This window comes from Zea mays, chromosome 1 (genome assembly GCF_902167145.1).
Source record: "Zea mays cultivar B73 chromosome 1, Zm-B73-REFERENCE-NAM-5.0, whole genome shotgun sequence".
In the NCBI taxonomy this organism is placed as follows: Eukaryota; Viridiplantae; Streptophyta; class Magnoliopsida; order Poales; family Poaceae; genus Zea; species Zea mays.
In genome coordinates this window covers 242,300,950-242,373,038 of record NC_050096.1, presented here as the reverse complement: position 1 = coordinate 242,373,038, position 72,089 = coordinate 242,300,950, and the positions used below count along the sequence as shown (strand labels likewise).

The 72,089-nt window shown below is 44.1% G+C and overlaps 1 protein-coding gene across 2 annotated transcripts; it reads left to right on the top strand.

Moving 5' to 3' along the window:
• The first annotated feature begins 45,433 nt into the window (after positions 1–45,433).
• On the top strand, positions 45,434–61,897 carry LOC100191476 (uncharacterized). 2 transcript variants are annotated; one of them, XM_008668676.3, is made up of 15 exons: positions 45,434–46,056; positions 46,152–46,229; positions 46,334–46,389; positions 46,958–47,077; positions 47,205–47,275; positions 51,151–51,244; positions 51,322–51,531; positions 58,452–58,703; positions 59,097–59,205; positions 60,274–60,341; positions 60,589–60,658; positions 60,754–60,828; positions 60,897–60,988; positions 61,077–61,186; positions 61,524–61,897. In XM_008668676.3, the coding sequence occupies exons 1-14, from the start codon at positions 45,682–45,684 to the stop codon at positions 61,156–61,158; spliced, it is 1,752 nt and encodes a 583-aa protein (XP_008666898.1). In that variant the 5' UTR covers positions 45,434–45,681; the 3' UTR covers positions 61,159–61,186; positions 61,524–61,897. The 2 variants fall into 2 exon arrangements, with proteins under 2 accessions (XP_008666898.1, NP_001130380.2); NM_001136908.2 differs by lacking the exon at positions 61,524–61,897 and having other exon boundaries at positions 45,600–46,056; positions 61,077–61,433.
• Positions 61,898–72,089: the final 10,192 nt, after the last annotated feature.

Below are 72,089 nucleotides of genomic sequence, written 5' to 3'. Positions count from 1 at the left end.
CAACGTCGGTGAAAGGGAAATAGCCTCAACATTTCCTATAATCGATTTTGGTGTTTGACGTCCATCACAAACCATATGGACTAACTAGTTTGCCTAGTGGATGTTTTTCTCAGGTGCATAAAGTTTACATAAACATACAAAGAAAATGACGTGGAGCAACTCGTCTGCAGCGCCTACTTGACATTTTGAGCCACATTCAAAATGTTGTGGACCTCGACATCCATCGTGGGGCTGTCGTCGCCCTGGCTGTTGCCTAGCTTCACACTGGGGTTGACCTCCTGCTTTAACAATGGTCCCTCAAGGGTTTACCCTCATAATATCATGGGAAGGGTTACTTTACTCAGTGTGTTAATATTTATGCTATGGATAACTAGATAATAGCTTATTTCAAAACCTATCTCTTATGCTAAATGTTGGATTTGGTTATTTACTTCGTATATATTTAGGTATATGTAGTTGTAGTCGATGATGCTATCTATTTGATTTGGGCTAAGCAGTTTGAAAAACTATATGCTTTGTTTATCATTGAGTTCAACCCTAATCAAGAAACATCTATCGAATAAAGGAAAATTTTATTTTCTAAAATTTCAAATCAAAATCAAATAAAGTTCAAATTCCAATTTAAATGCAACAATCAAAATATTCAACATGCAATTCAAGATTCATTTTTTTATTTTATTCATTTAGATATATATATAGTATAATAGGGATAATTATTTCATCATATATTTATTTAAGAAAGTAGTTTAAATACATAGCCAAAATTTAATATTTACCATTTATTTATCTTAAGGAAAATAGTTCTAAATATATAACCTTCATTAAAACACATCTTTTTTTAATATTTAGAGAATTTTCCTAAATCCCAAAATTAGTATTTTGAGGTGTTACAAACAGGGCAGTTCATTCAACAACTAAATATTATCCATTTGAAATTGTATATGGTTACAAACCCACTACTCAAGTCAATCTTTTGACATTGCCTATGCAGGAACAAGTGAACTTTAATGCAAGGAAGCATGCCAAATATGTCAAGAAAATTTATGAACAAGCTAGCGCCAACATAAACAAGATGATCAAGATGTATGAGAAGCATGCAGATAAAGGTCGCAAGAAGGTGTTGTTTGAACCTGGAGATTTGGTTTGGGTCCATCTCCGAAAAGATCGTTTTCCTGAAAACGCAAATGCAAGATTCAACCATGAGCTGATGGTCCATTCCAAATACTTTAAAAAGATCAATGACAATGCCTACGAGATTGATCTACCAAGTGCTTATGATGTTACTAAGAGTTTCAATGTCTCCGATCTATCTCCATTCATGGATCCTATAGAGTCGAGGACGACTCCGTTTCAATAGGGGGATGATGAGGACATCCCAAGTAACACCACCGACCACTCAAGTGACCAACTAAACAACACCTTACAAGGACCAATCACAAGGAATCGAGCTAACAAAATACATGATCAGGTGAATGCTAACCTAAGATTTTGGTCATATTATGATTTGGATGTACTTCCCACTTCCTTTGCTCTAATTGAACTTAGGTGTGTTGGAGTTGAAGGAGAAGAAGGAACACGTGCTACTAGAATAACATGTATCGCTGCAGCGCATGACAGATTGGGGCACCTTAAAGATGACATCATAATTTTTTATTCCTGAAGTCTATGAGGGTCCGCGAGTACTTGTTGGAAAGGTATTTAAGTCCTCTTTCCAATGCAACAAACAACACACCTTTTAGACTTCGCAATCAAGTTTATGACCGTTTTAGTGGAGACTGCATAGGAGGTGAAAAGTATGCACGAGTTTCCAATGAATCATTATTATCCTAGAGTTTCTTAAGCTAATAACTTCAGCAATTTGAAGGAGTTTGTTCACACCTTCAAGGGGTTCGTCCACACCCAGCTAGGAGGGCTGTTCCTAGTATAAATACCTATTGTATCTCTACGTTAAGGGACCTTTTGATGATTTTAAAAAACCAATACACTGTATTGCAGCCGAGAGGCTTGAGAGTCTTACACCTTTGTTCTTGCCAGTTCTTTGGGCTCGTGAGAAATCTCTCCGAGATCCCCTAGTTTGTGCTCTAGGCTTTCAGGCCTTTTGTGTGGATTAGTTCAGGATTATGGCTCTACGATCGTTTGGAGGTCGAGTTGAAGTTCAAAAGGTTTAGGCTTTTCCTTTCCCCATCGCTTGGTCGTCTCCAACCTTTGCAAGTTAATGCTAATTATCCTTGTTGTTCGTATCTAGTTATCCTTGTAATTGTTGCTAGTTACATTGGTGAAGATCCTACTATCGTGAAGATTGGGCATCCCACAAGTTATTTTCTATCATCATCTCAAAATTGTGGTGTGTTATCCTTGAGTTTAAAGGAATTTTGTAACAACCAAAAGAAGGGTACGAGGAGATTTCTTCCCTACACATACGTGAAGAAACGTCTCCTTAGATGCAGTGATCGTATATGGGGAAACGTTGGAGCCATTTGGGGCACCGTAAATGTAGTTAGGGGTGGTATACGGTGAACCATTAGAGAGAGGGACTTAGCTAGGCTTTCTTCAACCATTCTTCCTGTACATTTCTTCTTATATGTACTTTTTAATATATTTTAATATGTCCTCTTAATAGAATCTCCCTACATAAAATATGTCTCCAACTATTTCCCCTAAATAGCTCCTCATATATACTATAACTCAGTTAATTATTATTTTTATAATTTTAAAATATACAGTATTTGCACTACCCTAATACACATTATTATCAAGATACAAGGCTTAAATGAGATTAATATTAGTGTGATTAAAAATAAGGGAAGTATATTACTCTCTTATATATAGGGGAGATTTTCTAAACCCTTACAGGGTATTGATATGGTGCCGTTGAGGGCATTCTGTGTCCCTATGTTCGATCTAAGCGCGGTGTCGAGTCGACTTTATGCTATTTCCAGCAGCTCTTTTATCTCACCTTTTTTATTTAAAACTCTACTTTGTAAACATTGCTATCTACAATATAAAACAATATTTTGTATGGTCTCAAAGCCTTAGACCAATTCACGTGTCTGGCACGAAGCGTCTGCCGGACCATTAGAGCATCTCCAAGAGACCAAAAAATAAATCTTCCAATACATGAAAATTAGGATCTTCTTAAATCTCTTAATTCCAAATAAAAGTGTTAGTACTCCAATAACTCCCAATATATTATCAAAAACATAATTAATAGGTCCCACAATACCGTATCGTCAGGACTTCTTGCACGTGAAAACTGTTAAGTAACCCTAGTTAGGGTTATATGGGCAAATATCTGCTTTGCCCCTGATGGGTCTCACATTTCTATATAAGGAACCTGTACACCCACTCATAATACAGAGAAGAGATCAGAAAGAGGGCAGAGTCCCAACCCTATATCATGTGTCTCGTGTGTTTCTTCTGTCGTGTTTTTGGCAAGGGAGACGGGTTCTATACAGCTTCTCGCACCTCTACTGTTGACGGGAGGGAAGGGAGCGGATCTGGTGATCCGTGGTGACGTAATTCTCAACACGTTATCAGCATGCTCTACCTCAATGTTTCTATGGATTCGATCTGCACCGAATCTCCATCAAGCCGGCAGGTCTCCCGACCTTGCCGAACTATCCTACGTGATAGCCTTCGATTTCCTTTCTAAGCGGTCACACGGTATGTCTTTCTACACCTGGTCCCAGATGGATATTGGTCTTTTTTTGCTCTTGCCAAGCCGTTATCACCATTTGCTTAGTCTTAGCAATCAGGTGGGTTTTCCCAGATAAAACAAATTCTTGGCCTTTGTATGTTCTATTCCAAAGCATATCTTTTTGGTGAACAATGAAGAGATCGAAATAATGCTAGATAGAATAAATTGGTATATAATATGAGGAGAAAAGTTTGCCTCGTTGGTAGCTTAGATCACAAATATTTGACTATTGTTATAAGTTCTCTCTCAAAATTATAATACAAAAAATGTTGCATAAATTGATACCCAATTTTAGATTGGTATGAGTAATTGGGTAAACCATGGGCAATAATAAAACGAGTTGGACTATACATCTCTGCATATAAAAGTCTCTACTTGGTAGCATTGGCCTGATGTCGTGCACTTTACACCATTATCTATGCACATATTCTCCTATGTGCTTAAAAGCAAAATGCAACCAGTGAATGTTCTTGTGAGCGCTAGACCCTGATGGTCATTTTACTTGTTGATCGGAAGTCAACTACAGGTTCCAAATGACGAATGGTATGCATGAGCCCCTGAAGGACCCTTATGGATAGCATAGTGTTGTGCATATTAGTCTAAATCTTAATGATTGACTATGTGTTTTGTAATAATAACAATAAGTTTGTAGAATTGTAACCACGAAGAAACTTGTTGTTGCGTGTCTTGCTGAAAGTTGAGACTAATCCTTCACGTTGAAGGACAAATATGTAGTATTCATGCCACTACATCAATCTAAGTCCAAAGCTCACTGCATAAAACCCCTATTTGTAATGTGCGTAAGATTTCCCAAATAAATCACCACAATAGCATACATTGGGCACAATTGGATGATTGTGGTTGGGGATTTTTTTCTGTATGCTTTTAGAACATCTCGGCATTAGGGGAGGAATGCCCATATAGTGTAATGCCTCAATATTCTATTAAACGCACAAAAGCCAAACTAAACCTGTCGTTCGGTGTGTACTCCTGTGTATATGGAGTTTGCCAGAAATCGTTGAGGAGTAACCATATTGGTCTAAATGCTTTTACCTGATGTAGATGTGGATATACCCGGGATTAATATCATATCCACATTTGACTTATTGGCATTTGATCTATTCTCGGGGACGCTTGCGAATATGATCCATCGGCCTTAGTCAAATCATATATTCTGATTACAGATTCACGTGATCTGTAATAACTCTCCTCCGATGAACTCGCCCTGCTGGTGATTTGCCTCACGAAGAGGTTCATCTTGATGATGAAGTTCCTAGCAATGCGCGCAATATCATTGTGTTGGGAATACGGAACAATGAATCTTTCGTTTTGGGAAATGACGGAGATCATTATTAAATGTGGGAGACAAACGTGTCGACACCTATCGTGCCTCTATATATTGCAAAGGGATCCAAAACAAAGTCCTAGGCATGAGTGCTTTAAGCTCTCTTATCGGGTCATTGATAAATGCAATCAAGGCTGAACCAATAATCGCAAAATAAAAGTCACGAGGTTGAAGTTTGGACATTTATGGACACTATTGAAATAATGTGTGGTGAATGCGATGGTTCAAGTGGTCTTGTGAGAGATCCATCCCACATATATGTTGAATAAACACTGTTCCGCTATGTAATATATCTGGCAAATGGCATGAATTAAAATATGCAGTTAATAGGATTATGAAGATCCATCATGAGATCCTATGAGGATTCATATCTTTGATTTATAAATATGCAACATATAAATCTCGTACCGAATAATACATTCCTGACGAATGAACACTCTCCTATGTATAGAGAATATCTCCTAGATGAGATTATAGTTCCTTAATGGAACCTTTCCAGAAGAAATAAAGTCTGTGTTAAACACCAAAGTTTGCTAATCCATATAAAGGGATAAAGACCCATACAGACCCGAAAAGGAATAAGATGAGGTACCAAAGGACTTGAAGTTCATCGAATAAGCACATGTGCATTCCACGATCTTTACTCATGGTATTTTCCACTAGATGTGGAATTACGGTATCCTCTAAAGCCACGATGGCAGAAACCTATAAGGTTTAGGTGTTACTGGCAAAATATCCCCATTGTGCTAGAATGACAGACTATAACGATATATTTGATCGATGAAAAATCCCTGATGGATTATGATCTTTGATGTACTTTTGTTACACCATCATAGATGTTGCAAAGGATGAACGCCTGTAGCGATGTATCATATTTAGAATATGTACTATTGCAAGTATATTATCCCCTAAGTCCTATTTAAGGACATGTTATTTGTTTTGCACAACTATGTATAAATTGTTGTGTAAGATAGAAAATGATAGCACCCCAACCACATCCATTCTCGTTGTTCCAAATGAACAATGAGACATATATCTTGAAGAATATGCTTGAGTTATGAGGGATAATGATTTTGACAGATGTCATCGTCAGGGGGAGCGAATGCTTATATTGATCACAATCGTGAGACAATAAATGTCATATTCTATGCCCTGAAGGCGTGAGCTTGATGATCAATATGTGAACCTTTATGGAATTTTCTATCAAATATATAGATCCAGTCGATCGAACACCATCAGTCAAAGTGGCTTATTTATATTGATACGTGCACTTACCTCGTATATTCTAGAAGTGAGTAGAGGTAAAGTTCCTGAAATAGTCCTTGCAAGAATGTTTTGCCTTATTGATACGGTTTTGCAAGGATCAAGGGGGAGCACATTTCTAAAGTTAGCCCTCGTAGAAGATTCGATAGAATCTAGATCCCAGAGGATTGAAATCTGTCCCGATGACAGCTGTTGTACTCTTTTTCCCTTGGTGAGTTTTCTTGAAGTTTCTTACATGAGGTTTTTAACGAGGCAACAAAGTGCAAATGCAATTTGTATCACCATGCACTCTTTCTCCACATTTTCCCACTGGGTTTTTCGAAGTTTTAACGATGCATGTGTTGGTCGCGGTATTCGCCCAAGGGGAGTGTTAAGTAACCCTAGTTAGGGTTATATGAGCAAATACCTGCTTTGTCCCTGATGAGTCTCACATCTCTATATAAGTAACCTGTACACCCACTCATAATGCAGAGAGAAGACCAGAAAGAGGCTAGGGGCTCAACCATATATCATGTGTCTCGTGTGTTTCTTCTGTCGTGCTTTTGGCAATGGAGACGGGTTCTATGCAGATTCTCGCGCCTCTACTGCTGACGGGAGGGAAGGAAGCGAATCTGGTGATCCATGGTGACGTAATTCTCAATAAAAACCTGGTCTATTATTGAAAAGAGCTATTCAGTATATATATTTAATTTCAATCCTATCCTAGAGCACAGTTTGGCGGAGGGTGCGGCCAGAGCAACAGTACGTCGACGAGCACAGTTTCACGGGCGAAATCCATTGAATGCTGGTGAGCGCGAATGTGATTGGGAGCTCGGGCCAGCGGCGGATGTTTGCGCCGTGGACACGATGGGCTTTCGCAAGCAGCAGTTTAGCGGTGCTATACGTTACTGTTGGAAGCATTTTTCCCCCTCTAAAATAAGGATTAGAGTCATGGTTTTAAAGATCTCTTGGAGATGCTCTTATTGTTTTTTTCCTTCCGTCGTGTCTTTTACCTTAAAAAAATACTAATGAAATAATATCCATGCGAAATCGTTGAGAATGACGGGTTGGGTTCTTGGAGACGGTTGTGCGACCATGCGAAATCGTTGAGTTGTTGAGCCATCTCCCTCAAACTGCATGCGCACAGGACTGCCGACGCATGATCCAGATCGCACATGCCCTGCTCTTGCCTCTGCTTTCTTCAACATCTCGCCCAGCTCATCAGATCGGACACGAGATGATCCCATCACAACCTATTGCCGAGATTCGATCCAAAGAATCACGGACACGGATTCCGCGCGCGTCTAGGCCCATCTTTTCTCGGACTCGACTTGCTTGTCGTCACCGCTCACGCGTGACTCCGTGGGCTCGGCCCAGCGCAAACCGAAACCTTCTTCCCCCCGGGTCGTTCCCCTTGCCTTTGGGTCCCACGCGTCATGGCCCTTATTCCGTATCCAGAAACGAGGGGCCACGTCTATTTTGAGTACTCTAATAATAAGAGAGATTAAAGTGGATTGGGATGTATTATACGAATTTTTGATCTATTAGAGATTTATACACTCTCTAAGGGTTAGTTTGGGAACAACATTTTCCAAAGAATTCCTATTTTACCAAGAGAAACTGAACTAATTTCTCTTGTGAAAATGAAAATCCCGTAGAAAATCAGGGTTCCCAAACTAGCCCTAAATCTTTTAAACCACTTCAATACTAAAGTACTCAAACTAGGCGGGCAGGCAGGGATTTAAATAGCCGGCTATAGACTTCGCTATAACCCGCTATATCTGTTTTAGCAATGAAAAGATATGCGCTATACCTCATTTAGCCCGTTATTTACACTTTTGAGAAGCACGCCACTAAACCCCTTAACCCGCTATTTAAAACCATGGGGTAGGAATAACAATAGGTATATACCTATCGGTAGCACCGTAGCATTATTCTATACTTGTACCTATAAAAAAATTATACACATCAAATTACACATATCCGTTCGAGAGTATTGAACCTTACCTGTACACGTATTCACACAAGTAATTTTACCTGTCAGGTAACTCGTACACGCTAGAAAATTCTCAGAGTTTTAATATTTAAATCACTCAAAATGTCAAACAAACCCAAAACATAAGCTTAGTTTAAAATATATAAAATGTATGTTTACATAACCTGATAGTTAAAACAAACAATAGTTAAAGAATGATTTTATTTTACCTAAGATTGACTATTATATGGTAAGAGTGGTATGGTGTGGTTATATTTTACCCGAGTGAATACGGGTATGGGTAATACCTGCCTATACTCGTACCTAACCTTATATCCACCTAAGATTGATATTTCACGCAAGGAGTCCGACGGATAGAGGTTCTTGCCCATTATTATATCCACCTTCATATTGAATAAAACACGTCGAATATTAGGGTTTTAGATACCCATTAGCATCTCTAGTTAGAAGCACCACCGATAAAAACCATGCAAATGTACAGATCTCAGGTGCTCATAGCGGACTCCTTGCGTGAACTATACCAACAACGTCTAAAGTTTTTATCGTGGCACATAGTTACCTAAACGTCATTTCAACTTTTATTTATAGACTCTTATCTAAAATAAAATACAAATATTTATTAAAAATAATTCATTTAGTACTTAATTAAGCAAATAATAATTGTATAATCCATGTAAAAAGATTACATCACTTGAAACAAATAAAGATTACATAATTCATAAAAAATAACTAAAAATTACATTACTTAAGAAAATAAAATTATATAATTAATAAAAATAAAATCTAAATTTTATGGTGCATATCCCATATATGTTTTTGTCCAAGGGGCTAAATTTTAGTCCCATTGCATCGGATGTTTTAGTACTAGTTAGAAGTATTAAATATTATCTAACTATAAAACTAATTACACAGATGAGAACTAAACAGTAAGACGTGTCTATTAAGTATAATTAGTCAATGATTCGCTCATGTGATGCTATAGTAACTATTTTCTAATCATGAATTAATTAGACTTAATAAATTCATCCTATTGTTTAGTATTCATCCATGTAATTAACTTTTTTAATTAGACTATATTTAATACTAATAATTGATATTCAAACATTCGATATGACATATACTAAACTTTAGTTAGAGGAACCAAACACCTCATAATAATTTTGGAGTTGATCATATATCGGACTAGTATGAATTGTGGCCTTACATTGAAGGATGGTTGCAAAGCCTATTGGTGCTTCGAGGGTGATGGTTGATGGTATAATGAATGACTTAACTATCTCATTGTTGTCCATGTCGTATTATCCTCCATACTCATCCTCAATGGTCATGTTGTCCAGAAAGATTGCTACACACATGATCATACTCAGTAATTAATGAGAAAAGAATGACCTAGGCTAGTGAGAATAAGTAAGCAAGCCTTGAAGATACCAAATGCTCTCTCTATGTCCTTCTATGCATCCTCTTGCCATGCAACAAACATCCGCTGCTTTGGAATCCGTAGGAGGGGAATTATCTTCACAAAAACTAGACACCAAGGGTAGATGTCATCAGCGAGGTAGTGTCCTTGGTTGTACTCATATCCATTCATCGTAAAGTTTACATTTGGTGCTTCTCTCCTAAGCATGTTAGTGAACAACAACGATTGATTTAGCACATCGACATCATTATTCTACCCTGCAATCCTAAAAACATGCTAATTGTACAAACCGTACGAGGCAATTGTCTCGAGCATGATGGTCGAGAATCCGATGTCCCCTTATAAATTATCCTCTACATCCAATGTGATAATTCATTCACTTCTATCATACTAGAAAATTTCATCTTCCCCTCTTAGCTAAAAGTTGCCTAAGATTGTCAACAAAAGGAAATCATTTGTGGCATACTACCAAAGAGTGGGTTTAGCTCTTGGACACTAGAAATGGTACTATTTATCAAGAACACACTGAGAAACGTTGTTCATTGTCTAGAGCACACTATAACAATTAAAATCGTCGTTGGCGACATATCGTATTCGAGCAAAAGTCGCCTAAGGGTGCAGCCGAATAAGCACGACAAAAGTGCGAAGGTAGACCATATCCGAGCGAAAGTCGCCTAAGGGTGCAGTCGGATAAGCAGACAAAAGTACGAAGGCGCACCGTATCCGAGCAAAAGTCATCTAAGGGTGCAGCTGGATAAGCACGACAAAAGTGCGAAGGCAAATGGTGTCGGAGCAAAGTCGGACGGACATGATAAATGCACAAAGGCAAGTTGTATTTGAGCAAAAGTCGCCAATGGTGCAATCGGATTAGCAACACAAAAATGCGAAGACAGTATCCTGAACCATACCTTCGCATTCTTCGCTGGTCACTAAATGGGGCGTAGGCAGCATTTCACGTACTATATTGTCAATCGGCAACATGCGAAGAAAGCAAGCAAAACCAACACAACCACCCACAAGCGGCACAACACATATAAGAAACACGAGTTTATCCCTCAGCTGTCTCGGCGCTCCCTTTTCGAAAGCAGACCAAGCTCCCTATAATCGAACAAGAGCAGTTCAAGCTCTTCACCAAAGAAACAAAAGCCTAATCTCGTCTTCCCAAAGACACGCCTCATCGGTCTCGATCCCACTAATGCATCGCTCTTTGACGGACTGCTTGTCGTCATTAATGATAAGGTTGCCCTCGAACCAGGCCTCAAACGCTTTCGAGGAGTTTTTTTATTTCCTTTTCCCACGCCTGAGCGGCACTACGTCTTCATCACCTCGGCCAGCTAGCGAGCTCCCCCTCATCTAAAATAAGGGGAGCTGATGACTCTTCGTCTAAAAGCGCAAAAAATTCCAAATCGTCTTCGATATTCGAAGACTCCTCGGAGCTAAAAACCTTGCATAGATCCTTGGAGTTCACCGAAGGACTACAACAACCAAGACGAGAAACAAAGACAACATCTTCACTTTTCAAAGTGTTAGAAATAACAATAACCTCCCGCTCATGCCCAGACTTCGAAACCTGTAGGCATCCAGGAAGTTTGTCAGTATCATTTCCCTGAACCTCACAACAAATGTCCTCAAAAGAAACCCCTAGCCCCAAGTTGCCTAAACCCGCTCCATATCTTTTGATACATCATCATCATGACGCGAAGGTGCCTTCAATCTTGACGCCTTCGCACCAGCCCCGCACCTAATATCGACAGTAGCAGGTCAACCTCCATGTCCGAGTCATCAGACCCACCAGCCTCCGCCTCATAAATGTGCCTGTCAAACAAACACAACTTTAGCCTACACAAGTGTGTCCCTAAAAGTAAATCAATGAAAAGCGAAAATCGATATTAATCACTTGTTCGATGCCTCGACCGGACCTCTGCTTCACCATGGATACACCATGCGGTCCCCACATGCAGTCAAACAACACATCAGCAGTCAACTCCACCGTGCGATTACCCCAACATTATACACACTGTGATCGAAATCCTTATCGATATATCCAAGCGGCTCAAAGTGTCAGCAACCCCTACGCGCAAGAACGTTTGAGGTGCCTTCGTAGGTAACCAACACAAAATACCCCATCAGGCCCCTAAACACCATGGTAAGACTGCCTTCTCCTTACCAAACAGAGCTACCTCACCATCAAATGAAGCTATAGTTGATCCAAATTCATGATAGACATCGCATAGGAGTGTGTGTGCTCTGCTCATTTTATCGCGCACTTCAGCCTCACCCTCTATCGACTTCGTCTTCAGTTCGTCTAGTTCAGAAGATAGCCTAACCAACACCTCATGAGCAGCATAAACATCTGCTCGTCTATCCAACGTAGTTGCCTTCGTCTTGTCAACTTCACCCTCAAGTTGCACCACCTTTTTAGCGAGTTTACGACTCTTGGCTTTAGCCTTACATTTCTCTCATTCCCACTTAGGGCTTGTTCGGTTCTACCCCAATCAATATGGATTGAGGGGGATTGAGGGGGTTTCAATCCCTAATAAGTCAAAATCCCTCTCAATCTATATCAATCCCCTACAATCCATATGGATTGAAAATAACCGAACAAGCCCTTAGTGTTTTCGGTTCAAAGCCTTTCCACCTTCTGTTGCAACCCCTTCATCTCATTTTTCAGTTGTGACGTCCCGAAGGCCACGTATGCCCCCGCCGCAACATAGTTAGCAAAAAAGCTAGGGCTTGTGTGCAATAAAAAAACATCAGTGGCGGCCTATGCAAGCCAATGGCGCAAAAGATTAAAACTCACATAGCGTAGCTGCTCCCCTGTAGCCTTCGCTACCTCAGCAACTGCTAGCATGTCTTCCATAGCCATTCGCAATGTCGCGGCGGCCGTGCCAGCGACTACACTCAATGCAACACCCCTCGGGTCCCCTCCAATCTCAACAACCGAGCAAACTTCGCCCATGGATCCTTCGCTGCCCCAACAAACGCTTTTGGGGCCTTGCCACGTGGTTTTGCCCCAAGCTCATCCCTCCATCTCCACACAAAAAATGAGAGGAGCGCAACCAAACACAATAATAATGTACACGCAAACGAAGCATAAAATTACCAGCGCCAACTAGCCTAAGAGATGGAGGCTCATTGCTAACCAAACCCTCAGCCAAATAGTCATAAACTGACACGTCTTTTGCCCCTACGGTAGACACTGCCCTGGTTTCGGTCTCCTGTAGCGCCTGCTCAGTCACCAGCCCTTCAGTAGGCGGCGTCTAGGGTGGAGGTTGATGCACCTCAACCCTAGCTGCTTCCGCTTTAGCGGTCTCCACCGCGCCACCCTTCGCCCCTATCGCCTTCACGGTCTGGGTCTTCGCAGATCCTTTTGGGTCCACAATGCGGATGACTCCTTTTCGTTTCTTGGACTTCGACCTTCGATCTTTATCCATGAGCGCTGACAAAACGCCCCCAATGTTATAACCATAGGGAAAAATATCAAGAGATCTAGCTAGTCTATTCAGTTCATAATCCTCACCAACAGCATTAGGAATATATTTACCCCAAGTGACTGTGGCCGCCCTCGCGTGCGCTGCCACAAGAGACATGGGTGACATGGCTTCACCCATAGTCTCCGCTAGATCCTCGGCAAACTCAGTCATTTCAACATTCAAACCCACAAAATCTTCAGGCACGGTCTCCATCTTGTTCGGAGACCTCGACCCCTTCACGCTTTTTCTCATTTTACCTTCAGTAGGCAAAGCCCTCCGCTTCAAACCAACCATGTCTTCGCTGCCTTCGATAACCTCCTTCACCTTTGCAATAGTACTCGAATCTTCCTCCTCCCCTTCTTCTACGTCTTCGGGATATGGCCCATACTCTAGCTCCCTCATTTCGAAAACCCTATTGAGACAAATATTACCATCTTGGATTTCTATGCTTCTTGTAAATTCAGTCTTCGCAGAATACTTCCCAACAATTTTAACAGCCTCCGCTTCAACATCACTAACGAAGGCCACCCCGTCTCACCTACCAAGCTAAACAGCAATGGCGGGACTCACAACAATGTCATCCTTCTCAAAAAAGGCACTCTTTAGCGGCATCCTTCGTCACACGATTTTACCAACTGTCCAGCCTCCACTCAGTGGCCATACTTAATATGCAATATACTTTTCGACCAAGTCTCTATCGCTGCTGATCACCCTCACACGATGCAACACCCATTCATCATAATCATTCTCCCTGACTTCGAAGTCAGGGCAAGCAACAAAGTCACGGGCCACCATAGAGCTGGCCGCCGATCGAGCCACACCTAGTACATTTTCTCCAAATCAATATAAAACCAAGACTTGAACCAACTGCCCCACATGTCCTTTGCACACGACATGGGTTCATACACTTCTCCACCCATCTTGCCGGTCTTCGGTGTGAAAGTGCAGCTCTCGAACTACATCACCCTACCATCCACAGTCTTCTTCTGCCTATGGAGGCAGTAATGCTTCGCAAAGACTTTGATTGAAGGCTCTCCACCATATGTCATCGCCACACATATTTAGACAATGCAACAATGGCATTCGACGTCAGTTGATGCAGTTGAACGTTGAAATGCTCTAGCACTTTGACCACAAACACGTGGCATGGAAAGCAAAGACCAGCCTCAAAGAATGACTCGAACACTATGATTTCCCCTCGCGGGTTTGGAGTCTTCTTAGTACCAAGCACATGCCTGATCCCCGCTCCAAAATAACCTAACCGCTTGAATTCATGCACGTGGTTCGTGGAAACTGCTGACCGACCAAATTCCAATGTTTCTAGGCCAGCAACGCTGAGCGCCGAAACCACCCGCCGGCGGCGACATCCTAGCGGGGGATCAACACTTGATGATAAGGAAGATGAGGGCGGCGACACGTACCGGTGTCGATGGCGAGCAGTTTGTTTAATCCGTGCTAGAGCAATCGCCGTCGGCAAGCAGTCACCGGCAAGGCAAAGAGAAATGTGAGGCGAGAGCAAAAAACTAAAGAGGATGAGTGTGGCAGTGTGCAAAAAAAGGAAAAACCTTGTTCTGCTTCGTCCTTATATATAGAATTTCATCAAAATATGTGCCACCCTACGTCGCCGAACACGTCAGCAACCAAGGGTCACATACAAAAAGCAACCGGTTCAACTTGTGATCGAGGGTACCGTTCGTCAATCGCCTTCACATGACTTCAGAATTGACTCAACAAGTTGAACCAACCCCTCAGGGGCTCGTGTTGGAGCGAAGACAGAACACCCCCTCAACCACAAGAACACATGGTCGAAGCTGCAGAAGGCGAAGGCCGTGGATAATACCGAAGGCATGAAATCACGACCCTCCTATTGATGGCGAAGTCAGTCATGCGAACTGGCATGCGGAGGGGGCTGACAGCCGGCGAAAGCGCGAAGATTTAACAAGGTTGGAAGCTTGCTTACAACAATGATGGTAGACGAACTTAGCAACAAGTAATCTCCGTGGAAACAACGCCTGCCTTCTGTGGGCACACTTGTAAACGATTCAGGATGGTATTAAGTCTGGTGTAATTGGGAGACCTATAATCGACTATGTAGTTACCCTGTTGTACAGTGCATGGCGAGAATATAGTTGGTAGTCGGGTGCATTACAATACTTAAGTTACCAACCCCTGGCTACCCCTATAAATACCCTAGTCCTGTAGCACCCAGGATACACTTGGCAACACAATTGAGCTCACATCCTGTTGTTTTGCTATGCAACTTGCTTCATCGCTTCCTAGTGTTTGGTTTACGGGTTTTTGTACCAACAATTGATTATTTATGTCTCTTGAATAAGGTTTATCTCACTAAAGCCAAAACTAACCCCCCTATAAACCGCTCGTGTTCCTATCTCCTCACATGCAGGTAGGGGTGGGCATTTTTTACCGTAAACAGAAAACCGAACCGAAATTTCAGTTTTTTTGGTAATTCGTTTTGGTTTTTAGATCTGAGAATTTCGGTATTCGGTATCGTAATCGGTTTTCACCGTATACCGAACCGAAATACCAAAAAACCGAATACCAAACTTTATGAATTCAAAATTTTGACTATTTGATTATGTAAACTAAATGTGTAATGCAATCAAACTGTTATTCACTTATTTGTATGTGATGTATGATATATCTTGAAATGTTTATACCTATATAATTTTTACTTTTTAAAATTATGTGTAATATGTTGTCTTGTAGCCTTCTTAAGTATAAGTTTGGTATTCGGTTTTTACCAAAAAACCGAAGTAAAAAACCGAAACCGAACTTATCGGTTTTCATTTTCTAGAAAACCGATCGGTTTCTAATATTTGGAAAACCGACGTTTTTTAAACTCGAAAAACCGAACCGAAATTCCAAACAAAACTGAATGCCCAGCCCTACATGCAGGTTATTCCCCTCTCCCTAGATATGTCTATCTCACCAGTGGCAAAACTAATCCCGCTATAAATCGCTCGCGTTCTGTTCATCTCTTCCCCGTGATCTCACCCGTCGTCCTCATCAACATGCGCATTTGCAACCTCAACAAGAAGATTGTGATGCCGCTCAAGGCATAGGTCGTTGAGAAGATCATTGAGGTCGCTAATGTTCATCGCAAGAAGTCCTCCACCAAGGGAGGAGGTAACAAGGGCGTCAAGCACAAGCGATCGCCCACTGCCTTCTTCCTCTTCATGTATACAGATGCAGTGTGTTGCACGTCTTTCTTCCTCCCTCTATTGCTAGGCAATCCCATGTACGTATTTCATTACATTATCGATTTATTTTAGGAACGAATTCAGGAAAGAGTTCAAGGTCATCCATCCCGATAATAAGTGACGCCATCGTATGGGTGAAAGTCGCCTAGAGGGGGGGTGAATAGGGCGAATCTGAAATTTATGAACTTAAGCACAACTACAAGCGGGGTTAGCGATAGAAATAAGAACGAGTCCGAGAGAGAGGGTGAAAAACAAATCGTGAGCAAATAAAGAGTGAGACACGATGATTTGTTTTACCGATGTTTGGTTCTTGCAAACCTACTCCCCGTTGAGGTGGTCACAAAGACCGGGTCTCTTTCAACCCTTTCCCTCTCTCAAACGGTCACTTAGACCGAGTGAGCTTCTCTTCTCAATCAAATGGAACACAAAGTTTCCGCAAGGACCACCACACAATTGGTGTCTCTTGCCTTGGTTATGAAAGTCGCCTAGAGGGGGGGGGTGAATAGGGCGAAACTGAAAATCTCAAAAATAAACACAACTACAAGCCGGGTTAGCGTTAGAAATATAATCGAGTCCGCGAGAGAGAGGGTGCAAAACAAATCGCAAGCGAATAATGAAGTGAGACACGTGGATTTGTTTTACCGAGGTTCGGTTCTCTCAAACCTACTCCCCGTTGAGGAGGCCACAAAGGCCGGGTCTCTTTCAACCCTTCCCTCTCTCAAACGGTCCCTTGGACCGAGTGAGCTTCTCTTTCTCAAATCACTTGGGAATCAAACTTCCCGCAAGGACCACCACACGATTGGTGTCTCTTGCCTCAATTACAAGTGAGTGTTTGATCACAAGAAAGAATGCCAAAGAAAAAGAAGCGATCCAAGCGCAAGAGCTCAAATGAACACAACAAATCACTCTCTCTAGTCACTAGGGCTTTGTGTGGAGTTAGGAGAGGATTTGATCTCTTTTGGCGTGCTTTGCAATGAATGCTAGCTCTTGTATAGTGGTTGGAAGTTGGAAGACTTGGATGCTATGAATGGTGGGGTGGTTGGGGTATTTATAGCCCCAACCACCAAACTTGACCGTTGGCTGGGCTGTCTGTTCGATGGCGCACCGGACAGTCCGGTGCACACCGGACAGTCCGGTGCCCCCTGCCACATCATCACTGCCGTTGGATTCTGACCGTTGGAGCTTCTGACTCGTGGGCCCGCCTGGGTGTCCGGTGCACACCGGACAGGTACTGTTTGCTGTCCGGTGTGCCAGTATGGGCGCGCCTGACTTCTGCGCGCGCAGAGCGCGCATTAAATGCGCGGCAGAGAGCCGTTGGCGCGGAGATAGTCGTTGCTCCGGAGTCGCACCGGACAGTCCGGTGTACACCGGACAGTCCGGTGAATTTTAGCGGACTAACCGTTGGAGTTTCCCGAAGCTGGCGAGTTCCTGAGGCTGACCTCCCTTGGTGCACCAGACACTGTCCGGTGTACACCGGACAGTCCGGTGAATTATAGCCGAGTCGCCTATGGAAATTCCCGAAGGTGGCGAGTTTGAGTCTGAGTCCCCCTGGTGCACCGGACATGTCCGGTGGCACACCGGACAGTCCGGTGCGCCAGACCAGGGATGCCTTCGGTTGCCCCTTTGCTCTTTTGTTGAATCAAAACTTGGTCTTTTTATTGGCTGAGTGTGAACCTTTTACACCTGTATAATCTATACACTTGGGCAAACTAGTTAGTCCAAAGATTTGTGTTGGGCAATTCAACCACCAAAATTATATAGGAACTAGGTGTAAGCCTAATTCCCTTTCAGGTTACAATTGAGTTTGATCACAAGAAGAATGAGAAAGAAAAGAAGCAATCCAAGCGCAAGAGCTCAAATGAACACAAATATCACTCTCTCACTAGTCACTATTGATTGGAGTTGTCTTTGGACTTGGGAGAGGATTTGATCTCTTTGGAGTGTCTAGAATTGAATGTTATAGCTCTTGTAATGTGTTGAAGGTGGAAAACTTGGATGCAATTGAATGTGGGGTGGTTGGGGTATTTATAGCCCCAACCACCAAAATGTGGCCGTTGGAAGGCTGCTGTCGCATGGCGCACCGGACAGTCCGGTGCGCCACCGGACACTGTCCGGTGCGCCAGCCACGTCAGCCGGCCGTTGGGTTCTGACCGTTGGAGCTCTGACTTGTGGGGCCTCTAGGCTGTCCGGTGGTGCACCGGACAGGTCCTGTAGTCTGTCCGGTGCGCCAATTGCGCGTGCTCTGTCCTCTGCGCGCGCAGGCGCGCATTAAATGCGTTGCAGTCGACCGTTGCGCGTGAAGTAGCCGTTGCTCCGCTGGCACACCGGACAGTCCGGTGTGACACCGGACACTGTCTGGTGCTTCACCGGACAGTCCGGTGAATTATAGCGGAGCGGCCTCCCATTTTCCCGAAGGTGGCAAGTTCAGCGTCGAGTTCCCTGTTGCACCGGACACTATCCGGTGGCACACCGGACAGTCTGGTGCGCCAGACCAGGGTGCCTTTGGGTTGTCTTTTGCTCTCTTTGTTTGAACCCTTTCTTGGTCTTTTTATTGGCTTATTGTGAACCTTTGGCACTTGTAAAACTTATAAACTAGAGCAAACTAGTTAGTCCAATTATTTGTGTTGGGCAATTCAACCACCAAAATCAATTAGGAAAAAGGTGTAAGCCTAATTCCCTTTCAATCTCCCCCTTTTTGGTGATTGATGCCAACACAAACCAAAGCAAGTATAGAAGTGCATAATTAAACTAGTTTGCATAATGTAAGTCCAAAGGTTACTTAGAATTGAACCAATAACTATTTTCATAAGATATGCATGGATTGTTTCTTTATTTTTAACATTTTGGACCACGCTTGCACCACATGTTTTGTTTTTGCAAATTCTTTTGTACATTCTTTTCAAAGTCCTTTTGCAAATAGTCAAAGGTAAATGAATAAGATTTTGAGAAGCATTTTCAAGATTTGAATTTTTCTCCCCCTGTTTCAAATGCTTTCCCTTTGACATAAACAAAAATCCCCCTCAATAAAATCCTCCTCTTAGTGTTCAAGAGGGTTTTAGATATTAGTTTTTTTGAAGATGGTGATCCAATTTGAAATTCTATCAAAAATAAGATACCAATTGAAAAATTCATCATTTCAAGACCTTTTAAATTTTGAAAATTGGTGGTGGTGCGGTCCTTTTGCTTTGGGCTAATACCTTCTCCCCCTTTGGCATGAATAGCCAAAAACGGATACTTGAGTGAAATATAAGCCCTTTTAACTACTTTCTCCCCCTTTGGTGAACACAATATGAGTGAAGATTATACCAAAGTTGGAGAGAGGCTCGGAGCGACGGTGAAGGATGAGTAATTTGATGGAGTGGAGTGGAAGCCTTTGTCATCGCCGAAGACTTCAATTCCATTTCAATCTATGACTTGGTTTGAAATACACTTGAAAACACATTAGTCATAGCATATAAAAGAGACATGATCAAAGGTATACTAATGAGCTATGTGTGCAAAACTTCAAAAGAAATTCCTAGAATCAAGAATATTTAGCTCATGCCTAAGTTTGTTAAAGGTTTGTTCATCTAGTGGCTTGGTAAAGATATCGGCTAATTGTTCTTTATGCTCAACGGGATTACCCACCATGCGGATTGCACTCTCATTATCACATAGAAGAGGAACTTTGGTTAATTTGTAACCATAGTCCCTAAGGGTTTGCCTCATCCAAAGTAGTTGCGCGCAACAATGGCCTGCGACAATATATTCGACTTCGGCGGTAGAAAGAGCGATGGAATTTTGCTTCTTTGAAGCCCAAGACACCAGAGACCTTCCCAAGAACTGGCAAGTCCCCGATGTGCTCTTTCTATTAATTTTACACCCCACCCAATCGGCATCCGAATAACCAATTAAATCAAATGTGGATCCCCGAGGGTACCAAAGTCCAAACTTAGGAGTATAAACTAAATATCTCAAGATTCGTTTTACAGCCGTAAGGTGAGCTTCCTTAGGATCAGCTTGGAATCTTGCACACATGCATACGGAAAGCATAATATCCGGTCGAGACGCACATAAATAGAGTAGAGAACCTATCATCGACCGGTATACCTTTTGATCTACGGATTTACCTCCCGTGTCGAGGTCAAGATGCCCATTGGTTCCCATGGGTGTCTTGATGGGCTTGGCATCCTTCATCCCAAACTTGTTGAGAATGTCTTGAATATACTTCGTTTGGCTAATGAAGGTGCCCTCTTGGAGTTGCTTCACTTGAAATACCAAGAAGTACTTCAACTCCCCCATCATCGACATCTCGAATTTCTGTGTCATGATCCTACTAAATTCCTCACAAGTAGATTCGTTAGTAGACCCAAATATAATATCATCAACATAAATTTGGCATACAAACAAATCATTGTCAATAGTTTTAGTAAATAAAGTAGGATCGGCCTTTCCGACTTTGAAGCCATTAGTGATAAGGAAATCTCTTAGGCATTCATACCATGCTCTTGGGGCTTGCTTGAGCCCATAAAGCGCCTTAGAGAGTTTATACACATGGTTAGGATACTCACTATCTTTAAAGCCGGGAGGTTGCTCAACATAGACCTCCTCCTTGATTGGTCCATTGAGGAAGGCACTTTTCACGTCCATTTGGTAAAGCTTAAAGCCATGGTAAGTAGCATAGGCAAGTAATATGCAAATTGATTCTAGCCTTGCTACGGGTGCATAGGTTTCACCGAAATCCAAACCTTCGACTTGTGAGTATCCCTTGGCCACAAGTCGGGCTTTGTTCCTTGTCACCACACCATGCTCATCTTGCTTGTTGGGGAAGACCCACTTGGTTCCTACAACATTTTGATTAGGACGTGGAACCAAATGCCATACCTCATTCCTAGTGAAGTTGTTGAGCTCCTCTTGCATCGCCACCACCCAATCTGAATCTTGAAGTGCTTCCTCTACCCTGTGTGGCTCAATAGAGGAAACAAAGGAGTAATGTTCACAAAAATGAGCAACACGAGATCGAGTAATTACCCCCTTTTGAATATCACCGAGGATGGTGTTCACGGGGTGATCTCGTTGGATTGCTTGGTGGACTCTTGGGTGTGGCGGTCTTGGAACTTGTTCATCTTCCTCATCTTGATCATGGGTATCTCCCCCTTGATCATTGCTCTCCTCTTTAGGTGGTTCAACATCTTGATCTTCTCCTTCATCATTTTGAGCCCCGTTCTCATCTTGAGTTGGTGGAGATGCTTGTGTGGAGGAAGTGAAGGATTACGGGGATGCTACGCTAGCGCAAAACAAAATTTTCAACCCCATAAAACCAAGAACTACTGTGGTTATAGGTCATGGAATTACCACTAGACGCGCAGAGCAGCGGGAGACGTCTCGATGTAGACGAACGCGTCGAGCAGTGCCGTGCAGTCGTCGACGTCCTTCACGTCCTCGCACGGTTCGTCCTAGTGCTCCAGATGCAGCACCTCCGAGGTATCCACACGTACAGGGAGGAAGCGCCGCGTACCGAACTGCTAGGTTCGCGACGGCGGCTTGGCGAGGGCGAGAGGCGAGCGGCTACTCGTTTGCTGGTGGCGAATTAGGTTAAGCCTAACCGCGCCCCCGCCCCTCATTATATAGGCGTTATGGTGGGCTTCTGACACCGAGGCCCATCAGTAACCCTAAAGCCCAGTCTAATTTCGGATCTAATCCGAGTTAGGCTTCCTTCCCCTTAAGTGTGTGACCCTATAGGTTCACGTACAAATAGACATAGCCCGAGTACTCTTACTTGGCCCAATAATTGACAGCGGCCTCTAGCAAGACATGTCAACTCCTATGCGCATGTAAAGATCATATCAGACGAACCATTGCAACATTACGTACATGTTGTTCCCTTTGTCTCACGATATTTGGTCTGGCTCTAAGCTGACCTCTCTTTCTCGATACTGTGAATTGGAATCCTTTCAATGGTTAACTCTTAACCCTAGCACAGCCATGCATTTCTTGATCCAATCACTCGAGGGGCCCAGAGATATCTCTCTCACAAAGAGAGGGACAAATTCCATCTTGACTGACCATGCCTCACAACATGCTTCCTGACAAACCCAAAACTACCTTTATAACTACCCAGTTACGGAATAGCGTTTGATAGTCCCTAAGTAAGTCAATTCACATCTTGAGAACATGCAACAATCTTAGGTCTAAGGATACAGTATTCATGTTGCAAAAAGAGAACTATATTACAATATCTCACGTTGGGTCGGTCCAGCCTCATGTCATACATGCGCCCACATTATTAGTTTAACATCTCCATGTTCGTGACTTGTGAAATGTAGTCATCAACTAATACATGTGCTAGTCATCGACTCTGACTAGGGACATCATTTAGAATAACCATATAAGTAAAGAATCTCACAAACAATTCACATAATTGCTAATCAATACAAGGTGCCTTCCATGGATATTCAATTAAGCAATATATATATCATGGATACAAAGAAATATGCTCATCTCTATGATTATCTCTAGGGCATATTTCTAACAGTCTCCCACTTGCACTAGAGTTAATCTAGAAGATATCTAATACACATAGATCTCATGTGTGCCTCATGCTTATGTTGTGGAAGAGGTTTTGTCAAAGGATCAGCAACATTCAAATCCGTATGTATTTTGCATATCTTTATCTCACCCCGCCTAACAAATTCCCGTATGAGGTGAAACTTCCGCAGTACGTGTTTGTTTTTCTGGTGGTTCCTTGGCTCCTTAGCTTGCGCAATAGCCCCGTTGTTGTCACAGTAGATGTTCAATGGGCTAGATGCATTAGGAAACACACCAAGCTCAATGAGGAACTTTCTTATCCAAACACCTTCCTTCGCAGATTCAGAAGCTGCAATGTACTCGGCTTCTGTTGTAGAATCAGTCACAGTCTCCTGTTTGGAACTCTTCCAACTAACAGCACCACCATTTATTGTGAACACAAAACCTGATTGCGATTTTAACTCATCTGGGTCAGTTTGGAAGCTAGCATCGGTGTAACCAGTTACAACGAGCTCCTCCTTACCCCCATATACTAGGAACATATCTTTAGTCCTTCTTAAGTACTTAAGAATGCCTTTTACCGCTGTCCAGTGACCCTCACCTAGATCAGCCTGGTACCTACTCGTAGCACTTATAGCGTATGAAACATCTGGGCGTGTACTTATCATGGCATACATGATTGATCCAATTGTTGAGGCGTATGGTACCTTACTCATGCGCTCCCACTCATTAGCCGTCACAGGACATTGCATCTGGCTAAGGTGTATACCATGTGACATAGGTAAGAACCCTTTCTTGGACTGTTCCATGTTGAACCGTTTCAAAACCTTGTCAATGCACGTATCTTGACTTAATCCTATAAGCCTCTTCGACCTATCTCTATAGATCCTTATGCCCAAAATATATGCTGCTTCCCCTAAGTCCTTCATAGAAAAACTCTTTTTCAGTGAAGCCTTGACGGACTCCAGCATAGGAATGTCATTCCCAATCAATAATATGTCATCCACATACAAGATCAGAAATACAACAGCGCTCCCACTTTCCTTCTTGTAAACACAAGCTTCTTCTTCATTCTGATGAAAACCAAGCCCTTTGACCACTTCATCAAAACGAATGTTCCAACTCCGAGATGCTTGCTTCAACCCATAAATGGATTTCTGAAGTTTGCATATCTTTCCAGCATTGATCGGATCGACAAAACCCTCGGGCTGTATCATATACACGTCCTCATCTAGGTTTCCATTAAGGAAAGCTGTTTTGACATCCATCTGCCAAATCTCATAATCGAAATATGCAGCAATAGCTAGAATGATCCGAATAGATTTAAGCATCGCTACTGGCGAGAATGTCTCGTCATAGTCAACTCCTTGAACTTGTCGAAAACCCTTTGCAACAAGTCGAGCCTTATAGATGTGAACATTTCCATCCATGTCTTTCTTCTTCTTATAGATCCATTTGCATTCTATGGGTCTAACACCATCAGGCGGGTCAACCAAGTTCCAAACTTGATTTTCTCCCATGGAATCTATCTCGGATCTCATGGCGACTTGCCATTTCTCGGAATCTGGGTCCATCATCACTTCTGCATATGTTGCAGGTTCGTCGTTGTCTAACAACAACACTTCCCCATTGCCCAACAATAGCACTTCTCCTCGTGCCTCGCGAAGCCTTGCTGACCTTCGTGGTTGTGGTGGTGATTCTCTTGCCATAGACGTCTCAACTTGTTCTGCTACATTAGCATCACTTGTTGAATCTTGTCCCACTGGCTCATCCTGAACTTCTTCAAGATACACCTTTTGTTTACTTTTCTCTCTTTTGAGAAACTCTTTCTCTAAGAACACACCGTTCCGGGCGACAAATACTTTGCCCTCTGACCGGTGGTAAAAGTAATATCCTAAAGTTTCCTTTGGATATCCCATGAACATGCACTTGTCCGATTTTGGAGTCAGTTTATCCGACTGAAGTCGCTTGACGTAAACCTCACAACCCCAAATCTTCAGAAAAGACAAACTGGGAGTCTTCCCAGTCCACATCTCATATGGTGTCTTAACTACGGACTTAGACGGTACCCTATTTAGTGTGAAAGCTGATGTTTCTAGAGCGTATCCCCAAAACGACAAAGGTAGGTCCGACTGGCTCATCATTGATCGAACCATATCCAATAAAGTCCGATTACGTCGCTCAGACACGCCATTCCTCTACGGCGTTCCAGGCAGCGTAAGCTATGGAACAATTCCACAACTCCTTAGATGATTGCTAAACTCATGACTCAAATATTCACCTCCACGATCTGATCGCAGTGCTTTAATTTTCTTACCACGCTGATTTTCTACTTCATTCTGAAACTCTTTGAACTTTTCTAAGGATTCAGACTTGTGTTTCATTAAGTAGACATACCCATATCTACTAAAATCATCAGTGAAGGTTATGAAGTATTGGAATCCTCCCCTAGCTGTCGTACTCATTGGTCCGCACACATCAGTATGTATGAGTTCCAATAAATCTAATGTCCTCTCTGGTAAACCCATGAAGGGCGCCTTGGTCATCTTACCAAGTAAGCAAGCTTCACATGTCTCGTATGATTCAAAATCAAACGAAGTTAAAAGCCCATCAGAATGAAGATTCTTCATGCGATTCTCACTTATATGATCCAAACGACAGTGCCACATGTAGGTAGGACTTAAATCATTAGGCCGAGGCCTTTTAGCACTAATATTACAGATAGGTGCATCATCAAGATTTAAAATGAATAACCCATTCATAATGGATGCAAAAGCCACAAACATGCCATTCTTAGAGATCACACAACCATTGTTTTCACTCGCAAATGAATAACCATCCTTCATCAAACATGAAGGAGACATAATGTTTCGACTCATACTAGGAACTAGATAACAATTATTTAACTCCAAAGTAAATCCTGATGGGAGGTGGAGTTGCATCGTCCCGACGGTCAACGCAGCAACTCTTGCATTATTGCCTACCCGGAAATCAACTTCTCCTCTTTTCACGCTTCTACTTCTTATCATTCCCTGCATCGAATTGCAAATATGGGCAACCGATCCGGTATCAAATACCCAAGAATTAATATAAGAATCAGCAAGAAAAATTTCTGTGATGTGAATAGCAAGTGTACCTACTGCGGCTGTACCCTTACAGCCGCGATCCTTAATAGAGGCCAAGTACTGCTTGCAATTCCTTTTCCACTGACCAAGTTCTTTGCAATAAAAGCACTCTGCATCTGCAGCTGGTCCAGCCTTGGGCTTTTGATTTGGCTTGGATAATGTATCCTTTGCCTTGCCCTTCTTCTTTTGAGATTTACCCTTCTTCTTAAAGTTGGGTTTGTTTTGGACCGCCATCACATGGCCGCTGCTGCCAGTGCTTTTCTTTATGTCCCCCTCTGCTGTTTTCAGCATGCCACATAGTTCATTGAGGCCCCTCTCCGCCCCATGCATATGGTAGTTCGTAATGAAGTTTCCATAGCTGGGCGGAAGAGATGCCAAAATGAAGTCAGTGGCCAACTCTTGGCTTATTGGGAAGCCTAGCTTCTCCAACCTCTGACTGTAACCAACCATTTTGATTACGTGTGGCCCAACTGCTACGCCTTCTGCTAGCTTGCATTCCAGAAAGGCTTTGGACACATTGAACCTTTCAGTCCTAGCCTGAGTCTGGAACATATCCTTGAGCGCCAGGATCATATCGTGTGCCTCATGGTTTGTCTCAAACTGCATCTGTAGCTCAGGCTCCATGCAAGCAAGCATTAGGCAACTCACTTCAAGATTAGCATCCATTGCTTTCTTGTAAGCGGTTTTAGCTGCAGCAGTTGCATTTTCACCAGGATCCTCTGGCAGTGGGGTGTCTAGAACGTCTTCCTTTTTTCAGCCCTGAAAACAATTCTCAGGTTACGGATCCCATCCATATAGTTTGTTCCATTTAACTTATCCTTTTCAAGAATTGATCGCAAAGTAAATGTTGGTGTGCTAGGTGCCATTTATCTACAACAAAATAATGCAAAATACTAAGACAAAAATATCCATGACAGAGTAAATCATATTAAACATTTAATAGTCTACTCCCACAAAAATCAATATCCCTCGATTGATACTTAGTGATTCAGAACCCACAACTAACAAGTCTACTAGTGAGCTTTAGCATCACCGCTAGAAGACAAGGTAGATCAGTAAGCAACTCCTTGCTAATCATATCATATATATGACTTCTGTTGTTGGGTGACATCTCTATGTCTCGGCTCCCAACCTTATGCCCCAAAGTCCTTAACCATTAAGCTGACTTTGTTTAAGTTAACCAACCCTTTCTGCAGTTCGTATCCGATACAAACCTATCTAGTCAAGGAAAACTGGTGGCACCCTAATTTCATAGACCCACCACCAATTGTACAAGACTTATGATAGTGCAAGGTTTGGAGAGGCATTTAAGCTTAAACATTTATGAGGGATCGTCCTACTTATATCATCACACGCAAGGACATATATGCAATATGAACAAGTAGAACATTAAGAATGGCATTCACACAACAGTTGTGATTCGGTATGGCTTGCTGCCACATGGTGATCCCCATCTCCAATAATCTGTCCATCACGATGATCTCCATCTCCATGATATAGGTATGCCATCCTTCAGGTGATGAGTCCTTCAAGACCTATCTAACGTATGCTGGTAAACAAATTACATATACGCTTTGGATCATCACATGTTGACACGCAGGTCATTACATTAAATTTGGACAATACATGTGGCTCCAGCCGTATTGCCCTGGTCACGACACGCAAGTCATGAATAATTCATTAATATGCATCATATACACACAATAGCCATACCGATCACAAGATGTCCTGCAAAAACATGTTAGACAAACACGTTTCTATATGTTCGCCACTACTGAAAATCTCATGCGGTTGATCAAATCAACCCAAATCCGAGACTTTCGACCCGAAGAAGATTACACTCATGACGTCGATCTGTTACGTCAATCTGCTGGTTGTGTACGCAGTTAGCCCCGATGGTGATTCTAGCCGGTAGGGGCAAGTCGCGCACATAACAGAGAAGGACGAACTAATCTCTTCAGTCATATCCGATGTAATCTACTTCAACCCTTTATAACCAATTGATCTAATCAAACTGTGCATCAAGTAGATCCATCTCATGAACCTAGATCCAGATCTAAAACTACGCAGAACCGCCTCTGATACCACTGAAGGATTACGGGGATGCTACGCTAGCGCAAAAAAAATTCAACCCCAGAAAACCAAGAACTACTGCGGTTATAGGTCATGGAATTACCACTAGACGCGCAGAGCAGCGGAAGACGTCTCGATGTAGACGAACGCGTCGAGCAGTGCCGTGCAGTCGTCGGCGTCCTTCACGTCCTCACACGGTTCGTCCTAGTGCTCCAGATGCAGCACCTCCGAGGTATCCACACGTACAGGGAGGAAGCGCCGCGTACTGAACTGCTAGGTTCGCGACGGCGGCTTGGCGAGGGCGAGAGGCGAGCGGCTACTCGTTTGCTGGTGGCGAATTAGGTTAAGCCTAATCGCGCCCCTGCCCCTCATTATATAGGCGTTATGGTGGGCTTCTGACACCGAGGCCCATCAGTAACCCTAAAGCCCAGTCTAATTTCGGATCTAATCCGAGTTAGGCTTCCTTCCCCTTAAGTGTGTGACCCTATAGGTTCACGTACAAATAGACATAGCCCGAGTACTCTTACTTGGCCCAATAATTGACAGCGGCCTCTAGCAAGACATGTCAACTCCTATGTGCACGTAAAGATCATATCAGACGAACCATTGCAACATTACGTACATGTTGTTCCCTTTGTCTCACGATATTTGGTCTGGCTCTAAGCTGACCTCTCTTTCTCGATACTGTGAAATGGAATCCTTTCAATGGTTAACTCTTAACCCTAGCACGGCCATGCATTTCTTGATCCAATCACTCGAGGGGCCCAGAGATATCTCTCTCACAAAGAGAGGGACAAATTCCATCTTGACTGACCATGCCTCACAGCATGCTTCCTGACAAACCCAAAACTACCTTTATAACTACCCAGTTACGGAATAGCGTTTGATAGTCCCTAAGTAAGTCAATTCACATCTTGAGAACATGCGACAATCTCAGGTCTAAGGATACAGTATTCATGTTGCAAAAAGAGAACTATATTACAATATCTCACGTTGGGTCGGTCCAGCCTCATGTCATACATGCGCCCACATTATTAGTTTAACATCTCCATATTCATGACTTGTGAAATGTAGTCATCAACTAATACATGTGCTAGTCATCGACTCTGACTAGGGACATCATTTAGAATAACCATATAAGTAAAGAATCTCACAAACAATTCACATAATTGCTAATCAATACAAGGTGCCTTCCATGGATATTCAATTAAGCAATATATATATCATGGATACAAAGAAATATGCTCATCTCTATGATTATCTCTAGGGCATATTTCTAACAGGAAGATGGTTGATCTTGTGCATGTGGTGGCTCTTCGGATTCCTTAGGACACACATCCCCAATGGACATGTTCCTTAGCGCGACACACGGAGCCTCTTCATCACCTATCTCATCAAGATCAACTTGCTCTACTTGAGAGCCGTTAGTCTCATCAAACACAACATCACAAGAAACTTCAACCAGTCCAGAGGACTTGTTAAAGACTCTATATGCCCTTGTGTTTGAATCATATCCTAGTAAAAAGCCTTCTACAGCCTTAGGAGCAAATTTGGATTTTCTACCTCTTTTAACAAGAATAAAGCATTTGCTACCAAAGACTCTAAAGTATGAAACATTGGGCTTTTTACCGGTTAGGAGTTCGTATGATGTCTTTTTGAGGATTTGGTGTAGATACAACCGGTTGATGGCGTAGCAAGCGGTGTTGACCGCTGCCGCCCAAAACCGATCCGAAGTTTTGTACTCATCAAGCATGGTCCTTGCCATGTCCAAAAGAGTTCTATTCTTCCTCTCCACTACACCATTTTGTTGTGGTGTGTAGGGAGAAGAGAACTCATGCTTGATGCCCTCCTCCTCAAGGAAGCCTTCGATTTGTGAGTTCTTGAACTCCGTCCCGTTGTCGCTTCTAATTTTCTTGATCCTTAAGCCGAACTCATTTTGAGCCCGTCTCAAGAATCCCTTTAAGGTCTCTTGAGTATGAGATTTTTCCTGCAAAAAGAACACCCAAGTGAAGCGAGAATAATCATCCACAATAACTAGACAGTACTTACTCCCGCCGATGCTTATGTAAGCTATCGGGCCGAATAGGTCCATGTGTTGGAGCTCGAGTGGCCTGTCAGTCGTCATAATGTTCTTGTGCGGACGATGAACATCAACTTGCTTCCCTGCCTGACATGCGCTACAAATCCTGTCTTTCTCAAAATGAACATTTGTTAGTCCCAAAATGTGTTCTCCTTTTAGAAGCTTGTGAAGATTCTTCATTCCAACATGTGTTAGTCGACGATGCCAGAGCCAGCCCATGTTAGTCTTAGCAATTAAGCAAGTGTCGAGTTCAGCTCTATCAAAATCTACCAAGTATAGCTGACCCTCTAACACTCCCTTAAATGCTACTGAATCATCACTTCTTCTAAAGACAATAACACCTATATCCATAAAAAGACAGTTGTAACCCATTTTACATAATTGTGAAACTGAAAGCAAGTTATAATCTAAAGAATCTACAAGAAAAACATTTGAAATGGAATGGTCAGGAGATATAGCAATTTTACCCAATCCTTTGACCAAACCTTGATTTCTATCCCCGAATGTGATAGCTTGTTGGGGATCTTGGTTTTTCTCGTAGGAGGAGAACATCTTCTTCTCCCCTGTCATATGGTTTGTGCACCCGCTATCGATGATCCAACTTGAGCCCCCGGATGCATAAACCTACAAAACAAGTTTAGTTCTTGATTTTAGGTACCCAAACGGTTTTGGGTCCTTTGGCATTAGATACAAGAACTTTGGGTACCCAAACACAAGTCTTGGTGCCCTTGTGTTTGTCCCCAACATACTTGGCAACTACCTTGCCTGATTTGTTGGTTAGCACATAAGATGCATCAAAAGTTTTAAATGAAATGTTATGATTATTTGATGCAGCAGGAGTTTTCTTTTTAGGCAATCTAGCATGGGTTGATTGCCTAGAACTAGATGTCTCACCCTTATACATAAAATCATGATTAGGGCCAGAGTGAGACTTCCTAGAATGAATTCTCCTAATTTTGCTCTCGGGATAACTGGCAGGGTACAAAATGTAACCCTCGTTATCCTGAGGCATGGGAGCCTTGCCCTTAAAAAAATTAGACAATCTTTTAGGAGGGGCATTAAGTTTGACATTGTCCCCCTTTTGGAAGCCAATGCCATCCTTGATGTCAGGGCGTCTCCCACTATATAGCATACTACGAGCAAATTTAAAATTTTCATTATCTATCTCATGCTCGGCAATTTTAGCATCTAATTTTGATATATGATCATTTTGTTGTTTAATTAAAGCTATGTGATCATGAATAGCATCAATGTTAATATCTCTACATCTAGTGCAAATAGTGACATGCTCAATGGTAGATGTAGAGGGTTTGCAAGAATTGAGTTCAACAATCTTAGCACGTAAAATATTATCGTTATCTCTAAGATCGGAAATGGAAGCATTGCACACTTCTAAATCTTTAGCCTTAGCAATTAATTTTTCATTATCATTTCTAAGGCTAGCAAGAGAGATATTCAATTCTTCAATCTTAGCAAGTAAACTAACATTATCATCTCTAAGATTGGGAATTGAAACATTACTAACATTAGAATCAACCTTAGCAATTAGTTTAGCATTTTCATTTTTAAGGTTGACAATAGTATCATGGCAAGTGCTTAGCTCACTAGATAGTTTTTCACATTTTTCTACTTCTAGAGCGTAAGCATTTTTAACCTTAACATGCTTCTTATTTTCCTTAATTAGGAAGTCCTCTTGGGTGTCCAAGAGTTCATCCTTCTCATGAATAGCACTGATTAATTTATTTAATTTTTCCTTTTGTTGCATATTAAGATTGGCAAAAAGGGTGCGCAAGTTATCCTCCTCATTTTCACTAGAATTGTCTTCATCACTAGAGGATGCATATTTAGTGGAGGATCTTGATTTTACCTTCTTCCTTTTGCCGTCCTTTGCCATGAGGCACTTGTGGCCGACGTTGGGGAAGAGGAGTCCCTTGGTGACGACGATGTTGGCGGCATCCTCGTCGGAGGAGGAGTCGAAGGAGCTCTCATCGGAGTCCCACTCTCGACACACATGGACATCGCCGCCCTTCTTCTTGTAGTATCTCTTCTTTTCTCTCTTCTTTCTCTTCTTGTCGTCGCCCCTGTCACTATCACTAGATAATGGACATTTAGCAATGAAATGACCGGGCTTACCACACTTGTAGCACACTTTCTTGGAGCGGGGCTTGTAATCCTTCCCCCTCCTTTGCTTGAGGATTTGGCGGAAGCTCTTGATGATGAGCGCCATTTCCTCGTTGTCGAGCTTAGAGGCGTCGATGGGTTGTCTACTTGATGTAGACTCCTCCTTTTTCTCCTCCGTTGCCTTGAATGCGATCGGTTGTGCTTCGGGCGTGGAGGGGCCATCTAGCTCGATGATTTTCTTTGAGCCTTTGATCATCAACTCAAAGCTCACAAAGTTTCCTATTACTTCCTCGGGAGACATTAGTGTATATCTAGGATTACCACGAATTAATTGAACTTGCGTAGGATTAAGAAAAACGAGGGATCTTAGAATAACCTTGACCATCTCATGGTCATCCCATTTGGTGCTCCCGAGGTTGCGCACTTGGTTCACCAAGGTCTTCAAGCGGTTGTACATGTCTTGTGGCTCCTCCCCTTGGCGAAGCCAGAAGCGACCGAGCTCCCCCTCGATCGTTTCCCGCTTGGTGATTTTGGTCACCTCGTCTCCTTCGTGTGCGGTCTTGAGTACGTCCCAAATCTCCTTGGCGCTTTTTAATCCTTGCACCTTGTTATACTCCTCTCGACTTAGAGAGGCGAGGAGTATAGTGGTGGCTTGAGAGTTGAAGTGTCGGATTTGGGCGACCTCGTCTGAATCATAGTCTTCATCCCCCGGCGATGGTACCTGTACTCCAATCTCAACAACATCCCAAATGCTAGTGTGGAGTGAGGTTAGGTGATGTCTCATTTTATCACTCCGCATATTATAATATTCACCATCAAACATAGGTGGTTTGCCTAATGGGACAGAAAGTAATGGAGTACGTTTGGAAATGCGAGGATAGCGTAGGGGAATCTTACTAAACTTCTTGCGCTCATGGCGCTTAGAAGTTAAGGACGGCGTGTCGGAGCCGAATGTGGATGGCGACGAAGAGTCGGTCTCGTAGTAGACCACCTTCCTCATCTTCTTCTTCTTGTCACTGCTCCGACGCGACTTGTTGTGTGAAGGGGATCCCTTCAACTTGTTGGCGGACTCCCCGGATGGAGCCTTCCCATGGCTTGTGGCGGACTTCTCGCCGGTCCCGATCTCCCTCTTGGCAGATGTTCCCGACATCACTTCGAGCGGTTAGGCTCTAATGAAGCACCGGGCTCTGATACCAATTGAAAGTCGCCTAGAGGGGGTGAATAGGGCGAATCTGAAATTTATGAACTTAAGCACAACTACAAGCCTGGTTAGCGATAGAAATAAGAACGAGTCCGAGAGAGAGGGTGAAAAACAAATCGTGAGCAAATAAAGAGTGAGACACGATGATTTGTTTTACCGAGGTTCGGTTCTTGCAAATCTACTCCCCGTTGAGGTGGTCACAAAGACCGGGTCTCTTTCAACCCTTTCCCTCTCTCAAATGGTCACTTAGACCGAGTGAGCTTCTCTTCTCAATCAAATGGAACACAAAGTTCCCGCAAGGACCACCACACAATTGGTGTCTCTTGCCTTGGTTACAATTGAGTTTGATCACAAGAAGAATGAGAAAGAAAAGAAGCAATCCAAGCGCAAGAGCTCAAATGAACACAAATATCACTCTCTCACTAGTTGAAAGGGAATTAGGCTTACACCTAGTCCCTAATTAATTTTGGTGGTTGAATTGCCCAACACAAATAATTGGACTAACTAGTTTGCCCAAGTGTATAGATTATACAGGTGTAAAAGGTTCACACTCAGCCAATAAAAAGACCAAGTTTTGGATTCAACAAAGGAGCAAAGGGGCAACCGAAGGCACCCCTGGTCTGGCGCACCGGACTGTCCGGTGTGCCACCGGACATGTCCGGTGCACCAGGGGGACTCAGACTCAAACTCGCCACCTTCGGGAATTCCCTGAGGCGACTCGGCTATAATTCACCGGACTGTCCGGTGTGCACCGGACAGTGTCCGGTGCGCCAAGGGAGGTCGGCCTCAGGAACTCGCCAGCTTTGGGAAAAGCCAACGGCTCGTCCACTATAATTCACCGGACTGTCCGGTGTACACCGGACTGTCCGGTGCGACTCCGGAGCAACGGTCATCTCCACGCCAACGGCTCTCTGCCGCGCATTTAATGCGCGCTCTGCGCGCGCAGGAGTCAGAGTCGCCCTTGCTGGCACACCGGACAGCAAACAGTACCTGTCCGGTGTGCACCGGACACCCAGGCGGGCCCACAAGTCAGAAGCTCCAACGGTCAGAATCCAACGGCAGTGATGACGTGGCAGGGGGCACCGGACTGTCCGGTGTGCACCGGACTGTCCGGTGCGCCATCGAACAGACAGCCTCCCAACGGCCACTTTTGGTGGTTGAGGCTATAAATACCCCAACCACCCCACCATTCATTGCATCCAAGTTTTCCACTTCCCAACTACTACAAGAGCTCTAGCATTCAATTCTAGACACACCAAAGAGATCAAATCCTCTCCAATTCCACACAAAGCCCTAGCGACTAGTGAGAGTGATTTGCCGTGTTCATTTGAGCTCTTGCGCTTGGATTGCTTCTTTTCTTTCTCACTTGTTCTTGTGATCAAAATTCCATTGTAATCAAGGCAAGAGGCACCAATTGTGTGGTGGCCCTTGCGGGGAAGTTTTGTTCCCGGCTTTGATTTGAGAAGAGAAGCTCACTCGGTCCGACGGACCGTTTTGAGAGAGGGAAGGGTTGAAAGAGACCCGGCCTTTGTGGCCTCCTCAACGGGGAGTAGGTTTGCAAGAACCGAACCTCGGTAAAACAAATCTCCGTGTCTCACTTACTTATTCGCTTGGGATTTGTTTTGCGCTCTCTCTTGCGGACTCGTTTCTTATTACTAACGCTAACCCCGGCTTGTAGTTGTGTTTATATTTGTAAATTTCAGTTTCGCCCTATTCACCCCCCCTCTAGGCGACTTTCAATTGGTATCAGAGCCCGGTGCTTCATTAGAGCCTAACCGCTCAAAGTGATGTCGGGAGATCACGCCAAGAAGGAGATGGAGACCGGCGAAAAGCCCACTACAAGCCACGGGAGCACTTCATCGGAAGAGTCCCGCACCAAGAGGAAGGAGAAGAAGAAGGACTCCTCCAAACGGAAGGAGAAAAAGTCTTCCGCTTCTCACCACAAAGAGAAGAAGGAAAAATCTTCTTCTCACAAGCCGCATCGGAGAGGGGACAAGCACAAAAGGATGAGGAAGGTGGTCTACTACGAGACCGACACTTCATCAACATCAACCTCCGACTCCGACGCGCCCTCCGTCACTTCTAAGCGCCAAGAGCGCAAGAAGTATAGTAAGATCCCCCTACGCTACCCTCGCATTTCCAAACATACTCCTTTACTTTCCGTCCCATTAGGCAAACCACCAACTTTTGATGGTGAAGATTACGCTAGGTGGAGCGATTTAATGCGATTTCATCTAACCTCGCTCCACAAAAGCATATGGGATGTTGTTGAGTTTGGCGCGCAGGTACCATCCATAGGGGATGAAAACTATGATGAGGATGAGGTGGCCCAAATCGAGCACTTCAACTCTCAAGCAACAACAATACTCCTCGCCTCTCTAAGTAGAGAGGAGTATAACAAAGTACAAGGGTTGAAGAGCGCCAAGGAGATTTGGGATGTGCTCAAAACCGCGCACGAAGGAGACGAGCTCACCAAGATCACCAAGCGGGAAACGATCGAGGGGGAGCTCGGTCGGTTCCGGCTTCGCAAAGGGGAGGAGCCACAACACATGTACAACCGGCTCAAGACCTTGGTGAATCAAGTGCGCAACCTCGGGAGCGTAAAATGGGATGACCACGAGATGGTTAAGGTTATTCTAAGATCTCTTATTTTCCTTAACCCTACTCAAGTTCAATTAATCCGTGGTAATCCTAGATATACTAAAATGACCCCCGAGGAAGTTATCGGGAATTTTGTGAGTTTTGAGTGCATGATCGAAGGCTCGAGGAAGATCAACGAGCTTGATGATGCCACCACATCCGAAGCTCAACCCGTGGCATTCAAGGCAACGGAGGAGAAGAAGGAGGAGGCTACACCAAGTCGACAACCAATAGACGCCTCCAAGCTCGACAATGAGGAAATGGCGCTCGTCATCAAGAGCTTCCGCCAAATCCTCAAGCAAAGGAGGGGGAAGGATTACAAGTCCCGCTCCAAGAAGGTTTGCTACAAGTGTGGTAAGCCCGGTCATTTTATTGCTAAATGTCCTATATCTAGTGACAGTGACCGAGGTGACGACAAGAAGGGGAGGCGAAAGGAGAAGAAGAGGTACTACAAGAAGAAGGACGGTGATGCCCATATTTGTCGGGAGTGGGACTCCGACGAAAGCTCAAGCGACTCCTCCGACGACGAGGACGCCGCCAACATCGCCGTCACCAAGGGACTCCTCTTCCCCAACGTCGGCCACAAGTGCCTCATGGCAAAGGACGGCAAAAAGAAGAAGGTTAAATCCAACTCCTCCACTAAATATGAGTCTTCTAGTGATGATAATGCTAGTGGTGAGGAAGATAATTTGCGAAATCTTTTTGCCAACCTTAACATGGAACAAAAGGAGAAATTAAATGAACTAATTAGTGCCATCCATGAGAAGGATGATCTCTTGGACTCCCAAGAGGACTTCCTAATCAAGGAAAATAAGAAACATGTTAAGGTTAAAAATGCTTACGCTTTACAAGTTGAAAAATGTGAAAAATTATCTAGTGAGCTAAGCACTTGCCGTGAGATAATTGACAACCTTAGAAATGAAAATGCTAGTTTAAATGCTAAGGTTGATTCTCATGTTTGTAATGTTTCAATTCCCAATCCTAGAGATAATAATGATGATTTGCTTGCTAGGATTGAAGAATTAAACATTTCTCTTGCTAGCCTTAGATTAGAGAATGAAAATTTGATTGCTAAGGCTAAAGATTTTGATGTTTGCAAAGCTACCATTTCCAATCTTAGAGATAAAAATGATATTCTTCATGCTAAGATTGTTGAACTTAATTCTTGCAAACCCTCTACATCTATTGTTGAGCATGTATCTATTTGTACTAGATGTAGAGATGTTGATGTTAATGCTATTCATGATCATATGGCTTTAATTAAACAACAAAATGATCATATAGCAAAATTAGATGCTAAAATTGCCGATCACAACTTAGAAAATGAGAAATTTAAATTTGCTCGTAGCATGCTTTATAATGGAAGACGCCCTGGCATCAAGGATGGCATTGGCTTCCAAAGGGGAGACAATGTCAAACTTAATGCCCCTCCTAAGAACTTGTCTAACTTTGTTAAGGGCAAGGCTCCCATGCCTCAGGATAACGAGGGCTACATTTTGTACCCTGCTGGTTATCCCGAGAGCAAAATTAGGAAAATTCATTCTAGGAAGTCTCACTCTGGCCCTAATCATGCTTTTATGTATAAGGGTGAGACATCTAGCTCTAGGCAACCAACCCGTGCCAAGTTGCCTAGAAAGAAAACTCCTATTGCATCAAATGATCATGCTATTTCATTTAAAACTTTTGATGCTTCTTATGTGCTTACAAGCAAATCCGGCAAAGTAGTTGCAAAATTTGTTGGGGGCAAACACAAGGGCTCCAAGACTTGTGTTTGGGTACCCAAAGTTCTTGTCTCTAATGCCAAAGGACCCAAAACAGTTTGGGTACCTAAAGTCAAGAACTAAATTTGTTTTGTAGGTTTATGCATCCGGGGGCTCAAGTTGGATACTCGACAGCGGGTGCACAAACCACATGACCGGGGAGAAAAGGATGTTCTCCTCATATGAGAAAAACCAAGATCCCCAATGAGCTATCACATTCGGGGATGGAAATCAAGGTTTGGTCAAAGGATTGGGTAAAATTGCTATATCTCCTGACCATTCTATTTCCAATGTTTTTCTTGTAGATTCTTTAGATTACAACTTGCTTTCTGTTTCCCAATTATGTCAAATGGGCTACAACTGTCTTTTTACTGATGTAGGTGTCACTGTCTTTAGAAGAAGTGATGATTCAATAGCATTTAAGGGTGTGTTAGAGGGTCAGCTATACTTAGTAGATTTTGATAGAGCTGAGCTCGACACATGCTTAATTGCTAAGACTAACATGGGTTGGCTCTGGCACCGCCGACTAGCCCATGTTGGGATGAAGAATCTTCATAAGCTTCTAAAGGGAGAGCACATTTTAGGATTAACAAATGTTCATTTTGAGAAAGATAGGATTTGTAGCGCATGCCAGGCGGGGAAGCAAGTTGGAGTCCATCATCCACACAAGAACATCATGACGACCGACAGGCCGCTTGAGCTACTCCACATGGATCTATTCGGCCCGATTGCTTACATAAGCATCGGCGGGAGTAAGTATTGTCTTGTAATAGTGGATGATTATTCTCGCTTCACTTGGGTATTCTTTTTACAGGAAAAATCTCAAACCCAAGAGACCTTAAAGGGATTCTTGAGACGGGCTCAAAATGAGTTCGGCTTAAGGATCAAGAAAATAAGAAGCGACAACGGGACGGAGTTCAAGAACTCTCAAATTGAAGGCTTTCTTGAGGAGGAGGGCATCAAGCATGAGTTCTCTTCTCCCTACACCCCTCAACAAAATGGTGTAGTGGAGAGGAAGAATCGAACTCTATTGGACATGGCAAGGACCATGCTTGATGAGTACAAGACTTCGGATCGGTTTTGGGCGGAGGCAGTCAACACCGCTTGCTACGCCATCAACCGGTTATATCTTCACCGAATCCTCAAGAAGACATCATATGAACTCCTAACCGGTAAAAAGCCCAACATTTCATATTTTAGAGTTTTTGGTAGCAAATGCTTTATTCTTGTTAAAAGAGGTAGAAAATCTAAATTTGCTCCTAAAACTGTAGAAGGTTTTTTTACTTGGTTATGACTCAAACACAAGGGCATATAGGGTCTTTAACAAGTCCACTGGACTAGTTGAAGTCTCATGTGACGTTGTGTTTGATGAAACTAACGGCTCTCAAGTAGAGCAAGTTGATCTTGATGAGATAGGTGAAGAACAGGCTCCATGCATAGCGCTAAGGAACATGTCCATTGGGGATGTGTGTCCTAAGGAATCCGAAGAGCCTCCAAGTGCACAAGATCAACCGTCCTCCTCCATGCAAGCATCTCCACCAACTCAAAATGAGGATGAAGCTCAAGTTGATAAAGGGCAAGATCAAGAAGATGAGCCACCTCAAGATGATGGAAATGATCAAGGGGGAGATGCAATTGATCAAGAAAAGGAGGATGAGGAAGAACCAAGGCCGCCACACCCAAGAGTCCACCAAGCAATTCAACGAGATCACCCCGTCGACACTATCCTCGGCGACATTCATAAGGGGGTAACCACTAGATCTCGTGTTGCACATTTTTGTGAACATTACTCTTTTGTTTCCTCTATTGAGCCACACAGGGTAGAGGAAGCACTTCAAGATTCGGATTGGGTGGTGGCGATGCAAGAAGAGCTCAACAACTTCACTAGAAATGAGGTATGGCATTTAGTTCCACGTCCTAACCAAAATGTTGTAGGAACCAAATGGGTCTTCCGCAACAAGCAAGATGAGCATGGTGTGGTGACAAGGAACAAAGCTCGACTTGTGGCCAAGGGATACTCCCAAGTCGAAGGTTTGGATTTCGGTGAAACCTATGCACCCGTAGCTAGGCTTGAGTCAATTCGCATATTATTAGCCTATGCTACTTACCATGGCTTTAAGCTTTATCAAATGGACGTGAAAAGTGCCTTCCTCAATGGACCAATCAAGGAAGAGGTCTATGTTGAGCAACCTCCCGGCTTTGAAGACAGTAAGTATCCTAACCATGTTTATAGGCTCTCTAAGGCGCTTTATGGGCTCAAGCAAGCCCCAAGAGCATGGTATGAATGCCTTAGAGATTTCCTTACTGCAAATGGCTTCAAAGTCGGTAAAGCCGATCCTACTTTGTTCACTAAAACTCTTGACAATGATTTGTTCGTATGCCAAATTTATGTTGATGATATCATATTTGGGTCTACTAATGAATCTACATGTGAAGAATTTAGTAGGATCATGACAAAGAAATTCGAGATGTCTATGATGGGGGAGTTGAAGTATTTCTTAGGATTCCAAGTAAAGCAACTCCAAGAGGGCACCTTCATTAGCCAAACGAAGTACACTCAAGACATTCTAAACAAGTTTGGGATGAAGGATGCCAAGCCTATCAAGACACCCATGGGAACCAATGGGCATCTCGACCTCGACACGGGAGGTAAGTCCGTGGATCAAAAGGTATACCGGTCGATGATTGGTTCATTGCTTTATTTATGTGCATCTCGACCGGACATCATGCTTTCCGTTTGCATGTGTGCAAGATTCCAATCCGACCCTAAGGAATCACACCTTACGGCCGTAAAACGAATCTTGAGATATTTGGCTTATACTCCTAAGTTTGGGCTTTGGTACCCTCGGGGATCCACATTTGATTTACTTGGTTATTCCGATGCCGATTGGGCGGGGTGTAAGATTAATAGGAAGAGCACATCGGGGACTTGCCAGTTCTTGGGAAGATCCTTGGTGTCATGGGCTTCAAAGAAGCAAAATTCGGTCGCTCTTTCTACCGCCGAAGCCGAGTACATTGCCGCAGGACATTGTTGCGCGCAATTGCTTTGGATGAGGCAAACCCTGCGGGACTACGGTTACAAATTAACCAAAGTCCCTTTGCTATGTGATAATGAGAGTGCAATCAAAATGGCCGACAATCCCGTCGAGCATAGCCGCACTAAGCACATAGCCATTCGGTATCATTTTCTTAGGGATCACCAACAAAAGGGAGATATCGAGATTTCTTATATTAACACTAAAGATCAATTAGCCGATATCTTTACCAAGCCTCTTGATGAACAAACTTTTACCAAACTTAGGCATGAGCTCAATATTCTTGATTCGCGCAATTTCTTTTGCTAGATTGCTCACATAGCTCATTTTATATACCTTTGATCATGTCTCTTTTATACGCTATGACTAATGTGTTTTCAAGTCTATTTCAAACCAAGTCATAGGTATATTGAAAGGGAATTGGAGTCTTCGGCGAAGACAAAGGCTTCCACTCCGTAACTCATACTTCGCCATCACTCCAAGCAAATCTCTATTCTTTGGGGAGAAATGAGCATCAAAGAAAAGAACTTCGTCTTTGGGAGAGAATAAGAGCCCAAAGCTAAAGGACCGGACTTCGCCTTTGGTATAGTCTTAACTCATCTATTTATGACCAAAGGGGAAGATAGCACTTCGAGGGCTCTAATGATTCCGTTTTTGGCGATTCATGCCAAAAAGGGGGAGAAATGAGCCCAAAGCAAAAGGACTGCACCACCACCAATTTCAAAAACTTAGTGTTTTCCAAAAGTATTTATCAATTGGTATCCTATTGTGTTCAAAAGGGAGAAAGTAGTATTTCAAAATGATATATCAAAACCCTCTTGAACACTAAGAGGTGGATCTCCTTTAGGGGGAGTTTTGTTTAGTCAAAGGAAAAGCATTTGAAACAGGGGGAGTAAAATTTCAAATCTTGAAAATGCTTTGCAAACTCTTATTCATTTACCTTTGACTATTTGCAAAAGATTTTTGAAATGGACTTACAAAAGAATTTGCAAAAACAAAACATGTGGTGCAAACGTGGTCCAAAATGTTAAATAAGAAAGAAACAATCCATGCATATCTTGTGAGTATTAATATTGGCTCAATTCCAAGCAACCTTTACACTTACGTTATGTAAACTAGTTCAATTATGCACTTCTATATTTGCTTTGGTTTGTGTTGGCATCAATCACCAAAAAGGGGGAGATTGAAAGGGAATTAGGCTTACACCTAGTCCCTAATTAATTTTGGTGGTTGAATTGCCCAACACAAATAATTGGACTAACTAGTTTGCCCAAGTGTATAGATTATACAGGTGTAAAAGGTTCACACTCAGCCAATAAAAAGACCAAGTTTTGGATTCAACAAAGGAGCAAAGGGGCAACCGAAGGCACCCCTGGTCTGGCGCACCGGACTGTCCGGTGTGCCACCGGACATGTCCGGTGCACCAGGGGGACTCAGACTCAAACTCGCCACCTTCGGGAATTCCCTGAGGCGACTCGGCTATAATTCACCGGACTGTCCGGTGTGCACCGGACAGTGTCCGGTGCGCCAAGGGAGGTCGGCCTCAGGAACTCGCCAGCTTCGGGAAAAGCCAACGGCTCGTCCACTATAATTCACCGGACTGTCCGGTGTACACCGGACTGTCCGGTGCGACTCCGGAGCAACGGTCATCTCCACGCCAACGGCTCTCTGCCGCGCATTTAATGCGCGCTCTGCGCGCGCAGGAGTCAGAGTCGCCCTTGCTGGCACACCGGACAGCAAACAGTACCTGTCCGGTGTGCACCGGACACCCAGGCGGGCCCACAAGTCAGAAGCTCCAACGGTCAGAATCCAACGGCAGTGATGACGTGGCAGGGGGCACCGGACTGTCCGGTGTGCACCGGACTGTCCGGTGCGCCATCGAACAGACAGCCTCCCAACGGCCACTTTTGGTGGTTGAGGCTATAAATACCCCAACCACCCCACCATTCATTGCATCCAAGTTTTCCACTTCCCAACTACTACAAGAGCTCTAGCATTCAATTCTAGACACACCAAAGAGATCAAATCCTCTCCAATTCCACACAAAGCCCTAGCGACTAGTGAGAGTGATTTGCCGTGTTCATTTGAGCTCTTGCGCTTGGATTGCTTCTTTTCTTTCTCACTTGTTCTTGTGATCAAAATTCCATTGTAATCAAGGCAAGAGGCACCAATTGTGTGGTGGCCCTTGCGGGGAAGTTTTGTTCCCGGCTTTGATTTGAGAAGAGAAGCTCACTCGGTCCGACGGATCGTTTTGAGAGAGGGAAGGGTTGAAAGAGACCCGGCCTTTGTGGCCTCCTCAACGGGGAGTAGGTTTGCAAGAACCGAACCTCGGTAAAACAAATCTCCGTGTCTCACTTACTTATTCGCTTGGGATTTGTTTTGCGCTCTCTCTTGCGGACTCGTTTCTTATTACTAACGCTAACCCCGGCTTGTAGTTGTGTTTATATTTGTAAATTTCAGTTTTGCCCTATTCACCCCCCCCCCTCTAGGCGACTTTCACTAGTCACTATTGATTGGAGTTGTCTTTGGATTTGGGAGAGGATTTGATCTCTTTGGAGTGTCTAGAATTGAATGCTATAGCTCTTGTAATGTGTTGAAGGTGGAAAACTTGGATGCAATTGAATGTGGGGTGGTTGGGGTATTTATAGCCCTAACCACCAAAATGTGGTCGTTGGAAGGCGCACCGGACAGTCCGGTGCGTCAGCCACATCAGCCGACCGTTGGGTTCTGACCGTTGGAGCTCTGACTTGTGGGGCCTCTGGGCTGTCCGGTGGTGCACCGGACAGGTCCTGTAGACTGTCCGGTGCGCCAATTGTGCATGCTCTGTCCTCTGCGCGCGCAGGCGCACATTAAATGCATTGCAGTCGACCGTTGCGCGCGAAGTAGCCGTTGCTCCGCTGGCACACCGGACAGTCCGGTGAATTATAGCGGAGCGGCCTCCCATTTTCCCGAAGGTGGCGAGTTCAGCGTCGAGTTCCCTGGTGCACCGGACACTGTCCGGTGGCACACCGGACAGTCCAGTGCGCCAGACCAAGGTGCCTTTGGGTTGTCTTTTGCTCTCTTTGTTTAAACCCTTTTTTGGTCTTTTTATTGGCTTATTGTGAACCTTTGGCACCTGTAAAACTTATAGACTAGAGCAAACTAGTTAGTCCAATTATTTGTGCTGGGCAATTCAACCACCAAAATCAATTAGGAAAAAGGTGTAAGCCTAATTCCCTTTCAATGGGCTTTTTTCTATGCGTGCATTCCATCTTTTGCTTCATCCCACCCAATTTCTTCTTTTAGTTTAGTCGTTGCTCTGCTAATCGTATTTGTTGACTCAACGAATCAATCAGTTGATTGAAGGTTGCAAAGGAAGGAGGGGAGAGGTGGAAGTCCATGATAGACGGGATCAGTCTTACTCTGTTTCTCTTCCCTATTCTGAACCTGAGTCCCTCAAGTTTCCAATTCTTCCTCATCATTCATTCATGCTCCATTGCTCATTATTCTAGATCTAGAGAAGAAGCCTTACATTGAAAAGGGCGTAAAGCTCAAGGCTGAGGCCGATAATGGCGAGCGCAGTGTTGTAAGTCATATTCTCTTCTCTGCCTTCTCCTTCCTTTCTCGACATTGTCATGTGCACGAGCAAACTCATAGATCTATTTTTGTTGGCTCCACATTTACACCATATACTCAAACATAATATAAATATTTTGAATCCCCATTATAAAGGTTTGGATGTATTTGAACAATTATCTTATCTACACAAGGTCTACCTATATGATGTATAGAAATAGAAGCAATGCGAGCATCTAACTCGTAAATATATAATGATTATGAAAATTTGAGTAGGTCTTTTGTTATGTTGGTTCGAGTACATGGAAAATTCCATCCTCATGTTTGGGAAACGAGAAGGAATTTTCTTCTTAAGGCATTGTTTGGTTATTACTACACCACATGGATTAGATAGAACTGGAAAAATTTAGTAGAGATTTTGACTTTATATTGATTTAAACCCACCTAATTCCCTCCAATCACATAGATTGTGATGAAAACGAACATGCCCTAAAGAGGCGGGTACGTGAATACATTCTCCACTAAAACTTTTTTCAATTGCCATGTGTACTTGGGTTAGACCTAGTGTCAGACTCCCTCCAATGGTTCCTTGGGGTAGCTCCCCTATCCGCTATCTCGTGTATGGTTGTGCCTCCAACCTCTCTATTCCTCCTCTCTCTCCCTTACTTCTCCGTGAGCACACGATTTCCTCACGTGAAGGGGAGCTCTAATCTCCCCCTTCACTAATCAGTTATAGTAATTATAAAATTAATTATTTTTTAGTTTAATTACTAGACAACAATATGTAGTACGATGTACGATACTATAAATATATTTAAAATGTAAAATGAGATCTGAATAGAGAGAATGGTTAGAAAAATAAAAACGGGAGAAATAAAAAAGAGAAAGGTATTTAAAAATGAATAGGAAATAAGAATAGACGAAGACGAGAGTGGGAATGGTTGGAATCAGGCTCACCCGGTGACCCGGGCACCCGGCCAACAGGCAGCAGCATTTCGCCACGACGCCACCTACGCGCACCCGCGCCGTGATCCCACGAGACCTCGCGACCCCACATGTCATGAACGTCAAGCACATTAATTCGTCCTCTCTCCGCTGCCCCTCCTATCTCCTCGCGAGCACCGCTGGCCTCGCTTAACGGCCTGATCTCCCAGCCGCCGCTTCCGCCTCGCGTCCCACCGGTCTCCATCTACATGCAGCCGCGCTCGCCACCGCCGTCGGAGGCGCCTGCGCCCTCCGACGCCATCATGATGCCCGGCGTGGGCGGCGTGGAGCCGGCCGTCACGTTGGGCCAGGTGCCGCGCTGGAGCGACCCCGACCAGCGCATCTTCCTCGCCTCCACGTCCGAAGAGGCGTCCGCGGAGGACGACGGATCCGGCACGACCTCTGCGTCTGGCTTCATCTCTTTCTCCGACCCGCTCACGGTCGACGACGGCGCCGTCGGGGGTGGCCACGCCGGGGGTGCCTCGCGCTTCCCCGTCGACCAGGAGATCAACTCTAGGATCTATCTCTGGCGTGGCCAGCCCTGGAACCTCGAGGTCGACGCGGTCGTCAATTCTACCAACGAGGTCTCGATTCCCGTCCCCACCTCGCATCAGTGCTGGGAATTGGACAATTTTTTTTGTGCTATAAGCTCCTGTCTTTGTTCCGGGGATTCGTGCAGAGCTTGGACGAGGCGCACAGTAGCCCGGGGTTGCATGCTGCTGCCGGGTCAGGGCTCGCCGAGGAGTGCGCCACCTTGGTACTGTTCATGGCAGCTTGTGGCAAATTAATGGGGCAAGTTTGTTCAACTGTGCTGATCGTTGATGTTAAGCATCAACTGTCTTCTGCTCGACAATTTTGCAGGGAGGTTGCCGAACTGGGATGGCCAAGATGACCAATGCCTACGATCTGCCTGCAAGGTAAGCTGGGCCTATGTTATTTGTATTTACACTTATTGGAAAAATGTATATATGTGTTCGCCTTGGACACCTAAGCTATAACATTTAGTATGTGTTATGTGGTTCTGCAATGACGGCTGTGCCCCTTTACATTAAACGATTTAAAGTTCGCAGCTTCATGTTTCCTTCAAATCTCTAGCAGTGAGGGCAACACAAGCGTTTCTGCTTATGGAGTCACAACAGGGGTTGTTTTGCCTGTTTTTTTTATCTGAATCTTCTGATGTAGCACTAGTGTGATTGTTGTTTCTGATTAAGCAAAGTATACACCTTCTTGTGCCTGTGTTGCACAAAACACTGCATACCACACCCTGATTCACTTTATATAACAAGAGCTGTTGTTGAACCCATATAACTTGTTACTTCAAGCAAGCGCGGTGGCCAGTATTGCTAGTAATTGAAGATTTAGTGAAAGTCTAACTTCGCTGAAGCTAGCGGTTGAACACTCAAAGATTTACTCATCCAACATGTTGTTCTGTGGTTGTCTGTATTCTTAGTTATGCTAAGATGCATGTATCAATTGATTATGCAGGAAGGTCATCCATACCGTGGGCCCCAAATATGCTGTCAAGTATCACACAGCTGCAGAGAATGCACTTAGTCACTGCTATCGGTCCTGCTTGGAACTGCTCATTGAGAATGGTCTTGAAAGGTACACGTAGGATCATATTGCTTAAATCTAGTTGCTAATTTTAGTTTGACAAATGATGTTTGGGTCATCCTGTTTCACATATTGAACTTTATATTATTAGTAATATTTCTGTTGCTTATTTCATTAGCATCGCAATGGGTTGTATATACACAGAAGCTAAAAACTACCCTCGTGAACCAGCTGCTCATGTGGCAATAAGTAAGTTCTTATTTTTATTTACTTTTCTTTACTTATGCTATAGAATATTCCTTATCATCATATGCATGAATGAAAACATTTTATTTGTAAATATTGATGATAGCTGCGGTACTACTACAACAACTAAGCCTTTTATTCCAAACAAGGTAGGGTAGGCTAGAGTTAAAAGTACAATAAAACCCACAAGTCAAGGTTTAGGCACATGTATATCTATTTTCTATACAATCCTATATAAAGCTAAATCTTTGGGCTATCCCATCCTTTTAAGTCTCTTTTTACTATCTCTTTTCATGTCAACATCGGCCTTCTTCTTCCTCTCTTCTTTTTGCTATCATGCCATAGGATCCCGCTACGCACTGACGCTTCTAGAGGTCTAAGTTCAACATGTCCAAACCATCTCAACCGATGTTGGACAAGTTTTTCTTTAATTGGTGCTACGTCTAGCCTATCACGTATATCATCATTTCAGACTTGATACCTTCTTGTATGGCTACAAACCCAATGCAACATACACATTTCAACAACACTTTCTGCTGAACATGTCATCTTTTTGTAGTCCAATATTCTTCATCATACAAAATAGTAGGTATAATTGCCATCCTATAAAACCTCTTGTCATATAGAACGCTAGATGCTTGACACTACTTCATCCACCCTGCTTTGATTCTCTACCCAACATCTTCATTAATATCCCCGTCTCTCTTGAACATTGATCCTAAATATCTAAAGTTGTTCTTTCTAGACATTATTTGACCTTCCAAACTAACATATCCTTCCTTATATGTAGTGCCAAAATTATGTCTCATATATTCTGTATTTACTTCTATTGAGTCTAAAACATTTAGACTCTAGAGTCTACCGAGACAACTCTAGTTTCCTATTTACTCCTGTGTCCTATTCGACTTTCATCAACTAGCACTACATCATCCACAAAAGCATACACCAATGGATCCCCTTATATGTCTCTTGTGACCTTATCCATCACCAAGATAAAAAGATAAGGGCTCAAAGTTGATCCTTAATGGAGTCCTATTCTAATCGGGAAGTCATCTGTGTCCCTATCACTCATTCGAACATTAGTCACAACATTATTGTCAATGTTCTTAATGAGTCCAACACACTTCTTTTAAACTTTATGTTTGTCCAAATTCCAGCACATAACATTCCTTAGTATTTTGTTATAATCTTTCTACAAGTCAATGAAACCATGTGTAGATCATTCTCTCTATACTACTCTATTACTTGTCTTATTAAGAAAATGGCTTCCATGGTTGACCTTTCAGGCATGAAACTAAATTGGTTCAAAGAGATCCTCGTTATTCCTCTCAGACGATGCTCGATAACTCTCTCACATAGCTTCATAGTATGGCCCATCAACATAATTCTCTGTAATTAGTACTCCCTCCGCTTTTTTATTTGTCGCGGTTTAGTGCAAAAATGAACTAGCGGGCGACAAATATTTGAAAAAGGAGGTAGTATAACTTTGTACATCCCCCTTATTCTTGTAGATTGGTACTAATATACTTCACTCATTAGGCATCTGGTTCGACTAGAAGATATGGGCCCTGTTTGTTTCAGCTTTTTTCAGCTTCTGGCCATCAGAAGCTGTTGCAGACTGCCAAACGCCCAACTTTTCAGCTTGTTTCTATGAGTCACTTTAGTCAAAACCATCTAAAATCAACGTAAACACAGAATTGATCGAGTCTTGGATAGTAGCAAACCATCACTTTCTACATCCTAAACCCTATGGACTCTTTTATATTCCTCCGCATGTAATCTCCATGATATTCAGATTCTCTTCACAACCAGATTCTCCACACAGCCAGATTCTCAAAAAAGCTCCTCAGAAATAAGCTGAACCAAACAGGCCTATGGTTGAATAACTTGGTTAGCCGTACTATAGCTATGTCCCCGTGGCATCTCCATATCTCAATTGGGATACCATTAGGGCCCATCACCTTACCCTGTTTCATCATTTTCAATGATTCTTGGATCCTACGTACAAAGCATCTACTGGTATCATCAAAAGAGTCATCTAACTAAAAGGTTGTGTTTCCATTCTCCCTATTGAACAGTTTGTCAATACTCCATTTATGCCTGATTTGATCCTCCTTCACTGAGAAGTGCACTATTTCATATTTAATGCACTTAACATGATTAAAGTTCCTTGTCTTCTTCTCACGAACCCTAGTTATCCTATATATGTTCTTCGTACTCAAGCATTGGTAAAGGTCCTCATACACTCTATCCTTTGGCACACTTATAGCTCGCTTTACAGTCTACTTTGTACTTCTCTATGTTGTCCATAATCATGTTATGGTACAAACATCTGTAGCATTTGTTCTTCTCCTTAATAGCCCTTTGGACTTCCTCATTCCACCATCTAGTATCTTTAGCTTCACCTCCACTCCCTTAAGTTAATCTGCACATCTATGAAGCCAACTTCCGGGTTGTCATCTTCTCCCGCATGTTGACGTCATCTTCTTCCTTTCAAGTGCCCTCTTTGATGATCCTTTCCTTGAAGACTTCTCCCTTCTCCCCTTTCAATTTTCACCACTTTGCTATCACAATCTTAGTTTGTTTATCCCTACACACCTGAAAACGAAAGACCGTCGCCACAAGCTTATGTTAAGAGACAACACACTCCCTAGGTACACCTTACAATCCAAGTATGCTTCTTAATCTTTATCCTCTCTTGTCAGAATAAAGTCAATCTGACTAGAGTGCTGACCACTACTATAGGTTACTAAATTGGAGTCTCTCTTCCTAAAGGTGTTGGCTATCAATAGGTCAGAAGCTACCGTAGAGTCCAAGATTTCATCTCACTCCTGATTCCTATTACCAAACCTCCATGAACCGCCTTGGAACTTGCACTTGTTGTAACTACATGCCCATTAATGTCCCCTCCTATGAAAAGCTTCTCACTAATAGGTATAGATTTAACTATGCAATTTAAATCTTCCTAGAAGAGTCACTTAGCACTCTCATCGTGGATTACTTAGGGCTTACACACTAACTACGTTCAAGACTAAATAAAAAACAAGCTTGACTAAGATAATCCTATCTCTTTGCCTCCTCACACCCACCACATTGTTCTTGATACTCTTATCAATCAAAACTCTTCTACTCCATTTTTATTTGCAGTTGTCCCTGTGTACCAAAGCTTGGAGCCTGTTTTGTCGACCTCTTTCACCTTCTGACCCTTCCATTTAGTCTCTTGGACGCAGAAGATATTAAGACGTCTCCTAATCACTGTCTCAACTAACTCCCTTAACTTAGCTATAAGTGATCGTACATTCCAACTACCTAAACGGAACCTAGTTAATTCGACTAGCTTTCTTACCCTTCGCACCCGTCGGTAATGCGAAGACCCTTGTACATTTTTGCTACACTCGGGTATCGATATAGCCTGCCACTAAGGAAGTAGCAACCTGATCCTTGCTCACTTGATGTCATGCCCATATAGCGACATGCCGCATCACCAACAGGGTGACGACCCACACCCTACCTTGCTCATTTAACACCATATCCAGGTTTTGATAAGGCGTGTCGCTAAAGGGTTACGTCCCAACGAATTTCTTTCAGGTTTCATCTCTATTAGAATGAGTAGGTTTAACGTTGGCTTGCCAAGCCTAACACAACCCTCCTCCTTTATCAGGGCTTGAGACTTGCTATGTTGAGGCAACATAGTCAAAGTTGTTAGCTGTGGTACTATCCTTAACAAAAAGTAACTCTCAACACCCCTCCCACTTCTTGCAACCACGTACAAGACAAAGCAGTCAGTGGTAGAAAATGGAAGTTAGGGATGAATTGTTCTTTCTGCACTCATGCTTTTACTCCATGAATATTTAAGGTAAATAGTTTATATTCTGTAGGAACTGTTAGACGTTTCCTGGAGAAGCAAAAAGACAAAATAGCTGGTGTTGTTTTTTGTACTACATCATCATCTGACACAGAGATATACAAACGGTACTTAAACTGAACCCGAGAAACTGTATTACCTTTTATTTGCTCATCAGCTGCTTATAAGCAATTAAACAATGCAGATTGCTCCCACTATATTTCCCTCGGGACAAGCAGGAGGAATATATTGCGATAGTAAAGCTCCCAGCTGATGTTGGGGATGAGAATGGTGAGACGGCAATAGATGAAAGGAAAATAAGAATAAGACCTTTGCCTGCTGGTGTGCTAGACAGAACAGTGTCTGCAAATCTTGTTGATCTTCCTCTTTCCAATTCTGGATCGGCATTGAAGAGGTGAATTTAAAAGTTTGACATACTTTTATGCTTTCAATATTGGATGGTACAAATTCAAATATGTTTTGGATTTATATAACTTCAAGACTTAATGTTCTTCCATGTGCCTGATACTAATCTGTGTCTTACTGCCTCCGTCCTACAATAGTGTTCCACAACACACCATGCACATTGACCAATGAAGTACTATTTCCAAGAAAATAAACCGAAGTGAAATGACCATCTATACCCCTAATAAATAGCACATATTTCTTTCTTTCCAAACATTTAATTAGGGCGAAGGGTGGAAACATAACAATAACTACACTCTTGGAATCCTCAATTGAAAAACATTGTGGAACATTTCCTAGGTCATGGACAATATTGTACTCCTTCCATAACAAATTACTATAAGACGTTTTGGCTTCTATATACATAGTTTTTTCTATGCACTTATAGATATATAGTATGTCTAAATACATAGTAAAAACAATGCATTTATAATGGCCAAAACATCTTTAAATTTGGAACGGAGGCGTATAATAGAGGGAGAAATTATTATATCCTTTTTTCTCATAGTAATTAGCTTGAATTGTATTTTTATGTTCCTATTTGTTCAGATCCATACATTTAAGTCGTTATCATTCTTGTTTTTTTGGAAGATATAACATGTGAAAGGGCCTCTACCTGAATTGATTAGGTGGTTAGCACTCCTCAGGTCCTGAGTTTGACTCTCTCCATAGGAGCAGATTTCAGGCTGGAGTTAATAAAATCCCCTCGCCTGTCCCACGTCAAAGCAAATGTCTAAGGCTCGGCTCCAGTTGCAGTCGTTTCTCACATGGACTACGATGCCGCTGTGTATAGGTGGGATAGGGGTTTAGAGGTTTCTTGATCTGCGTGAGAAGATCTTAATATAATTAGGGGCTTGTCTTACTTCCCGCAGGTAGTTTGAAAGAAATATCCTTATTATACTTGTTAGAGTGTTAGGCCTGTTAAGGCTTGGCCCATGTGGCCCATGTAAACACTATATAGCTAACCTGTTGGGTAGCCCTAATCTATTGAATATTCACTCCAATATGGTATCAGACTGGTTTCCTTCCCTACAGCCGCCGCTGCCCTAGCCCTAGGGTTTCTGGCGCCGCCACCCTCCCTACAGCCGCCGCTACCCTCGCCCTAGGGTTTCTGGCGCCGCCACCCTATCCTAGGGTTTCAGCCGCCGCCGCCAGACTCCCGCCCAGGGCTTCCGCCGCCGTCTGCCTGGCTCCGCGCCCCTGCTTCACCGCGCCTGGCCGCGTCCCTGCTGCGCAGCGTCTGGCCGCGTCCAGCCGCGGCCCCGCCGCCACTGCGCGCGCCCTCAGCCGCGCAAGGACCGGCCGCGCCGCCCAGGGCGCCTCCGCCGCCGCCTCCTCTTTCCCGGCGCGCCCATGGCTGGTCAGCAGCGCCCCTCTCTCTCCAACTCCTCCTTCCCTCCCCTCTCCTCCTGGGTGCGCGCTGCATCCCCTGGCCGACGCGCCGCCGTGCCCCACCCCCTGCCAGCCGTCGCCGACCCTACCTCCCCTGCTGGCGCGCCCGCCCTGGTAGCAGATGCGTGGGGGTCGGTTCCCGTCTCCCCCGCACTTGGGCCCGCGTGGGGGGCTGCGCCTAGCGCCACCAGTGGGGACCCCACTGCTGCCGGCGCCGCCTCTGCTCTTGCGGCCGTGGCGGCTGTGGTTCCAGCGGGAACTGCCGATCTGGAGGACTCCAACCCGCCACCGCCAATCCCCCCGTCGATGGTTGTCGATCCGCCGCCTCCTCCACCGCTCACCCACCAGGAAGACACTGTCGCCGCCCTCACCGCTGCTCGTGCAAAGCACGCTGCTCGACAGGCCCGCTTGCGGGAAGCGGCCCTCGCGTGGGAGCGCGCGCGCGCGGCCGCCGATGCTATCGCTGCTCAAATTGCCGCGGCGGAACAGCACCTCGCTTCGCCTGCGGCCCACGACGGCGGGGCCACCTCCGCTAACACCATAGGCGGCGTGTACGGCGTCCCGACCGTACCGACAGTCGGGACCGGGCCCCGGACCATCCCCGAGGTGCTCTGGCATGACCCGGCTGACCCGCTCGTGGCTCAGCTCCACCTACAGGCTGGGAGTGTCCAGAACATTCGCCTGATGGTTCCGGTCGTCCTGGAGTCAGAGTCGCCATCCTACACGCGTTGGCGGGACTTGCTTCTTCTCACTCTTCGTCGCTACGCCCTGGATGACCACGTCCTCTGCGACCCCATCGGTGTGGCGCCGACTGCTGCGTGGGTGCGCCTCGACAGCATCGTGCTCACCTGGATCGTGGGGACGATCTCCGTCGACCTCCACAGCCTCCTCCGGAACCTTCCTCATGCTCGTGCTGTTTGGCTTGCCATCGAGAGCCAGTTCATGGGCAACGCCGAGGCCCGGGCTCTCCGCCTCGACGCCGCTTTTCGCACCTTCGTCCAGGGGGACCTCAGTGTCAGTGCATACTGCCGCCAGATGAAGACCATGGCGGACTCACTTGGCGATCTGGGCTGCCCCGTGGAGGACCGCATCCTAGTCCTCAACGTCCTCCGCGGCCTCGGCGATCGCTACACCCACCTCCGGTCATTGCTCATGCGCCAGCGCCCCTTTCCTACCTTCCTCCAGGTTCGCGACGACCTCGCCCTGGAGGAGATCACTCTGGGGGCTCAGGCTGCATCGATCTCCGGCCCGGGGTCCTCGTCCTCTTCGACAGCACTTGCGGCTTTCACCCCGACCCGTCCGCCCACTCCGTCACAGTCTGCCCTTGGCCCTCGCCCTCCCGGACCGAGCATGGGCGGCGGGGGTCGAGGTGGCGGAGGCGGGGGCGGTGGTGGACGTCGCCGCCGTGGTGGCCGCGGTGGTGGTGGTGGTGGTGGTTCTGGTGGTGGTGTCCGTGGCCACGCATCGACGCCGGGACCCCAGCAGAGTGCGCCTTGGCCCACTTTCCACCACCCGTGGTCAGGGCGCATCTCCATGTGGCCGTTCCAGGGGCCTGGCTCTGAGGCTCGGCCTCCGGCGGCCATGTTCGCTGGTGCGCAGCCAGGGTTCGCTTTCGCCTCTCCGTCGCCCTGGACCTCGACACCTGCCGTTTCGTCGTGGCCCACGCCTCCGGCTTCTCCACCGTCCGGGCTGGTTGGTTGGGACGCGGCCGCCCTGGCTGCCTTCCAGACTCCTACTCTGACTCCGCCGATGGGTCCCGAGTGGATCGCGGACACCGGTGCTACCTACCACACCACCCCCGACCCTGGTATACTCACCTCTGTTCGCCCTCCTTCTTCCTCTCTCCCCTCGTCCATCATGGTGGCGAATGGCTCGTGTCTTCCTGTCACATCTGTGGGTGCCGCCGGCCCTCCCGGCTCTTTTCGCGTTCCCGATGTTCTTGTCGCTCCTTCTTTGGTCCACAATCTTCTTTCTATTCGTCGGTTTACTGCTGATAATTCTTGTTCTGTCGAGTTTGACTCTTTTGGTCTTACTGTGAAGGACTCGGCAACTCGACGCCCCCTCCTCAGATGTGACAGCACCGGCCCCCTCTACACCCTTCGGCTTCCGTACGCCACATCTTCTTCGTCTTCGTCACCTGACACAGCTGCTGTTTTTGCTGCCGCCACGTCTTCTACCACCTGGCATCGTCGCCTTGGTCACCCCGGACGCGACGCCTTGATGCAGCTTACTCGTAGTGCCACTATCCCATGTACTAGATCCCATGATGAGCATCTTTGTCATGCGTGCCAGTTAGGCCGTCATGTTCGTCTTCCTTTTTCTTCTTCTTCCTCTCATGCTACTCATGCATTTGATCTTGTACACTGCGATTTGTGGACTTCACCTATTACCAGTATGTCAGGCTACAAATACTATCTTGTGGTGCTTGATGACTTTTCTCATTATGTGTGGACTTTTCCTTTGCGTGCCAAGTCTGAGACTTTCCCCGCCCTCCGCCACTTCTTCGCCTGGGTGTCCACTCAGTTCGGCCTCACCATTAAGGCCGTTCAGTGTGACAATGGTCGGGAGTTCGATAACTCCACCTCCCGCGACTTCTTTCTCTCCCACGGGATGCAATTGCGGATGTCTTGCCCGTATACCTCCTCCCAGAACGGCAAGGCTGAGCGCATGATTCGCACGACCAACGACACCATCCGCACTCTTCTTCTCCAGGCGCACCTTCCGGCTTGTTTCTGGGTCGAGGCCCTCCACACCTCTACCTACCTCCTCAACCGTCTCCCTTCCACTGCGTGCCCGGCCCCCACTCCTCACCAGGCACTCTTCGGTACCCCTCCGCGCTATGACCACCTCCGTGTCTTCGGGTGTGCTTGCTACCCGAACACCGCTGCCACTGCTCCTCACAAACTAGCACCCTGTTCCACCCTCTGTGTGTTTCTCGGGTACTCCCCGGACCACAAAGGCTACCGCTGCTTTGACCTCTGCTCTCGCCGGGTCCTCATCTCTCGCCATGTGGTGTTTGATGAGTCCGTATTTCCCTACTCCTCCACCACCACACCACCCTCCTCCGACCCTGACCTTGACCTCTTCACTCTCTTTCAGACTGACGCGGTGGTCGAGCCACCTCTCCTTCCTCTCTCTGCAGGTACTCGCTCACCACCTGTCGGTCCTACTCCCGGCCCGGTACCTTGCTCGGGTTCGGTGGTGTCGCGTCTCCGCGGAGCCCCGTCTCCGATCGCCCCCGGGCCGAGCGAGGGTGGTGGGACTGCACCGCCTCCGGGGCCGTCGGTTACGACCCCTCCGTCCCGCTTCGCCCAGCCGGTGCGGGTCTACCAGCGCCGGCTGCCGCCGCCGGGGTTCGCACCTCCACCGTCGCCGCCCCTGCCGCTGTCACCGCCGGTGGCCCAGTCCCCGCCAGGGACACCTACACCTCCGCCGCGGCCACCCGCGGCCCGTGTCGAGACGCCGGTGTACCATCCACCGCTCCTTCATCGCGACCCGCGGCATGTCCACCCGATGGTGACGCGGCACGCGGCCGGTACCCTGCCGCCCCGTGTCTTGGCGGCCACGACCGCCGACTCGCAGGTTTCTCCGGTACCCTCCTCCGTCCGCACCGCCCTGCTGGACCCCCACTGGCGTCAGGCGATGGAGGAGGAGTACGCGGCGCTCGTCGCCAACCAGACGTGGGATCTGGTGCCCCGTCCGCCCGGCACCAACGTCGTCACTGGCAAGTGGATCTGGACACACAAGCGACGGGCCGATGGTACCCTGGACCGGTACAAGGCTCGCTGGGTTCTTCGGGGCTTCACTCAGCGCCCCGGAGTCGACTACGATGAGACCTTCAGCCCGGTTGTGAAGCCGGCCACCGTCCGCACGGTGCTCTCGCTGGCCCTCGCTCGCTCCTGGCCAGTTCACCAGCTCGACGTCAAGAACGCCTTCCTGCACGGCGCCCTCACCGAGACCGTCTACTGCTGTCAGCCTGCGGGGTTCGTGGACTCCTCTCGCCCTGACATGGTCTGCCGGCTCAACAGGTCCCTCTATGGCCTCAAGCAGGCCCCCCGGGCGTGGCATTCCAGACTGGCTACCTTCCTGGTGACACTGGGCTTCGTGGAGGCCAAGTCCGACACGTCTTTGTTCGTCCACCATCATGGCGCAGAGACTGCCTACTTGCTACTCTACGTGGATGACATTGTCCTCACCGCCTCCAGTCCGTCTCTTCTTCGCCGCTTCGTCGACGCGCTTCAGCGGGAGTTTCCGGTCAAAGATCTGGGCGTGCTTCACCATTTCCTGGGGGTCACTGCTGAGCCTCGCCCCTCAGGACTCCTCCTTCACCAGCGACAGTATACACTTGACATTCTGGAGCGGGCCCAGATGAGTGACTGCAAGCCCTGCTCCACCCCTGTCGACACGCAGGCCAAGCTCTCTGAGGCCACGGGTGACCCAGTCGCGGACCCCACCGGCTACAGGAGTCTTGCCGGTGCCCTTCAGTACCTCACCTTCACCAGGCCGGACATCTCCTACGCCGTGCAACAGGTCTGCCTCCATATGCACGACCCTCGGGAGCCCCACCTTGCGGCGCTCAAGCGCCTCCTCCGTTACCTCCGGGGCACCGTCGACTACGGACTGCTTCTTCACCGGTCTACCTCCTCCGAGCTGGTCGTCTACACTGATGCTGACTGGGCCGGGTGCCCAGACACTCGGCGCTCCACCTCCGGCTACGCTGTCTTCTTAGGCGGCAACCTTGTGTCCTGGTCGTCGAAGCGCCAGCCGGTCGTTTCCCGCTCCAGTGCAGAGGCGGAGTACCGTGCCGTGGCCAACGGCGTGGCGGAGGCTGCCTGGCTCCGGCAGCTCCTTACCGAGCTTCACAGTCCCCTCTCCAGGAGCTCGGTGGTCTACTGCGACAACGTCAGCGCGGTCTACCTCTCCACCAACCCAGTGCAGCACCAGCGGACCAAGCATGTCGAGATCGATCTACACTTCGTCCGTGATTATGTCGCCGCCGGTACTGTTCGGGTCCTCCACGTCCCGACCACCTCCCAGTTTGCCGACATCTTCACCAAGGGTCTTCCGTCCTCGACCTTCGCCGAGTTTCGCTCCAGCCTCAACATCAGTAGTGGCTAGTTGAGTCTGTGGGGGGATCCTATTGTGTGATGTACTTCTTTTTGAGTCCAGTCTGTGTACTCCGCTGCGTCGGACGTCCAGACTGCGGGGGGGTGTTAGAGTGTTAGGCCTGTTAAGGCTTGGCCCATGTGGCCCATGTAAACACTATATAGCTAACCTGTTGGGTAGCCCTAATCTATTGAATATTCACTCCAATAATACTTAGTAAGATGATCGTTCCTTTTCTAGCGATTCTTTTCCCATCTAAGCAATTTGTTACAGGTTCTTTTGCTTTAAATGGTCTCTTGTATTGACTTATTGTCATAGATCTTGATCTTCAAATATTTGGTCTTCGACTCACTTTCTCTGGTTATTCTACAGGGGTTCTTTCAAGTTGGATTCATACTTGGATCCTTCATTTATGTCAATAATTAAAGATCCAGATCTGCGGCGCAAGGAGCAGTGGGAAAAATCCGCTCAAGCTCAAAAGGGATTTAATTATGCTAGGTTATTTGGATATGGGGATCTAGGTTGCCCTTCATTATCTGCAGCAGAGGAATACTCACTTCATTCACGATACCTCACTAAAGCAAATTCTCTTAATCTTTCAGAGATTGCTGAAATGAAAATAATGTATGTAGGTTTGTTATCTTATGATTTTATACTTGTCGCTTGTGCTTAATGGCAACATATCTAGTATAAAAAGGATTAGTTTGCTATCATATTAACATCAAATCTTGTCCATCAGATTCAAGTTCAACATCTACGGCTGAGTGCAATCCCACACAGGGTTGATGCCCTATTCTATGAAAACATAAGGGTTCTTTAGAAAATAGTCTAAGGGAGGGCTGGGATTGCACTCAACCGTGGGTGGTGAATCTGATAGACATGATTTTATGTTAGCACCCTGATCCTTTTACGCTAGATATGTTGCGGTGCTTAATTATGTTTGTGCGTAGATATATTTAATGACATATGCTCCAGTATCTTCACTGCCTGCAGTCTGATATTCTCTACCAACTGCAGTTATCGTGGTGGAGTTGATATTGAAGGACGCCCGGTTATGGTGGTTGTTGGTGCACACTTTCTTCTTCGATGCCTTGACCTTGAACGGTTTGTTCTTCATGTAGTGAAGGTAATGTATCTTGATGCATGTCCTAGAGCCTTGGATTAAGTGTCAGCATGCACTTTCTAATCATTTGGTGGCGTGTATATCATGGTTTTCTATGTGCACTGAGCATTATGCCATCACTTAATATTGGGAATACTAGTCTGTAGCATATTTTGTTAGTAAACCATGGAAATGTGTCTCAGTGAAATGATTAAAAGAATAAATCAGCCTGATGTATTTTTGCTCTTTTGTTTTTTAAAGAAAGGAAGTCCCTGCATTTATAGCAAGCAAATATGTTTTTACATACAAATGTTGGAATACCATTGTTCAGAACCAGCGAACCTTGATGAAACCTGAAACATGAAGCCACTTGCTCACAACTACCTACTGATGTGTTACTGAATTGCCCACATTTTCCCATCAGCTTAAACCATTTGGGTTAAACTGCTGGATACATGCAACTTAATATGGTAGGAGGACCACTTTGATTAGCGCAATTAAATAAAATAATTGTTTATTAATCCTATTCCATGTCTGAAGCATGAGGCAGCCTCCAATAAGTGAGAGCATTGAATTATAAGTTTGCAAAAGGTGGTCGCCATAACTCCAATTTTCAGATTTCATGTTACAAGAAACCTCCACTTGAGTTTTACAAAAAAATTGGTTCCCACAAATGTCCCATAATACTTGTACATTGGTGAGTACTGACAAACAAAATAATTAACTCCTGTGGTGCTAGGACATTTAACTTATAAATGCACTCAATCCAATTACTAGTCATCTTGGTCACAATTATATGAAAGTGAGGAATGATCTTACATCAAAACTAAAGCAAAGTTAATATGTACAAATGGCCCCTAAGAACATTTCAGTGTATTTGGAGGGAATATTCTTGCAAATGTTTTTTACACGCAGTAGAGCTGTGTATCATTATATTAAGAAGAATATACTCTGTCAAATGTGAAATTGAAGAATATATTGCTTTACTTATTTTGTGCGTATGTTGTTTTTTAAGACACTCATCTTGCAGATTTTGTATTGGGTTTTCTCAATAAGTTAATTCTGAAAATTGTGTCATATTTTCTGTCTTAGGAGTTTGAACCTTTGATTCAGAAGCCATATACAATTGTATATTTCCACTCCGCAGCATCATTACAACCGTAAGTGTTCGAGAAATGTGTTACTGGAGAAATTTCTTATTTTTCGCTTTTAATTCATATTGTAAAAAAGAACATCTTGTTGATTTTTTCTCGAGTTCGTGGGAGAGTTGTGTATCATTGTATTAAGCGAGGAAAAAATTGGTCCTGTGCAATTGTACCACCCTAGTCTCAACCAAGCTGTAGGAGGGTCCTGACACAGTTTTTCTAACTGATAAAACACACTCTGTGTATCTTGTTGAATTTTCAGGCAACCAGATTTAGGATTTATGAAGCGGTTACAACAAATACTAGGACGGAAACATCAGCGCAACCTTCATGTCAGTATATTTTGTGATGAAGCTGTATTCTATTTATTATATCCTATATAAGACGATAACAGGATCACACTTCTAACAACATTCACTACAAACAGGCAATTTATGTACTCCACCCAACGTTGGGTTTGAGAACAGCTGTTTTGGCAATGCAAATGTTTGTAGATGGAGAGGTACCTCCTAGTTCAGACATTTCTTCACTGTGCTTCATGAGATCTTAGCATCCTTTTTTCCTCTATAGGTCTGGAAGAAAGTTGTATATGTGGATAGGCTTGTGCAGCTGTTCAGATATGTACCACGCGAGCAACTTACAATTCCTGACTTTGTTTTTCAGTAAGTAGCCCTGCACGATACTTCCAGCTCTTGGCACATTTGTTTGCGTACTGTAAAACTGACTGTACTTGGTAACATGTTCTTGCAGGCACGATCTGGAGGTGAATGGTGGGAGGGGCCTAATTGTAGACCCAAGAACAAAGCACATATACCAGAGGACGTCCAGTTGATATATGCCAGTTCTGAGGCCTGAAGTTTGTTAGTTCTTGCACTGTACCATTCTAATGTTCACTTGTAATTTATTCCACGTGTTCATTTCTGTACCTAGTTAAGTTAGTCTATTCCATTCGTTCGTTCTCCTGCCTTGTGCAAGGGGGATTTCTCATCTGTATCTGTTGATATGTAGAACTGAATTAAAACTGGTGTCTACTCTAGATGTTGTTCAAACTTCACTTGTCCTGTACAAATTTTGGCAGTTGATATGTTCAACTTTATTTCAAGTTTCATTCCTTCTATTGTATTTTCCGCAAATAACTTCTGAATCATGATTTTGTAAGTGATCCATAACTGACATCAAATAATGGTCTTGTTTTAGTGCTTGAGCTTACAAAACAACAAAAAACTTTGGAAAGTACAAGTCACCCTGGGACTGAAGAGTTGAAGCTCCTGTCAACTGGCTTCTCAACCTAGTTCCGCAAAGTTGAATCCTCAAAGCTTGCACATTTTATTGCAGGGTAAATTTTCTTGTATATTGTTTCTAAGCAAATAATTTCTGTTGTGCAGGCTAAGCATTTTGGATTCACATTTATATTTCAATAAAAAACAAAAAGAATGTAAAAATGCACAATATAAAAACAAGAGGTCAATGGGCATCTCTCATGCGCATCCAAGGGAATCTAGAACTTGAGATGAACTTGAGATGCTTTGATTCTCCAATTTAAGATAGGTATATAAACAATCAGTGTATTCTTAAATTTAAAGATGTTTCAACTCTTTTTAAAAAGTTGTATTGTCTTTTTTTCAACGTACACGAGAGCTGTCGATTATATTGATAAAGAAGAAGGCCCAAAATAGACAAACGCCAGCCTCTTGAAGAGGACTACAATAAAAACAACTGCTACAATAAAAACTACGTCAACCCTACCAACGACAACAACACCCTAGCAATAGGAGCACACAACAGCTGACAACATGAGCACAAAACAAAAAGCCACCTAGTACAACAAAGACAGAATCTAATGAAAAGGCAAATAAACCTCCACCACAAAGTCCCAAAAGGCATGATCTTTTAAACTCAAAAGCTTCTTGAGGAGGCCTAGTGGTAACAACTCCTTTAGATGGTCTACGTAGGTTTGAATTGAACTCTCGTTGGGCTTCCCAGCAATCCCAACAATGCCTAGATCTTTAAACACACCACGCTATGCAAGACAGGCACTTGGATGAAGCGATGAGTTGTTATAGGATTTACGTCGATGCCTAACTGTTGTAGTTGATGGAGAGGGGAGCTAAAGAAGGGCATGCAAGGTCTTCATCCTCTCTAGCTCTGCTAGACAAAGAAGACATTGTCTCAATCGAAGGATCCTCTACTAGTCGAGGTTCTGTATTATCCTCAACTATAGAAAGATAAGGACCATGCACAGTCAAGTTAGCTTCATCAACAACCGGTGCGTCCTCCACCAGAACAACTTTTGTATTGTCCTCAACCATGGAATGAGAAGGATCGTCTTTGACGGTGGTAAAAAATGGTGTTCTTAAAAGTAGTTTGCGCAACCAAGGTAGCATCCTCATCATCTGATGTATCCTCCACCACAACAACATCCTCAACAGAGGTGACAACCTGGAGCAGCGTGGAGATCTCTGAAGGCACATCAATGGTTTGCTCGGTGGACATCATTTGGCGAGAATCTGCTTCAAATGTCCCTGCAACCACCTCATTAGTGGTAAGGTCCATCTCTCTATTAATATCCATACCATAGATCCTTCTGGGCATCTCACCAAGGATGGAGATTACAGAGTTTGCACTGGTGTCCTGACACACCAAGGAGTCGATAGTCATGCAGGCCGCTGCGGGAGAAGCAAGGATCGACGATGGCGAATTGTGCTTCATAGGAGAACAGGGCCAAAGAGCTTGGGCAAGTCAGAGACAAAAGCATGCTCCCCATGCGCCTCCGCATGCTCCAAATGGTTGGCCACACGTGCTAGCCACAACTTGATGATAGAAGCCTCCTCCTTGAGAGGCTGTAACACTTCCTTCAAACAAGTTGAAAACATCTGATGAAACTCTGCTCGCAACGACTCGGTGAAAGGGGTGATCAAGGACCAAAGGTTCAAAGGTGTCAAGGCAAGAGAGGCACAACAATAGCTATGGCAAACAAGATCTTCGTCCTTACCATACAAACCGATGGGTTGAGAAGTCGACGAAAGATTGTGATGTCCTTGCGATGGAGACTTGGCGACGTCGTTAGCTAACAACGTACTTGGTGAAGGATTGGCCACTACCTCGGCCCAAGTCCTCCATTGTTGAGGAAGATTGCAATGTACGGAGGAGTTAACTCGAGGAGTAGGAGAGGAAGACCAAAAGCGACAATGTCGCTCTCGATGACCAGAGCGGTAACAACGGATGCAACAGAAGGAGTTCTTGCATGAGTTGACTTGGTGATCATGTGCGAGGTAGCGATAATACCTGCCCCGAGCCCACCACTTGAAGGTAAAGCTCCTCTTTGACTTGCTCCTGGCAACAACATCCAACATCATTGGCAACATGGTATGAAGAGGGAGGATCGTTGACGACGACGTGGCCATAAGTCAGAGAAAGTAGTTTATCTGATAATACGGGCAATTGGCCTTTCCTTCTAGCATGAGTTAACTACTTAGATTGTCCACAATGGTCCTCTTTAAAGCTCCCCTAAAACTTCAGGGCCACTCTAAAAGTCAACCTTTTAATGGGGTTGTATATGTCCTAGGGCCCTATTTAGATCCATTAATTACTAATAGTTCATAACTAATACTCCCTCCATTGTAGAAAAGTCAACCTTTTAAATCTTTGGTTAATAATTTTTTCCAATATATATATATATATATATATATATATATATATATATATATTGTATATTAGGAGCCCTGGGCTTCCAATAACTAAAGGAAGCCCGGGCCAGACAGTGCAATCCGGTCGAGCCGGACCACATCCGGACGTCTATAAAACAGGACCCGGAGTGCTAGGGTTCAGTTTTTCACGCCCCATCTCGATTCATTAGCGACGACGGTTGCCCGATAGCGCGCGCGACGGTGGTCGTGGCTCCCCGACCTCGACATGCGGTGGCGGCGGTTCCCAGGCCGGTGGTGGCGGCCCCCGATCCAGAGGGCGAGCGGCGGCAGATCCCAGACCGGTGGCCACAACTCCATTACCTCGACGCGCGGTGGCGGAGGTTTCTCGATCCGCAGCGAGGCCCTTGTGCAGGCAAGCGGCGGCGTCCCCGAAGCCCCGAGGAGGCGGCACTTCCAAGGCCGGCGAGCAAGCGACGCCCGTCGACGTGCGAGTAGCGACGGCGACGCATGAGGCGCGATGTTCGAGCGAGCGACGTCACGGAAGGGGCGAGATGCGCGCAGCGATGATCGCGCGTGACATCCTCTGATCCGGCGCATTTTTCTTTTCGTTTATTGTGTTTTATGCCTACCACATGTATTATTTACGCTAAAAACTGTATGATTTTATGCTTTAACACAGATTTCGTATATCAGTTTACTGCATGCACATTGGAAAGGCAATTCCTTGATTTATGCTGTTCTTAATTTGCGCGCATGCAATGGAAACTCCCACGATTTTGCCATAATTTTTGGATCTGTATAAAAATAGAAACTGCATGCATGCGGCTGCCATATTTTTCGGATCTGTCATAAAAATAGGATCGTAATAACAACCTACTAAAGCTATCAACCTCTAATTGACTCGGTATTTACGCTTATAATTGAGGGATTTTATGCTCAAAACTTAAGGTTTTTACGCTCCACCCGGAGATGCGTCCACCAGTGAACAACATGCCAGATTTTTTACGCAGTGTAAGGAATTGCATAAATACCTACACCGTGTAGTATAATTTGTTTCAGTATACATCATAAACTAGTTTTAATGCGTTTAGTTGCATGGCTGTTGGAGGGATCCTATATTTATGAAAGAAATAAAACATTAAATGTGATTTTTTTTGTTTCTATGCATGCAATTCATTTCCTTTCATTGCATATTCTTTCCATCATAAATTCGTGTGCATGCAGCCTGTAGCAGATTTTTACGCAGTATACCGAATTGCATAATTATCTACACAGTGTAGCATATTTAGTATCAGTATATAGCATAAAATGGTCATTACGAGTTTTAGTTGCATGTCTGTTGCAGCGATCCTAAATTTATGGAGGAAATAAAACATTTAAAATAGAAACCGCCACACATATCTTTCCTAAATTTACGCGCATACAAGGGAACGTGTTTGACTCATGCATGCATTTTGCCATAATTTTAGGATCTGTATAACCGCATGCATGCAACTGCCATGTTTTTCGGATCTGCCATAAAAATAGGATCGTAATAACAACCTACTAGAGCTATCAACCTCTCACATTGGCTCGGTATATACGCTTATAATTGAGGGATTTTATGCTCAAAACTTAAGGTTATTACGCTCCAACCCGGAGGTGCGTCCACCAGTGAACAACATGCCAGATTTTTTATGCAGTGTAACGAATTGCATAAATACCTACACCATGTAGTATAATTTGTATCAGTATATATCATAAACTAGATTTAATGTGTTTTAGCTGCATGACTGTTGGAGGGATCTTATATTTATGAAGGAAATAAAACATTAAATACGATTTTTTGTTTCTATGCGTGTAATTCATTTCCTTTCATTGCACATTATTTTTATCATAAATTCGTGTGCATGCAGCTGGTAACAGATTTTTACGCAGTATATCGAATTGCATAATTATTAACACAGTGTAGCATATTTAGTCTCAGTATATATCATAAAATGGTCCTTACGCATCTAGCTGCATGGCTGTTGCAGCGATCCTAAATTTATGGAGGAAATAAAGGATTTTAAAAACAGAAACTGCCACACATATCTTTCCTAAATTTATGCGCATGCATTGGATCGTGTTTGACTCATGCATGCATTCCTTTTTTTTTGCGCTAACAGACGTGGGGCAGGTGGCGCACCCGACAGCCTGTTTGGGCGCGCTGGTTGAACCAGTTTGCAGGAGTGGTCGGCCTGGGCTTCCTTTAACTATTGGAAGCCCAGGGCTCCCGTTATACCTGCCTATACAAAAGTAATTTAAGATGGTGGTATTTTTATACTTATTGATGATATATTTTAAAAGATATAAATGATCAAAATTTTTTTTAAAGACCATTCTGAAAATTTATACGCTCTAATCAATAGGACAGAGAGAGTATTAATTTTTATTAGTTTGTTTGGTTGAGCGAGTGAAATAGTATACTTGAATGTTTAGGTAATAATTAAGTTAATTATTAGCTAGATCGATTTAGATACTGTTTGGAACCCTGGAGCTAATAGTTAGTTAGCTAACAAATTATTAAATGGATTGAGCCAACTAATAAATTAATTGTTAGTTGTGAGGTAACTAACAATTAGCTGGAGTATTAGCTAAAGGTGTTTAAAACATCTATAGCTAATTTTAGCAACTAATAACTATTAGCTCTAGAAGTTCCAAATAGGGTCTTAGACCCCATAAGCTAAGTATTAGCAACTAATTATTAGCTCTATGGATCCAATTAGGACATAAGCTCATCGGTCAATGGTCTACCTTTTGAGAGACTGATTCATGGCCAAAGCTTGATATTTTGGGTTGATATTGTGTTAGAGAAGTAATTAAGTGCGCAAATGCTAAATAATGTTTTCTAGCTACATAATCTAACCCTAGCTGAGCCATAATTTGTTTGTCGGGTGTATGTATCGTCGACACAATTGTAGCTCGCTATATTTTCTTACCCCTCGTGATCCACGTCACAGACAATTGTTTTAGCTACCTTTGCCACAATTGATGTCCATTTATTTTGCAACACTACCTAGGGGTTGTTTGGTTTGTATGGACTAATTTTTAGTTTCTCCATTTAATTATATTTTAGTCTCTAAATTGCTGAATACGGAAACTAAAAAAATATTTTAGTTTCGGTATTCAGCAATTTAGGGACTAAAATAGAATAAAATGGAGGGAATAAAAATTAGTCCCTAGAAACCAAACACCTCTCTAGTTTTAAGGTATCTCTTAGAATGTAGGATTTTTTTAGTTTTCTATATTTTCTTTCCTATAAAAATAAACAAACCCTTGTAAAAATTTTACATGATTCATGTAAAGTTCCTATGTTTCAAAAGGCTTCTAAGTTCCCAAAGCAATCATCTCTTCTCCAAGGTGATTCGGTAGTTCCAAAAAAAATTGCGATCACTTATAACGCATACTGTATCAACATGTTTTCAAGCATCTTCATTGTACATTCCGTAAGGGACAAACAAAATGGACAATACGCTGACGAATAGGTGGTATGAGGCATATAGTCATAAACAAAATGAACATATGGACTTGTTTAGATTCACTTACAATTAGAGCTGTAAAGTTTATAAAAATGAATCTAAACAGGTCCATAGTTGACTAGGATAATAGGTCAATTAGAGCATCAGCAGGTATATTCCTAGGATAAAACCTTGCCTATTTAGTGACGTAATTCTGACAGTGTTGCTCAACACTTCTCCATTCTTGTTCAAACGCTGAAAGACGCGTCTTTTTTTTATTGTCTGAAGACGCATCTTGCATCTTCTGTAATTCCCCTCGCAATGCTTATTTTGTTTCAGTGACGATGTTTTGAGTTTTGGTTAGGAGACCATACTAGCTTTGAGTAATTTATGGTGTATTTGGTTTGTAGAGTCACTCTATGCTTCATGAGGTGATGCATCATAAGTTCATTCCATCAATTTTGGTGGAATCAACCCACTCCTCATGTATATACTAATTATTAGCTTATGAGGAATGAAGTGGTGATGGATCAATTCATTCTATTCCACAAACCAAATAAAAAAGTGAGGAGTGAGAAAAAGATTGATCACTTCATTCATCAAACCAAACACACTCTTAGAGTTGTTGCTTGACTGCAGACTACAGTTGTGCTGAAAAAGCATAGCAACACAGTTTCTAAGAAAGACACACCTTTTGCAGCAGTTTTCTAGAGATTCCATCCCGTTCACCATTTGTTCTTCAGAAGAGGTTGAGCTTTTGCAGTTTTGTGTTTGCTCAAAATACAGGTGATATGTGCTCCCTTTGTATGTATGGTCTTGGCAAGATGAGTTTCACCTACTCAGTCAGCAGACACATGTAAATCTCTACTATATTAAAGCATCAATTTCAATGGTTGTCCCGCGTTATTTTTTTTTGCAAAAAAGTCACTTACATCTTTTGGAATGAACCCGTCGTTCTATCGTCCACATCTGCACCATCTGTTCTATCGTCCCATGCCATCCAACCGTGCATGCCCTCTCCCCCGATATCGCGCCCGCCCCTACCCACGCGCCGCGTAACCGCCCTAGCTAGCCGCCCGTTCTGTGACCGCTGCTCTTTTAACAGAAAATATTTATCTTTACTGTTATATAATACATGAGTTTCGTCGGTCTCTTCGTGCGTTAATGCGTTCCCGCGGGAGCATCCCAGGCCTCCCCGCGTGTGTTTGCGTCTACATCAAAATTCAAGGCATGCAACAAAAATATTAAGTGAGAGTAGGGATCGAACCAACGCCGTCTACCACAACAACACTTGTATAATTGTATTAAAATGAAGAGAGATCGATATCGTTAATATATGAACTAATAATTAGAAAATTTAAAATATAATCATACATGATATATAGAAACCACCGTACCGACAATATGGATAAATTTTCGGACTCATCTACAGCTTTTCACACGGATGTAGAGTTTAAATGGTAAAAATAAGAAAAGTATGCACGATTATTGGCTCTAAACCCCAGGTTCACATCCACATGGCCACTAGAACACATATTTTTATGTTTTATACTCTATATTCAAGTATACTATAGAGATTTTATAGAAAATCAATGAAATAATAAAATAGGGCCAAGTCATGTCGTGCTGGGGCCGACCAAAATCTTGTCGGGCCACATGCCTGATTTATTTGGACATGTATACTCGTACACCAGTGTTGCACCCGCGGAGTCAAATAACATTAATTCTATTTGAGTAAGGTCTACCTTAAGTATACAGATAACGTCGCAACGCACAATCACTTAGCTAGTTACTAGCTTAAAGAGCATCTTTACTCACCTGCAACACATGACCACTGTGTGAGCGTGCATCCATATAACCATTGATAACGACAGGATCATAGGGTTATTAAAATATCCTTCTAGATTCAAGCCCCAGTTTTAAATCGAGTTTCACTTTCGTGGACTAATTTTTTCCTTCAATAATTACATTAGTTCCCAAGAAAAAGCAGCAACATGGTACCATGTTCCTAGATAGTATTGCGAGGAACTTTAGAGAAGAGCTAATCCGCAAGTGAGAGCCCACACTCTAATATAGGGGAGCTTGTAGCCATTTAGGGCTAGTTTGGTGGGCAAAAAAAGAAAGGGATCTATGGGGAGAAATCCTCTCGCAATTCAATTTTGAATAGAGAGAGGGTTCCAGCCCATAGATCTCCTCCATATCCTTATCCACCAATTCAGTCCTTAGTGGGACACAGTGTCGCGGCTAGGGATGGCAATGGGTCGGATTCAGATCGAATATTGCAAATATCCGTCCACAACCATATCCACAGTCGTAGATAATATCCGCAATCGACTATACCCGTGGATAGAAATTCATATTCATGCCCATACCCATCGAGTTTTGGATATCCATCGGATATCCATCGCATATGACAAAGAACCATTTTCAACAATTCAATAACATAATTAATCAAATTTCTTCCCAATTCACCATATGCACAGCTAAAAACTTAATAAAAAAAATAAACAAATATACATGTCCTTCAACAAGCAACATTCTAAACATGACAAAAAAATACATGTCTTGAATTGCAATAATAAATTCAGAACAAAAAGTTGCACATATCTGCATAATTGGCTAGTTATCAACAAATACATGTATACATGACAAATAAATATTTTAAGTACATGTCTGCATGTCAACAAATATATTCTCAAATGACAACAAATACAAGTTTGCATGTCTCCTCTACTTTTGGCCTTCATCCTTCTGTCTTCTAAAGTTTTGATGATCTGATCCTAGTGTAGTGTTGAGCACTTGAGCTAGCGCTAGGAGAGCTAGAGAGAGGAGCACGGAGCAGACACATTGTCATAGGGTATCTATCAACAACAAACCGGCTGGGTTGTCTACCTATATGGGAAAAATTAAAGTATTGGTTAATTTCAGATATCCAACGGATAACCTACAGGTGAGATTTAATATCTAAATCCATGCCCACTTTACCTCGGGTCGAATACGGATCTAACCCGTGAGTCAAAAAACATATCCATATCCAGATCCGTCGGGTCGGATATCCGACGGATATCCGAATCCGTGGATTAAATTGCCATCCTAGTCGCGGCAGAGAAATGGAGGACGCGGTGCAGTGCAGAGACCATGGCTGGTGAGCATCTCAAAGTTCTGACGGTGCTGGACCAGGCGAAGACACAGTGGTACCATTTCATGGCCATTGTGATCATCGGCATGGGCTTCTTCACGGACGCCTATGACCTCTTCTACATCTCTCTCGTCTCCAAGCTGCTGGTATATATATGGCCAAGTGGGTAGTGCTAAATGGGTCAGCACTAAGCAAGGCACGACCCGTAGTGCTTCGGCACGACATGGGCACGATTCATATAGTGCTAGTGCTAGCACGACACAAGTCTAGTGCCGTGCTTGGGCCTCCACCCTGACACGATGGACTGACACGAGCACGACATGATTAGGCACGTCTTAGACCAACTAGATATGATTGTGATATGTACATGTTATATAATGAGCCCCTCGCAAGATTAGCTCATTTCATATAATGAGCTTAAATCGCGAAATCTACTTCAAAGGGCCCTAAGCCAAAGGTCAAAAAATAGCTCCCTTTGAGTTTATTATTGAAAAGGAAAACAACAAATACACAAATTATGTGTGAAGACATATCTACTGTGTTGGGTTAGGTTGGCAGCGAGTGTTTTTTGTGTAGGACTCTTGATTTGTGACAACTCTAGTTATATAAAGAGGTGCAAAGCGCTACCCCCGTGATATTTCTCACTTATGACCACAAACTATTGTTGTGAGCTCCACCTCAAAAGCTCCATCATGCTTCCACTCCAGGCTCCACCTCTAAAGCTCTCTCACGCTATTTAACACATGTTTGTTCCCTGAGAGATGGCTCACATCTGGATGGCCACTTCGATTGTACCACCCACATCTTTTGAAGCTCTCTAGTAGGAAAGTGCTTGTAGAAGAGGATCACGTTGAAGAAATAGCCATTAGCCCAAACTGAGTTGTTGAGAAAGAGAACCTGTTGGGTGGTAACCATCCTAAGGACGACGAGTCTAAATCCAAAGATGATGAACTTAAGGTTTATGCAAAGCTTGGCTATATTGATAATATTCAACTTTCACACCTAGGCGGCGATGAGGAGACACTAAGCCTTGTGATGTGAAATTGTGGTGTACAAAAGATTCTTCCAAGCGGGACTCCAGTTCTTAGTGCAGCCTATGTTTGGCAAAATATGATATATACTTTCATCAATTGACCCCTAGCGCCATAATAAGGCTTGACATTTTCATTTGGGTTGTCCAAAGCCAATTAGTCAAAGCCAGTTCAGAGTGCTTCTACAAGGCACACGAACTTCACTATCAAACCAAGGTCCACAGAAGACATGTATAATAATGTTGGATGTCATAACTTTTAGTAGCACCGAGATACAACAACGTCGATGTTGGCCTATTGAAGCAAATGACTACTTGGCAAAATGCCTATAAATGAAAGTACTGATTATGAGCCCCCTGAGACCTTCCTTCGGTCTTAAACGACTACTATGCAACTCTAGAGGTATTGCTCAGACAACGATGATTGCTTACAATATTGTTTTGTGAGAATATGGACATTTGGGACCT

What these genes read in the sequence shown, in the direction of transcription:
- LOC100191476 (XM_008668676.3), top strand. Translation starts at nt 45,682, where the DNA reads ATGCAGCCGCGCTCGCCACCGCCGTCGGAGGCGCCTGCGCCCTCCGAC. An exon ending in AACATCAGCGCAACCTTCAT is followed by an intron (nt 60,659 to 60,753) that starts GTCAGTATATTT and finishes CACTACAAACAG; the next exon opens with GCAATTTATGTACTCCACCC. An exon ending in AAATGTTTGTAGATGGAGAG is followed by an intron (nt 60,829 to 60,896) that starts GTACCTCCTAGT and finishes TTTCCTCTATAG; the next exon opens with GTCTGGAAGAAAGTTGTATA.